This window comes from Megalops cyprinoides, chromosome 14 (genome assembly GCF_013368585.1).
Source record: "Megalops cyprinoides isolate fMegCyp1 chromosome 14, fMegCyp1.pri, whole genome shotgun sequence".
Taxonomy (NCBI): domain Eukaryota; kingdom Metazoa; phylum Chordata; class Actinopteri; order Elopiformes; family Megalopidae; genus Megalops; species Megalops cyprinoides.
The window spans coordinates 24,901,510-24,972,096 of NC_050596.1; the positions used below are offsets into that span (position 1 = coordinate 24,901,510).

The window sequence follows — 70,587 nt, forward strand, 5'->3', positions numbered from 1 at the left end:
ATTCACAACCAAGGTCTCACAGAAAAAGAAAATAAACAGAGTTTCCAGGTGCTGTTCATCACTGACTGGTTTGAACCAATTAAAACTCTGAATTCCACAGCAAGCACTGTAATTGGTTTACATCAGTGGGCCTTTGAAAGCACATGCTGGTTCCACCAATTAAGTGGTTCACAAAGTCTCACTTGCACTTCACTGAGATTCACATCTACAACCCACTGGACTGGGCTGAGGCACCTCATGTACTACCCTAGTCAAAGGGAGCCACATCATAGTGTAGCTACATAATCCAGAGTGCTGACCCTGGATCAGTTTCATCTTAATTCACATGTAATTGGTGTAGGAATAGGATTTGATATTCTGATACTGGATTGGGTTTTTTTGGTGCAAAATATGCTTGGAGCTCACTCCCACCATCTGCCTGTCTAATCAGAGACACAGGCCCACCACAGGGTGTCCCGACCAATATGAGGCTCCATCAGGAAAGGTGCCTCATTCTGGAAGCCCCCTCCAACGGACTCGACCGGTTTCATGGTTCCAGGAGTCTGCCGGCTTCCAGCATGCATGAGCCCCCCGATATGAGGATCCCATGCATGAATGCGGCGCTATCAGCAGAATGGAGCGCTCGGCAGCCAAACCAAACCCGCCAATATCCTCCTGTGGGTGGCCTGGCCATGTGTCGGTTTGGAGTGTGAAGTGAAGCTAATCCCAGAGCAAATGGATTCTGCTGGAGTCCTGCAGGGCCAACAGTTTTATTCTCCTAACCCCCCCCCCCCCAACACACACACACACACACACTTTACTGTTGTTCTCTGAAATTGTCCTCTTTAATCACAAACAGCCGTGGACCTGGGGGAAAGGGTTAAAGTGAACCAATTGAGCAAATAATGAGTTCAATTAGGAGATTGGGAGAGAGGCGGGGGCTTCGGAATTAAAACCAGAAGATACTGCAAGCTGCTCAGTGTGTGAAGGACCGGAGCAGAGGTTCATGGCTGGTGGCCAGTGGTGGCTTAGAACTACCATGGTTAGACCGCGTGACATGGTCAGACCACGTGGCAGAGGGCTGTCGGGGGGGGGGGGGGGGGGGGGGGTTGACGACACCATGCCGAACCCGTCTTATCTGTCGGCCCAGTAGTTCCCTCTCCGCAATAGCTGACTCCACGCAAAGAGAGAGAGAGAGAGTAGTATGGAGAAAGAGCCATGGAACCTCACTCTCCAGACTAACACGGTTATGAAAAGTGGTCTTTTTCACGCTTGCAGAATAATAAATAACTTCAAATTATTGTCAGGTGCCCTGGCGAGCCAACGGGACATGAAATTGCAGAAAGTTAGCTGGCCTCATAAATAAATCTCACCGAAATGAGTCTGCTTTGCATCCCCCAACTGTACTCCACCCAGAGGAGCAGGCGGCAATATCAGCCGTGCGAAAAAGCCTTTTAAGCAAACAAATGAAATATGGGTGGGAGGAGACTGCATGGGAGGCCTCTATCCTGCGCGCTGTCGATAATGGGGCTGAATTTTTCCTCTTGGCAGCGGACGCTGACTGTCGTTAATGGAAGTTCATCTGCGCAAGAGCACTTTGCAAACTCCCGTTCACCTCTTTGCATGATGCTATCCTCTCTCTTGAATTTACATAACGTGTGGTTTGTTAACACGTCTGTTGATATACGGGTATGCTGGGAGTTGACCTTGAGGGAGAAGCGCACTATCAGTTGTGCTCTCAGCATTTTTGGTTCTTTTTTTTTTTTTTTTTTTTTGAAAATTATTGAGTAGAAATGGATTAATTCTCTGATTGTGTTCAGCAAAGTCAGCCAAAGAATGCTTCGTGCTGTCACTCTGTTTTTTGTCAGATTGGACAGTTTTTTTGAACCTGTGTGCAGTCTCTTACCCGCTCTGAAACAGGGTGCTCAGACGGAGATTAAGGAATAAAATGATTACTCGTCAGACTTGATTATACCTTCCTCCACACATTCCGATAGAGAAAAATGAATACAAACACAACATGCAGACCAAATACATCGTTCTGTTTTCATTGGATGCATCTTTATTTAAACAACAACAACAATTTGAAAAAAAAAAAAAACTAAACAAAACCTAACAGCCTAACAAATGCACATAAGTTAAAAATTAATTATCACTTAGTGATAACGAAGAGGAGTGTGATTTACATGGATAAAGATAAGGACTGCTCCAGAGACAGTTATCCTCATTCACATTGTTGACGATGATAATGATAACAAAGATAATGATGATGGTGACGTAATTGGTCCACCAGAATGATAGCAATGATGTCATATTGTCATCTCACAAAAGGCGAAGTATTGTGCTTTATCAAGAGGCACTACAAGAAAATGAAAAGAATACGTCAACCCTGTCCCTTCCCCGAAAAACGAAAAACATCACAACAAAACAACTGAAATGAATGAGCGGCCATCTTGAGTTGGGTCTGTCAGGTCCTCTGACCCCAGGGTCACTAGAGAAATCATATTTTTGTGAAAACAGGGTGTACAGACTTCAGCATCACAAGCCTTTGACCATGGAATCCAACTGGCTTCCACTTAGAGAAACCTAGGAAAGACAGAAATGGGGACCATACACATCTCTGTCCCTGACACCACCAGACTGGGCGTGTCTGTTTTGTCAACAGTTGGTGTTCATGCCTGAGTAGCTCTCTATTGAGTCACCCCCTGAAGGTGACTGTTCTGAGTTGACCTGTCCAGTATTATCCGTGCATTTGTGGCCTGTCATGACGTCGTCATTTTCAAAAAAGGACAAAACTACAACTGTCATCTAAACGATGGGTCTCTTTTGTGAAAGCACTGTGAGGAGGCACTGTGATGTAGGACACGGACGGCTAAAAGCAGTCGAAGACGGGCCTGCGGACTTTGAAAGCCACTTTTCAGTCAGGTGCTGCTTTACACCTGGAACACCAGGTGAGCTAACTGCCTGTCCAAGCGATGACTGCAACCAAATGATTAAGACATGAGTCAGAATGAAAACCAACAACTCCCACAGCCCTCTTAGGCTTGACTCACTCTCCCTCACTGTAGAAAATACTGAGGCCTTTGGGATGTCTCATATTCTGAGGTTTGCAAGTTTTGGGTCAGCTCCCCCTAACATTTTTGATATATTACTGAAGGAGCTCTCCGCTATTAGTGCTGTTTGAACAGTCGGACATGACTTAGGTTCTCGAGAACGAGTTTCAGTCTGCGCCTGGTCGCTGCATCTTTATTCTCACTGTGTCTTTAAACACACGCCGAGCCACGGAAGGACGACGCTCAGGCTCCAATTACCTCCCGTCACAGCGTGAGGAAAGCGATTTTCTTAAGTGGGGAACGGGAGACAATGAAGAGGGGGGGGGAGAAAACGTAATGGGACATGACCCAACGGCCCCCGCGCTCATCAGGAAGGCGTCGGCTCCTTTTGTCGCTTCCTCTCCGCCATAACTCTCCTGAGAGGGCGGGGAGAGACCCGGGGTACGCGCTCATGCTGAGCGACAGCTATCCCTACAGCAGAAATATATATAAAAAAAAAAAACGCCAGCCGGACTCCGGCAGCCTTCTACCTTTTCGTCACTGCACTCGCCCACCACCCGCCCCGTCCCCCTCTTCCCCGTACTTGACTGTCATTTTCCGGGAGCAGGGGTGCAGCGCCGCTCATCAACGCTGTTTGTCTGCGCCGCTCCGGACCCGGTGGGGGGTGCGAGAGGGTGCTGGGACGGTAATAACCAGGCTGGGCCGGCGCAGCACTAAGTGGCTGTTGACTGACAGGTATAACTGCAGTGTAGATCAGGCCTGCTTCTCAGGTAGTTCTGACCGCGCGAGAGACTGCGGTGGGTGGCCGACGGAAAACAGATTCAGACAAGCTCTCACTGTGCACAAAAGGTTTTCATTAGTTTCTCTTAAAAAAAAAAAAAAAACAAGACTGCATGTAGATTTTTTTAAACATACGTGGGTTTTTTAAGCCCAGGACATTTTCCCCCTGAACTTAAAGAGGGGATTTCTGTGCGCGAGATAAGGAAACTCCAGCCAGTATGTGTGGGAAAGGAACATGGACAGAGAATCACAGGAGCATGACCCCGGCTGGTTTGACTTGGATGGAGAGAGAGCCGCTTTTCTGATACCACAACTGAACAGAATCTACTAGCGCAGTCTTATGTCAGTCCTCATTCTATTTTAAAAACACAACTGGCTCCCATGGGACAAAAGAGCTGCAATATCAACACCAGCATTTCGGTATGAATTATTGTCATTTTCCAAAAACGTCTTATTAGAAGCCCTGCTCGTGTGGCTTTTGTGAAGCTTCTAATTGAAAGGGATTGGGAAATGCTCGGGAGCCACAATGACGTTGCATTGCCAATAGTGGGAGTTGGAATAGATGAGCCAGCATCACAAACACTCAGAGCAAAACTGTCGGTCACACTAAAACCGATTCTGTATCCTTCACGCTGACACCGGCTGTAGTCACTAATTTTGTAATCTACTAATTTAAAGATATTTTTTTCAGAAGTTCAGCGCCTCATTGTTTTTTATGAAAAGAGACAGAAGGAGAGGAGACTGAAGTCTAGATGTGACTATTAACACAAAATTAAGACAAATTAACATAAAATTCCAAAACAGGCTAAGTGCTAGACCACGATAATCATCACCATTGCATTTTACTGTTTCAACTATTTCATCTGTTTTCTGTATTACCACCCATTGGAAATCAGCTATATGTGGTCAACAACAGTAAAGTACTCACTTCCCTTTTTATATACGCTTTGTACGTAATGCAGTCTACTAGCTCATAGTAGTAGCCCAGAAGTAGAGTGATTCGCACAGACCATGACCCAAAAATGATGACTGCACTGTTTCAACTTAATTTTAATAACTGAAATTAATTCATTCAACTCACTGATTTGAAAATAATTTGGGTTTTTATCCCAAATTTTGGATTGAAAGATTTCACATAAAATGCACCTCATAGCTTAAGGAACCTCACTGAATTAGGTGATACAATGCCGTTACATGATCAGGTGGCGTATTACCATTGTAAACTGGTGTGTACGGTACTGCACTTGAGTAGTCATTAAGTAGTGCTTCTTCACTCAGGATTTGATTGCGTAAAACACAAGGCATGCTGCTTCCTGTTACCCTCTGTACTTAGCAGCATGTAACAAACTGAGTTGATAATCAGACCAGTTGTACCTTTACAATTTGATCAGACACTAACACAAACAATTTTTGCCCAGAAATTAAAAAAAAAACAAGAGAACAAAAAGCAACAATGAATTACAGATATATATGAGTCTATTGTCCTTGAATGGCATGAGTAGCAGGTAGCAGCTGACTCCAAAGAGCCAATCGGAGCGATGACATGATGGGTTGCCACGGTTTTGTCCACTGTTGCATCACAGAGGGGACCTGCTGTCTCCAGCCCAGCACAAACATACACAGCCTGATAATGATTCATACACACACTTATATCTGTAATATAGACAGCAAGCCAATCCTTCCTGGCTCATAAAAGAGGATTGTCAATATCTGCAGCAAAAAAGCAAGATTTATTTCTCATCTTTAAAATTTTTGGGTTTGACTCAAATGTTTTTGTCCAGTTCTGTTCTCTTTGGAAAAGTACATAGATAGAATTGGCAATATACAACGTTAAGAGGGTTTATTTAATAACTTCAGTAACTATTTCTTTTTGTCCTTTTTTTGGCAGTGTTTTTTCCCCTTAAAATATCTCTCATTTCCAAAACATCGACCAAAAAACCACACACTGAAAGCCAATATTAGACCAAAAAAACATCAACATCAACAGCAACCATAATAACAATAATAATAACAATAATAACAATAATCATGGATAAAGATAGCAATAAATAGGATTGTGGAGTTAAGTGCGGGTAGGTGTGGTGAAATGGGAAAGTGTGGGCCCCAGTCAAAGAGAAAAAACGACAGGGAAACGGAGACAAAGAGGGAGGGCAACTGAGATACCACACATAATCTCCCCTTGATTGCTCGGTCCCTGGATCCCATGTGCCTTGATTTCGCTTTTCACCGCTGTGGGGTCTATTGTGAGTGACTGACAGCCAGAGAGGGAGCTCTCCGCCGCCGGGGAAAGGCTGCCAAGACAACCCCGGCAAACGGAACTCGGTCACGGGTGCGAGGGCTGTCTAAAAAACAAGAGCAGGGAACCGCAGGCTTGCCCACAGATCTCGCAGAGATGTTCCGCCCCACACGTCGCAACGCCCACCCCCGTCCCCGCCCTGCACGCCTCCTTGTCCTTCCTCTTCCACTCTCCCTGTGTCTCCGGCCTCCCACCTGACACGTCTTCCGTTGCTCCCCCTTCCACTTCCTAACCGCCGCTCTCCGTTTAAGTGCAAAGAGAGGGTGGAGGCTTGTGTGAAAATGACTGAAAAGGGAGGAACTGCTTAGCAGGAGGGTAACGCTGAAATGCCAGCAGAGTTACGATAGGTGGGGATTTCCTTCGCGTACGAGAGGGGTGGAGATGGAGAGTCACGAGAGGCAGTGAGCTGCACAGGGCAGACAGAGCAGATGGAGGGTGGAGCTTGTGTGCCGTCACTCTGGGTCCCAGTAAAGTGCGGACTGTAACGGGTCCCCTGGTCAATAGAGGATGGTTCGTCCCCCCCATCACCCCCCCCCCCCCCCCCCCCACCGGCAGGACAGGGTAGGGCAGAGTGACAGCAAAAAGTGAGGGGCGGGAAGGGTGAGCTGAAGTGGAGACACCAAGGATGTCCCCTCAGGGCCAACAGGAAAAGGGAACCTCCAGCCACACATCCAGGAGGGCTACCGCTGGGAAGGTGAAGCCTGGAGTTCCTGGGCCCTCGTGCTGTCTTTGTGGTCTCTGAAAGTCTGGATGGATGGTACCTTAAGACAGTGTCGTCTTCCATAGGTTGTGCCCTGCTGTGAGGCCGAAGCAACAGCTGGTGCCCGCAGACTGGCCATGGAGGGATAACGAAAGACTACAGTTTTAATGGGCACCCTGTCTATGGCTTCACCTTTGGCAACGTTTTCACAGGCACGGTTTGGATGTTTTGGTCGAGGCAGCCTATCGAGAGGGATTTTTTTTTTTAACTGGGTGGACGAGGCAAGGTTTAGTGAGAGAAGAAGCCATTGGTCAGAAAGGTGCGTGGGCTGGCCTCCTCTGTGGTTTACTGGAGTTCAGATCGGCTCGTTTCCACAGTCCTCTGATGATGGTCCGTGTCCACTGCCACTGTTTGTTTATTGTCCTCCCTCTCCTTTTTGTAAAACTGCAGTTTTTTTTTAGACAGTCCTGCCTCTTACAGGCACTCCCTGTGTCCCTCACTCATAGCGCATCCCTGTAACATGGTCCTGAGATATGGCATTGTGTTTTCACCGCCTTGGCCCTCCACTCAGTCAGTGAACAGTCTCCATTGTGCCCCTTGTCAATCTGCCTCTGCCTGTCTCCCACCGGCCATATTTCCCCTAGAGTCCCTCCTCACTTGGTCCTGTACCCCCTCTTGGAATCTTTAGTATTAAATCTCTGACCCCCTCCCGCCCCTCCCATCTCCCACTCCTAACCCCACCCTTCTGCCCCCCCCCTGCTGAGCGGTGACCGCATTATCTCTGGTGCTCGCTGCCATCCCGGGGGCCGGGGGAGGTGTTGGAGGGGGGCAAGGAGCTGGGGCGGGCAGCCGGGGTCAGCAGGTGGCCCTTGTCCTTTCCCTCCTCTTGGGGCCCGGTGGCGGCGGCGGCGGCGGCAGCACTGCCCGCGCCCGACTCCGCCCCGTAGATCTCCTCGTGGCCATCCTCGCCGGACTCGGCGTCCTCGGAGCCCGAGAGCAGCTCCTCGTCACGGTACTCGGCCACGTCCACGCCTCCGCCCTCTCCCTCGCCCGGCTCCCGCAGCCGGCCGTGGTGCTTGACGTGGTAGCGCTGGTTCTGGAAGAACTTGACGATGGTGTGCTTGGGCAGGTCCAGCTGGGCCGACAGCGTGTGGATGGCCTCCTGGTCTGGGTACAGGCCCACGTCCTGGATAAAGCTCTGCAGAATGCCCAGCGCCTCCAGGGAGATCTTGGTGCGCGAGCGGGGCCTCTTGGCTGAGCTGCCCCCTGCCTGCTGGCTCTCTTCACTGCCCGGGCCAGGCATGGAGACGGGCAAGGGGTCCTCACGCATAGGAGAGTGGTCCTTCAGGGGCTGGGGGGGCTGTCTGTGCAGTGCCTGCTGAAAATAAGTATCGAACTGATTATTGAGGAAAGACTGACCCAGAATTACTGGTTACCTATACTTCATCCAACAAAGTCCTGTCGGGTCGCAATTCATTGAACTGCAGAACAAAGGTTACCATTTAAAATGAATTTAAATTTATTTGAATTGAACGGTAGGGTAGTGCTCACAAGCACACACTGCGAAGGATTGCAAATCTACAGCATAAAGGATGAATGGTGAAACCTACATATTTGCTGTTGCTCAACAGCAATCTAATTTATTTAACCATATGTCAGGTCTGATTGTTAATATTTTGACCTTACATTTGTCTTCCTCACAACGAGTGAAAACCGCATGAGGCAACAGGACATGGTGCTGCATCCTCTACTAAATGATTAGATGATCATGAGCAAAACATTCACGATGATAACAATGACACGCCATTGCTGAAGCTTTGTGCAGTACACGGTACATGAGAACGATTCAAAACTGGCATCACGAACAGATGGCAGATGTGTGACTTTGTCTGAGACCGCCATTTTCCCTTTGTCTCTAATGAATGTGGTGGGGTGGGGGTGGGGGTGGGGATGTGGGGGGGGGGGGGGGGGGCAGGGAGAAAAAGAAGCTGGAAGGTGCAACATCTCAAAGCTCACTATGACCGACTGTCGCGCTACCCTGCTGGGTTTATTACGAGGGTGGAGTGCAGACTGCCTTAGTCCTGGTATGCTAAGCTATAAATCTGTGGTACATTAAAATTAAAGGACCCACATAAAGATAATAGTAATTCTTTTTTTTTCTCTTCAATAATAACAGGGTATTTTTCAAATAATATTGAGGTCAGGCCAGACCAGAAAATATTTGAGAATTCTGTTATGGGGGCTGGTAGGACTAGGCGCTTTCAGGAAGTGTGTAGGCCTCACATATATTTATATATATTTTTTCTGTGTCTCTCTCTCTCTCACTCTGTCCCTCCTGTTTATTATCTTTTTTTATGTTGTTTTGAAACAAACAGCTGCTTTGTAGATTGGCTCTTTGCATGAGAGAGCGACAGAGAAAAAGACACTCTAAGGAAACAAAGGACACACAGGTTCTAACCCTTCTGTCTGTGTCCCTTCACAACTCTGTCATTCCTGATCTTGGGGACAATACACACACACACACACACACACACACACACACACACAATCGCCCACACACATAACAAAGAGGTCCCTAGGAGCACAAATGCTGACACCCTGGATTATGTCCCAGAACAAATTTCTCTGGAGTCACTGCTGCAGTCTTGTTTCTGGGTTCCTTCAAAAAAGCATGTGGAGATTTTTTTGGAATTTGTTGCCCAGCTTTTCAGTGCCCAGAGATAGAAGATAGGCCTGCTCTCTTTCACAATCGAGCGATCTTGCCAGAGGCTGAGAAGAGACTGAGCCACCATGGTTGTTCAGGTTTTACACCCCGGGACCAAGTATGCTGAAGTGCATCAAAAAGCCACAAAACCTCTCCTGATCCTTCACCAGCATGGAAGGATATTAATGAAAAGGGTTATGAGTGACTCAATCACTCTCCCAATCAGCTCTGTCCCCTGCAAAAGCCATAAACTCTGCCCCTCCGTCTGTCTACTTTTACCCTTGGGTATGCGTCAGTAATTCACGCCACACAATACATGCCTAACCACAAAGTGCATTTTGGACAAAGTTCTCATGATATCATTAAGTTTAGTGCTCCTCAAGACTGTTCCCTCTTTTTAAATTCTCACTGTGGACATGTTGAGTGCATCGCATTAGAATGTTTTTTTCATGCAAAACTCAAGGCAAACTACAGTGGGGAAAAAAATGTGAAGAATTATAAAATATAAAAGATTCTAACGATCCTTAATGAGGGCTGGTCCCCCCCGAGGGTGGAGCCGGACCCCATGAGGGAGGGAAGAGGGACAGTGCATCGCTATCAGAGGCGCCATTAACACGCAGATAAATATGTAATGATCTCAAAGACGCATTTTGGCTTTTCTGCGTGGCTTCATCTCTCGTGTAAATCGGAGTGTGCTGTTATTTTGCGTCCCTGTGCCTGGGGAGTGAGTCAGGGTGTGTGTGTGTTCTTGTGTGTGTGTGTGTGTGTGTGTGTGTTTGTGTGTGTGTCAGGGTGGAGGGAGGTCCTAAAGGACCTGAAGGATAGAGTGAGTGATGACAGAAAAAGAGAGAGAGATAAAGACTGAAGCAAAGAGAGAACTGGAACTAGGTGGAGAGTGGAGAGAAAGAAAGAGAAAATGAGTGAGAGAGAGAGACAGGAGAGAGTGAGGGAGAGAGGGAGCAGCGCCTCAACTCCCCTTCTACCCCAGCGCTCCGAGGGTCTCAATGCACAGGGCAGGGTCCGGCGCACACACATCCGCACCGCGCGGCATCCAATTTAGCAAAAACAATGCAGAAATTATTCATCAGGGCTGGGCCTGACAAATGAGCAGAGGGCCCGCACTTACTGCTAAATACGTATAAATATGAGGAGGAAATAATGATGAATAAGTAAAACTTGTGCTAGGTCACTCATGAAGAAACGCGACGCTGTCCCTGCCCCGCGCCTCCTTCAGGCCCAGGACTAATTAAGAGGGTCCCCGGCGCTCGGAGGAGGAGAAGAGGCGCTGACCCGGAGAACTAATGGCATGCACGCGCGTGCACTCAGGGCCGACCGCTGGGCTTTGGGTTCAGGCTGAGACAGGGTGTCATAGCAGCAGTGCTGTCCACTGCCTGGGCAAAGCCTACAAGCACTCCGCTCTGAAGTCCAGAGGCTTGACCACTCCCCCCCACACCGCGGCTCTAAAATAAGTACTGTATTGAAACATGGTCTTTATACAGGCCAGTTCCTGGATGTGGCAACTAGGCCTAAGTACTAGGACTGGGGTGAGACTGAAGCAGACTGCCTGTCTGCAGTGGGGAAGTGTGGCTATGCGCTGTAAGGTCAAGTGTGTGGGACTCGCTGCTGTATTAATAGGAATTTTGTCAGTGCGTAGAACTGCATGACAGTGTAGCTGTGTGTGTGTGTGTGTGTGTGTATAAGGGACTTTGCTCTAGAGCTACAGCTGGGAGACATGTGTGGTCTGTGGTGGCAGGCTGGCTGGAGCCGAGGGGGTGTGGGATGTGGGTGGGGGGAATCGTTGGGGGGTTGATCTGGGGAGGGGCCCTTCCTTACTGGAGCTAAAAAAAAAAAAAAAAAGACAACGGCAAGCCATCCACACTCTGAGGGGCCCTCCCACAAGGCCAAATGTGGGGGGTGGGGGTGACACGCGACACGTACCCCACCACCACCACCACCACCACCACCCAAAACTTCCATCCTCAAAGCTTCTCCAGGGCTCCCCACCCCTTCCTCCCTCCCCTGTAGTGTGTCTTTCTCCTCTCTTTCTCCTCTCCCTCCCTCCGGGTCAGTCCCTCCCTCCCCGCTGCATGTCCTGGGCTGAGCCGCGCTGGGTGCCTTGGTCGGGGGGGACGTTATTTTTAGCTGCTTTATGTCCTCTGCAGCCTCTCTCCGCTCGGCTTTGTGTCAGAGGAACAGAGGAATGTGTTAATGGTGCGACCACAGCTTCCTTCCTAAGATGCTTATTTATTAAAACACAAAAAAAAAAACGAAGGGAAGGGAGGGAGAGTCTCGGCTTGGCGGGAGTCCCAGGAGAGCTGACTGGGCTGGGGCCCTGCAGGCTCTGTCCTTGTGCCATTTGGATGGCGGCGACTGGCCCCACAGCTAGCTGGGGGTCTGTCTCATGCGTCCAAATCAGAGGGACCTCAGGGTGACAGGGTACGGTCTTACCAAATGAGGACCACAAATGTTATTCCTCATAATACTGTTACTTGTTGTCCTTTACACAATGTGTTTAGAAGCCTTGGTTGTGGGGTTGATTCCGGATTGAGGCATGTTTAGGCATGTCCCCCCCCCCCCCCCCCGCATTACGTCCTCTGCTTTGGAGACTATGTGCTCCTGATAAATGATCAAGGATGTGCATACCTAATCCAGATCTTGGCTCTGACTGACTCTGATTTGAGAAAAAAAAAAATCTCAATCTGATGCAGCGTCAGTGCTTTGGTGCAGAAGCCATAAGCACACAGCTCTGTGAATGTTAGCTTAGCATCGCTCCAACACGCCTGTCGAGTTCCACAGGTAGCCTTGGCTCCCTCTCCGCCGTCTGCTTACACGAAGCAGGAGCAGGGGGAAGCGGGAATTCCGCTGCAGCGGATCCGAGGAGCCCCGTGTTGCCATACGTGCTCCGCTTTACTCAGCCACATTAATCTGTCACTGATTACTCCCACAGGATTGGCTGCTGTCCCTGCGCAGACACGCACTGCACCATCTGCGGCCCTGCGCAGCTCAGAGAGAGAGCAGGGCCCTTGCGGCAGCTCTTGTCTTCAGGCGTGTCGTGGCACGCGCACAAAGAGTGAGAGTATCGCTGTGAAGTTCCCATGAATGTCAGCTCGACAGCAGTAGCCGAGATTTATTAATCAGTGGCGAGATCCCGCACTCAAGCGTTCTTTCCTGTTTCTGCTAAATGGTTCCGGTAACGCTGCTTAAAAGTTCCTCCGACGGCCTCCCTGTGTAAACATTCACAGGACGGCTGGTCTATAAAGTGTTTCAGCTTTGAAGGCGTGTCTGTTACAATGTTTCCATGTATAGTCCATAGCAAAGGTAGTAATGATCTAACACATAAATGTCTCACTGCTCATGAACCTTTACAAACACCTGCATTCAAAGCTATTCTTTAGGTTCAACAGGGCAGCGACAGAACTTTCATTCTGAAGCCCAAAGAGTGCAGTACCTTGTTACTGTTTATGAATGGGCTGTCTGGTTAGGACACTGGTCTTAAGATCAGGGTTTCAAATCGAGGGTTACAGCCTGACAGTAACCTGAGCTAACATGCCCTACCTAGAATCTCACCTCTTTATAGGAGGTACTCCCTTGCTGATAACTGATCCAAGATCATTAGAAAACGAGTGAGCTCAGTCCAATATACAGCACTCCGCACATCAGAATATATACAAGCTCTGCGTGAATCTGGACAAGGCTACCCTCCAAACAAATCACTAATTCCATGACACGCGTATCATGTGAGGGTAAGGCCTACGGTTACAGGGTCTGTGTTGTACATGTGACCATCTGGTAAACCGTGTCAGAGTGCATGACTGGATTCTCTCGTGTACAGTACGTGTTCAAAGCGGTTCTTGATTTGCAGAGGAGAATCAATTACAGAACCGCCAAGCGCCCTACCCCTCTTCAAGCAGCTCATTGTTATGAAACTGTGCATTAGCCCGACACAGGGTTCCCTGGCTTGATGTCTTTGAGGTTTCTGCATTTGGTACAGGCCCCAGAATGGAGAGGGATATTATTAATGACTATGCCTGCTCTGTGCTCCACTCCAACATGTGGACAAGGCCTCAAATAGATGTGTTTCCCTTTCTGAGCACACCGCCCATATTAGAGGGTTAGTGCAGTTCGCGAAAGCTCTGCTGAATGTCCTCTTCTCCCTGGCACACTGCGACACACGTTGAAGCAGACCCCTCACGCTCATTAGCAGCAGCCGCTGACGGTGCGCTTCAGCTCAGGTGATCAAGGCCTGTGCTCTGCTGAAAAACCAAACGCCCTCCGAAACCGCAGTGTGTGTTCTCTTCCTGTGATTATTAATATCGGGACCGCGGTGGCTAAGCGGTCGGGCAGTGTCAGGGTGGGGACCCCGGGGTATAATGGGGCATTTCCTCCCCAGGGCACTGAGACCTCATCAGCCACGCTGCCAAAAAGACTGTTTACACCACCGAGAGAGAGGGAAGGGAGATGGGGAGAAGACAACCGAGAGCGGGAGAGACAGAGGGAAGGAGGGCAAAAGAGAGACCAAGGGAAAGAGGGAAAGAAAAGGGTGAGAGGACTGAGTGTCTGAGGGAGGGAAGGGGACATAGGGAAAGGGAAGGGTGGGAAAGAGTCCCGCTGCATCAGTCTGAAAATCAGGAGTGTGGACAGGGTGAAATAAATGAGTGAGAAACAGTAGCGGTGTGTTTGTATATGTGTGCACGCATGTGGGTCCTCGCTCTGCAACAGTAATGACTCTGGCTGCCAGTGTGGAAAGTCAATTTAATCAGAGGTGCTGGAAGTGAGGGGTGGGGGGCTGTGTGGGCCAGCGCGGGGCTTATTACACTGAGTGGGATGGTAGCACGCAGGGCAGGCCCTGGCAGTCTAACTCCACAGGGGCCTCAGTGCAGCACCACACGCATAACACTGAAATGAGCTGCAGCAGAGGGTGGAGAGACCAGGGTGTTACAGTAAGTCTGTAAGCCTGTGTGTGTGTGTGTGTGTGTGTATGTGTGGTATATATGCCTAAGAAATTGATTACTTATGTTACTGTACAATCAACCAGTTTGTTGATTAATCAGTAAGTTAACCGGATCTCTTTTTTTAAGTTAGTTACACTGGCATGCATTCCTGTGTTTTTGGACATTGTAAACATTATGCGATTGGAGATTTTAAATGGGCGCACTCTGCGTGACCATTTGTAACACGCCGTCTTTGACAGCAATAATAGGCCTGCTGTTTGCTGCCACAATGTACACTGCGTCCCTCCAGCGGCTCGGTACCGGGGCCCGGCCTCACCTGCGGGTCAGTGGGCAGGTGCAGCACGGTGTGCAGCCTCTCGCTGTGGTGGTGCCGGGACTCCTCCTCGTACACCAGGTCGCGGTCGGCCTGCGGCAGGGTGAGGAAGCGGCGGATGGTGCACAGGTTCTCCCACAGCGTGCGGTTCTCGGGGCTCGGGCTCTCCTTCCAGCGCAGCAGCTCACACAGCCAGCCCTGCGAAGGAGGAGGACGAAGAGGAGGAGGAGGAGGAAGAGAGAGACGTGTCTTTTAACAGAGCTTTTCACACAGGCGGCAGTGGGGCCCGGCCCCACTTTACATTACATTATTGGTATTTAGCAGACACTTTTACCCAGAGCGACTTACGTATGTTACAGTTTTTACATGTTAGCCATTTATACAGCTGGATATTTGCTGAGGCAATGCTGGGTCAAGTACCCAGCCCAAAGGTACAGCAGCAGTTCCCCAGCAGGCAATTGAACCAGCAACTATTTGGTTACAAGCCCTGCACCTTACCACTATGCTACACTGCCACCCCCGCATAGTGGCGTAATGGTAAGGAGCAGGCGTTGTAACTGAAAGGTTGTTGTTTCAAGCCCCCACTGTGGTACTGCTGCTGTACCCTTGGGCAAGGTACTTAATCCACAATTGCCGAAATATTGAGCTGTGTAAATGGATAACATGTAACAAGTGTTCCTTATGTAAGTCACTCTGGTTAAAAGCGTCTGCTAAGTGACAATAATGTAATGTGATCCTACACTTCTTCTACAGCAAAACACATTTGTGTGTTTGGGCTCCTATGGTACTGTGACTGTTGGCATCTCAAAGTTTAACCCATAGACCTTGTGAAGAAGTCCCTCTGCACTCCACTGCTGACTGTGCACCGAGCGCTTCGAGCACACAGCTGTGCTCGGCACGCGTTGGAGCAGGAGACGTAGTTGGCACAGACTGCGTCCGCATACTGCGTAGACCGATTCCGCTCACTGCTGCCGCTGGAAACACCAACTGCTCTCTGCACAGCACATCGGCAAGCCATCAGACTGATTGTTTCTCCTGCTATTCGTCAGGACCAGTGGCCCTCAAGGCCAAAAAAACCCCCTTCTGCCTGGCCAGTAGGATGCAGCAGCGATGTCAGTGAATGTTTCGGTTTTTAGATTTTATGCCCGGAAACCCTGTGCTCTCATTATTTCGGATAAATATTACACATGTTAATGTGTATATGATACTACACACTGTGCGCACGAGGGTTTTTATATAAATCTGTATCAATACTGTGGCACAGCACTACAGCAAGTGACACAAGTGACCTTCTGGCAATGGCTAACACGATAAAGTGTGGAGCGAGGCGTTTGGGCTGAGCTGAAAGTGCACACAACAGAGAGTAAGGGGAAGGGCGGACATCACTGTGAGTCAGAGAGGCAAAGAGAGAGCAGAAAGTGGAAGTGAGGGGGAAAAAAAAAAGACCAGTAGATGGAGAGAGAGTAAGCGAGGGAAGGGAAAGAGAGAGGGGAAAGATTTGATTATCTCTGCTAGACTGGTCCAGACTCTGACACCAGCTGTTGTGTGCTCACAGCTTCCTCTGGCGTGCAGTGTTAATAACCTGATCAGTGCTCTCGCTCCCTCTCTCCCCCCCCCTCCCACCCCTCCTTCTCAAGGGAGGGGGCCGGCCAGCTGCGGCAGATGGGGGCACTGAGCTGTAACCCCCCTTCAGACCCTATCTTATGAGACCATACCCCAATCTGGCACTCACAGACACACACACACACACACACGTGCACGCGCACACACACACACTCTCCCACAGAGTCACACTCTCACAGAGACACAAGTGGCAGAAGGAAGGGGAGGGGGGTTGGAATACACCTGTGGACCCTCATACATGTTCCCCTGTTGTGCTAAACTACTTAAAGTGTTTGGGAGTTACCAGAAAAAAAACACACAAGTCGAAGGTTTTGGCATTTAACTGGAGGGGATGTGAAAGTAGGAGCAACTGATTGCCACCATGCCACTTTTTTTTAATTGGCTAACTCCAGTTGGAGGAACTGGTTACACACTTGTGCAATTTATGTATACTATACAATAATTTCATATGTAGCCGTGTCTCTGCCAACAGCTCTCCTGGTCTCCCAGCACCATCCTTCGTTAAGAAAACTTTATGGTAATCAAACCAAGAACATAAATACAGAGTTCTGACTCAGGCTCTTCCCTCCCCAGCAATGAAATCTTTAACCGCTATTCCACACAGCCTTCTTTCTGTCCGCCTCATCCCTTCACTGCATGAAAAATCTGTTCACAATAACCCCAGATTACAATCCCACACGTGTCCATAGAACTCTTTCCCCTATTTTTCAAATTACCAGCAACTTCAGCAAGAGGGGGGAGATAAAGAGGAAAACATATGGGGCAATTGTCACTTTGCTGCACCCTTCTAAAAATCAAGCTCTGTGAAGAGGACTGAGATGTGTACATATTAATCATAACAATGGCTGTGGTGCGGGTAATAAAATAGAAGGTTCCCCTCCTCGATAAAGATCTCCACCATGACTCACGCGGCACAAAGCGATCCCTAAACTCGATGTAAACAGAGCCGGGGTCGGGGGTATGGAACGCATTTGCAGGGCCTTTGATGATGATCTGCAGTGTAAACCGGCTCTCCCCCCTCTGCCATGCAGGCATGCCTTTTTATCTCTTGTTGTGCCCGGGACTGCCTGTATTGTTTATCTGCTTGCGGAGACATGATGGCACGCCGCGTTTCGCTCCGCAGAGCGGACTGACAATCAGATACCGCAGTTTCGGAGGAGAAGGGAGAAGCAACCACCCCCCTCCCTCCCCCCCAAACTCCGTTAAAAGAATCGCACTACTTGAGGACCAAGAGAAATGTGAGCCCCAAATACCCTCCTCTCCCCTTCTCCAGTGCTTACTGTTCTTAACCTATTTCCCATGTGTTTTAATATGTGGATGAGCGCTGCCAGGTACTTATCATAATGAATGGTACTTCAACACTAAGTCATCCCATTGTCTCAGCTTTCACACCGAATGGGAATACATCCAAAAGGTCACGCACACTGCACTGTGCAGGTCACAAGGAGGTGCAAGCTTGCTGCCAAGACCATGTTATAATGTCTTTAAAATGGTAAGCAAATAGCCTGTAGCTGTAAAAACTGATATCAAGCTCACTGAGTGGCCTGTCTGATTACTTGACTTGTAAATGGATGTGTCAGTAGCTCCTAACAGACTTACCTGACTCTTGTTGGCAGCCACCTTCGCGAAGAGAGCCTGGGAAACCTTGGCCCTCTTCATCTCCTGCTGGATCTCGTCATAGATGGCTGAGGTGATGTTGACCAGGGACTCCAATTTAAGGGGCAGCTCAGGGGCAGGGCCAGGGGGCTTCGGCTTATGGAGGAGACCAAGGGGATCAGAGAGAGGAGGTAAGAGAGGGGAGGCAGAAAGTGTCAAGGACATTGGTGGGCAGTCATTAAGAGACAGAGAGACGGTGAGAAAGAAGGGGTGTGCATCATGGAGTATATATCACAAGGACTGTCAAAATATATTTCTGCTGGATGGTACTTATTTCTTGCATCTAATTTTCAGTTTTTCTTTAAGTTGTAGCACATTAATTTTTGCTGAATTTGATACGGTGTCTGAGGTTACACAACAGGCACATACAAGTACAAGCACATTCGTATAGATAAATGATCATGAGATGAATACATACAGACATAATAATACACAAATACCTCCTTCATGCAAGAAAAAATTACGAACATGGTCCTGGTGACAGACTATGCTCATCACGAACCACATGTCCTAAAGACAGTCCTATGTAGGAATGTATGTATACTTTTAATACATCACCCAAATATTCTCTCTATGTGCATTTGTTATGGTCCCTTTGTAATATACTGACATAACTAGATATGGTGGATATTTCTCAACTGGTTTTTCAAGTTACTGGAGGCTTTGCACTTGAACAATCTACTTCGATATCTGTTTTACATTCCTTCAAAAATGCACACCTTAGGACATGGGGTAGGCATCCCTGTTCCTGGGGTGCCAGAAACGTTTCTGGTTTCTGTTCCACCCAAGCCCTTAATCACAAAATTGGATTAATTATTCTGCTGAATTTACGCAGGTGACCATGTGTTCGAGGTACTCAGCATTTCACCGTTCAGACCGAATCACCCGTATTAGTTTAGTGTAATAACTGATCCAATTATGTAATTAAGACTGGATGGAGGGAACAAAAACCAGAAATCATCTCCAGTACTGTAGGACCACAGTCATCTACCCCTGCTTTTCAGTTTACCACCATAATGTAAAAACGTTTACTTATTTTCTGATTTTAAGATTGTCTTCATATGAAATTGTATTAGAGTAATTTTCACAAGCATTATCATAAGAACAGCTTTCTTCTATAGCAGCCATTTTTCCAGCACATGATTTCAATTTGTCTTTCAATAGGTAAAACTGTACAAAGAAAAAAGATATTCAGACAAAGACAACATGAAAATATTGCTTATAATAAGAAAAACACATAAGAAAGGGAATATTATGGAATCCTTTACGAAGTTAATTGATTTTGTGATGAAGAGTTTTCCTCTACAGAACACCACACTTCCTTGATAGTGGATAATGCATCAGCATTAGCTGATATCTTTGGGTTTGGACAGTCCTGGTTATGTGAATAGATTCCCCAATTGACTGTTGTAACTATGCCAACGGAACTGATTTTACTTGGTTTGTTTGATGTTCTCAGTGTTGGGTATATTCAGTGGACAGGTGTATAGTATATTAATTTAATTCTCACCGAGTTTGAGATTTTGGGCTTATTTTTCCGAATAGACGCCCATGCTTCAGGGGTTAACTTTTCATCGAGGTTTCTCTCCCACACCATCTGGATTGGGTGGCATGGTGTTATGTTAGTATTATTCAAATTCTGTACATTTATCAGCTATATGGAACTGCTTTGTAATGCAGTTGTAACTAATCCATTCTATACAGCAGTCATTTTGGAGACTGTGATTCTCTCTCCCACAAATTTTCTAAGAAAAAAAAAAGATATCTGACTATGTATACAGGTGGATATGGAAAATCTTGAAAATCTATGGAAAATATTTCAGTTGTTTAACTACAATTCCAGTTACCCTCAGAAGGGGTGGACTGATTTAGTGATATCTCTAGGTTCCCTTGAACCTAGCTGATAGCAATGATGGTATGTTCATGCACAGACCATACATATAAAGAGTACCCTGCACACACCGAGTACGCCATGACACTCACTGCAGACATGTTCCATGCCTGTCTCAGTCTCAGACATGCCTCAGAAATATTCCATTCCAATTTCCATGTCTATAGATGGTAGTAGATGACAAAACAAATAAGACAACACCGAGACAGGTATACAGAGATAACAAGCTTAGACAGCCCAAAGCAAATACACTGAAATATGGCAGCAGAGAAAGAAAAATGCAGACAGAGGGGCTAAAATGGGATACACTCGCAAACAAGCAAAAATGCCAAAAGCCAGGCAGTCAAGCACACAGGCCTTGCTCTGTGAGGCGGGAAGGAAAGGAGGCTCCTGCTCGTGGGGGTTACCTGTGTGAGGCGGGGGCCCCCGGGGTTAGAGGTGGTGGTGGGGGGCAGGCCCACAGGGGGGTTCATGCTCCGCTCGCGCTCCTCCTGGTAAATTCGGTCACGCTCGGCCTCAGGGAGGTTGAGGAAGTTCTGCATGGCCTTGAGGTTGACCAGCAGGGACTGGGAGGCTGAGCGGGGGTCCTCCTCCTTCCGCAAGATCTCAGAGAGCAAGCCCTAAGAGACACACACACACATGCGCGCGCGCGCACACACACACACACACGGATTGAGTGCAGCCCACACACAAAGAAAGGAAGTACAAGAGGATCCATCACACACACACACACACTCAAGCACACACACTTCACCTGCAAAAACTCATCCCCCTGCCTCTGAGAACATCTTCCACCCACTACAAGGAACGCTCCATTCGGGATCTAATGGGGCGGAATTCAGATTTGCAAAGACTCAATAGGCCAGGTGTGCCTGCTGCTGTGGGGTGGGGGATGGGGGGGGCGTGTGAACGGGAGAGGGGAAACTGTAAGTGGGAAGGGAGTGTGATCTCTCGGAGCTGAGCTGAAGGATGAAGAAGACCATAGTAGGACATGGTAGTGCAGAGCGGCTGGGGCTACAGAGGAGTGATTCCCACCACTGACACTCGTTCAGTGACCACAGGGCGCTCTAACCTTTGTTGTAGGTAGCTGTGTAAAAAGGTCAGCAGCTGCGGTCATGTGGAGCGACCGAATGTAGATCAGTGGGGCAGCGTGAAAGCTCGATTCTGGGCCAGCTGTCTCCATCCTTAAAAACACGCTGCATATTTCATCAATATCTACTTAATTCCACATTAATGTCTGCAGTCCCTTCACTGAAGCACTGGAGCGCAAAGGACTGACATGAATTTCTGAGGGTTATCAAGAGGGTGTAAGTGTGTGTGTGAGACAGAGAGAGAGAAATAGAGAAAGAAAGACAGGAAGATGTATACAGAACGGCTTTTGGTGCAGTTTGGTATATCTTATTTAGAATGACACGTACTCAGTACTTTTAGCAGCTGATCTACCCCTTCTCTCACACACACACACACACACAGGCGTGCGCACACACAGGCGCGCGCACACACACACACACACAAGCCACACCATGCCACCTCACATCAAAGCGAACACAGCAGACATCGAGGTGGGCGATACCTGTGTGCGATTGAAGGCCACCCGGGCGAAGACGGCCTGCGACACGCTGGCCCTCTTGAGCTCGTCGCGGACCTGCTGATAGATGTCGGGCGAGACCTCCACGGCGGAGGGGTTGGCCCCGGGGTCGCTGGCCTTGGCCGGGCGGGGGATGGGCGGGTGGTTGAGGAACTGCTGGTTGAGGGCCTGCGGGTGCTGGTGGGCCAGCAGGCGGCTGACGGCCAGCTGCTGGTTGATGAGGTGGGCCATGGCCAGCTGCTGCCGCACCAGCTGTGGGCTGAGCTGCGGGGACAGCAGGCCGCCGGGGGCGAGCAGCGGCTGCAGGGCGGCCGGCGGGGGCACCTGGGCGCGCAGCGGGGGGCTGTGGTGGAGCTGGCCGTGGGGCGACGGCTGCTGGGGCTGCTGCTGCTGCTGCTGGGACTGCTGCTGCTGCTGTGACGGGTTCTGGGGCTCCCCCGACGCCCCCTTCACCAGGGCGCCGCCGCTCCCCAGGGAGCCCAGCTGGGCCAGGCTCGCCAGGTGAGGGGGAGGCCGCTGTCCCAGGACGCAGTAATCGGCCAGGCTGTCCCTTTCCACTGCGGGCGACACGAGGAACAGGGGAGTGAGCCGTGAGGTGGATGAGCGCTCTCTCCCACAGTTCCACTCACTTGTGCCAGAACTCCACCCTAGTGAGCGCAATCTGGAGCAGCCGACCAATGCGCCTCTCCACCACACTGATGTTACTCATTAAGGGTTTACCCTATGTCTTGGTTTTATGAATCATTGCTTTCCCAACAAATGACAGATGGACTGCTCCATTTCACCTGCACGGGGGGGCATCTACACTTGCGATATCAAGAAATAGTGAGTCACCTTTGATTTCAGAGTTCTCCCGTCCAGGCCACATCTTCTCCAGGTAATCCCCTGCATGAAAGACAGGGGGAAAGGTGAGACAGAGGGCAAGGGACACACACACAAAGCCATAGACCACACCAACCACATACAAACACACACACATACACACACTTAAGCGCACAGGGCACACAAATCTGTGGATCATCCAAGCAGATAATGGGGACTGGCACGGGGGTGCTGGTTGGTGGGTTCACTCAGGATACTTTCAGTCAAGTAGTTCTTCACAGGGCAAGAAACTGGGACATGCCCTGAAATTTTAACCCAATCACAACTCGGAAAGTGCTAAGACTGACATGCGCTTTCGCCAATCATATTCAACGGTCACGCAAATTGGGCCAGTGGTAGCTCTCCCTCTGTCTCTCTTACTCCTCCTTCCAGGTTCACATCTGGAGGCTCACAGAGGCTGTTTTTCTCTGGAAGGCACAGACCAGAACTAATACTGCAGGCGCTATGTAACCCAACGCTCCTTTTTCTGTCAGCGGGCCGGGTATTTTGCGAATCTCCTTTTTTTCACTGTTTGGGGTTTGGTGTCGACTTTGATCTGCTGTGCGGCGTAATTATGCCGCTTTTGGGGGGGGATAGAGGGGAAAAAATAGTCCATTTTGAAGTTAAAAGGGTAAAACAGCGGAGCAGGGGGCAGTCTATATATGGCGATGTGTAAGAGGACCCCGGAGTTTGGAGAGGAGGAAGCGCTGGTTTTGATTAGGACCGAGGAGCGTTTAGTTCCCACTGCTATATTAAGGGAGACATTAGGAGATAATGTAAACCATGCAGTGTAGAGCCCTGCCTGTCAACTCTGATACTCCAACCCCCCACTCTCAACGCCACTGTCGGGTCAACTCAGGAGAGGACCCCTCCCACCTCGCACAGCCTAACCTGCCGATTGGCTGCGCGGGCTGTCAATTAAACGGTTTTGGCAGGCACACTGGTGCGGTGCGTGTCGATCAACCAGACGTCGCAAGTCGACCGCGAATCATTAAGTCAGTCAGAGTCAGTCAGTGTATTCCTTAGCAGGTGTGTGCTGGTGTCTCGGAGGCTTTGCCAGTGAAAGAGCGGGTTGCTGTCGCAGTCCCAGAGGCTGACCTTTTATCTTCTTGTACTTCTTGTACCAACGGCCGAACTCCTGGCACTTGGAAGTGGAGACGTTGGCGTAGTAGGAGCTGTTGACAATGGAGGAGATCATACTCTGGAAACAGGAAAGAGAGAGAGAGCGTGAGGGACAGAAGGAAGCAAACAGATGAGGGAGAGAGAGGGATGACAAGAGAATCAGGGAGAGGGAGAAGGAAAGATGAACTGGAATAAAGAGCAAAGAGAGACCCAGAGAGGAGGCAGTGGAGAAAGAGGTGGGAGGGTAGAGCATTGGAGGAGGAGAGACTAGCGTTTGAGTGAACATGGCACTGTCCAGCCTCACCTATTCCACCTCCTGCTCTCCATGCCCACAACACAAGCCAGGTGTCTCAATCCCACTAACTCGTCATAACGGCAACTCTCGTCCCAGGTAAAAGATTCAAGCCGAACAAGTAGCAGTAGCACACAAGCACTAGCATGCAGCCTCACACTGACGCAGGCGCGCACACAGATTCATGGATAAAGCCTTAAGGATATAACAGGAAAGAGAAAGTCTTGTGATTGCACACACACACACACACACACACACACACAGATTCATTCCGGTGATGAAGACAGAATGAGACAAACAAAGCCACACACATGCTTGCGATTGGTATGGGGACTGACACCCACACACATATTTCTACTTAAATACATCACACATCATGCTGAGATCTATAAATCTTGCCCACAATTTCGCAGCCACATGGAGATTCACACACATTTGTGAGGCATAACGAAGTACGCACACACACACACACACACACACACACACACACACACACACACACACACACGCACACACGGACATGCACACAAAGACAGACAGCTGTGGCCCATTGAGAATCTGGGGATGATAACTGTATGGCCACAGCCCTTAGAAAGCAGGCAATTAATGCAGAGGAAGAAGAGACTCTGTGTCTGACACACTGCGCAACCCACACTCATCTGAGGCAAAATGTATGAGCAAAAATAGAAACGTTAATATGTGTGTATTTATGGCTAATGGTAATTACGTGTAGCATTTGTTTTTAAATACGTGTGTGTGAATGTGCTTGGAATTGTGTTTGCATTTGTGGACGTGTGTGTGTGTGTGTGTGTGTGTGAGTGAGTGAAGGTGTATGAACTTGTATCTGTATGCATGTGGTGGGGGGACTGTGGATGCATGTGTGTGTGTGTGTGTGTGTGTGTGTGTGAGTGTGTGTGTGTGTGTGTGTGTGTGTGTGTGTGTGTGTATACGTGTGTCTGTGTGTGTGTGCGTGGCAATGCAGTGGGAAGTCCTAAGAGACGCCCTGCCCTGCTCCACATTACTCTGATAATATATTAACCACAGGGGTGTCATAACGAGAGCTCCACATATGGTGTGGTGTAAGTCACTCACTCACAGGGCCGAAAGCAGGCCCTGTGAGTGAGGGTTCGCTGCAGGCCAGGGGAAACGCATTAGCCAGGGCATTTTTACACTCCTCTCTCATTTCTTAATTCATTTGGGTTGTTGGTTTTCCAGCATGCGGACCCGTGGCAATCAATAGCCCTACACAATTTTCATTCACTTTCCTCTCCTCATTCACGCACGGTAAGCCTCCGTGTGGTGTATGACTAACATTGTTGACTAAGCATTGTTTGAAATACTGGTGTTGAAGCCATTTGGAATAAACATGCATGGGGTATTTGTCTGTGTGCATGACCTCTTGTGTGTGTCTGTTCTGACAAGGACCATGTTCAGGGTTGGACAGAGAAAAGAAAGGAGGATGAGAGAGAGACACAGAGAGAGAGAAAGCAAAAAAAAAAAATGTGCAAGGGGTGGGGAAGGGAAAGTAGGAGATCATTCTGGACAATCAGTCTGTAAGACCATGCGGTGCAGGGTTAGGAAGCAGTACCTTGGAGTAAGGGTCAGAGTGGCAGTACCTGATTTACTGAAATTACAGGCTGGTACAATATGTTGAAGAGGGGGGTATATGACCAGGGAGAGGAAGTCAATGCTACCTGGAAGAAGAGGTGAATGGTACCAGGGAGAGGGGGCATACGGTACCAGGGAAAGGGGGGTATGGTACCTGGGAGAGGGGGCACTCCTTGGCCAGTGTGCTCTGGTTCATCTCCTTCAGCAGCTCCTTCAGGGCGTTGCGCACCGTCGCGTGGTTCCACTGCTCCGACGGCAGGTCCTCCAGCTTGGCAAAGCTGCAACCACAGAGACTCTTACTTCCCATCCCACAGTTCCCCTCACCCTCATCCACCACACCCCAGCGATCTTACTGGGCCTCACTGGGCAACTTCAGAGGAAGCAATAAGACGCACAGCATGCCCAGAATGCAAACAGGAGGCATGTTTTACAGTGATGACATCCTGGCAACAATCACAACGAGATAATCAGGAGACTTAGAGCTGGCACATTCCATTTATCATGCTTGCATCAAACGCGTCTTTGTGATACTTCACACTGGCAATAATTGTTTTAATGGCACAGCATTACCGGCTTAATTATACCCCCACTGTATCCTGACAAACTAGTGAGAATGTCGTGTACGTTTTTGTTCATGTGGTGTTGATGGAAATGCTTGTGCAGCACTTAAAAATAGCAATGCAAAGATCATTTGTGACGTTGGCATTAGCGGTGGGATTCCTCAAATGCCAACTTCAATGACAGGTGTAAGGTATAATGGGGAGGGCCTAAGTGTCCAGTCTTCTGTTAACTCACACACTGCCCAATTCCAAGCTCCCACATTTTGAAGGTCCTTAGCCAAGTCTGCTTCACACTCAGCATCGCACCCCCCCCCCCAACCCCCTGACTGCCCACCGCCTTCACCTCTGCAGCTGTATGCGGAGAGTGACCATGTGGTAGACGTCCAGCAGCATGTCAGCCACAGTGGCCTCTGGGGCATCTGTCAGGTACTGGATAGGCAGGGGGTTCCAACGGCCCACTTTGATGATTCCTGACAGCGAAAAGCAGAGAGAGAGAGAGAGAAAGAGAGAGAGAGAGAGAGAGAAAGACAGAGTGAGAACAAGACAGAGATGGGACAAACTGTCATTAACCCCGGCTGACCTCCTCGGCTCTCAGCGCAGGGACCTCATAGCATCGCGCCGTTACATCATCACCATGGCGACAGCGCCGGGACACATTCGCACGAGTCACGCTCGTCCCCGGACTGCGCCCGTAATACAATCTGCCAGAGCTGCACCGAGCGCGTTGGCAGTCCCTCGGTATCCTTTCCCCAACCACAGAGGAGGAAGATTACATCACTTTCAGCGGCAGTTCATTCAGTAAAAAAAAAAACAAGAGCATCAGAATCTGGGCCTTGCATGTACACGGACACGAGTGTGCGTCTGTGTCAGAGTGCGAGAATGCGAGTGTATGTATGTGCGGGTGATTCACATTGTATACGTTGGTGGGTGCGAATGTGTGTAGATGAGTCACTGTACAGATAAATGGAAGCAGATGAAGATCCTCTCTCCCCCTCTCTCTCTCTCCCCCTCTCTCCCTCTCTTTCTCGATGACAGGCACTTCATCCAGGGCCATCAGCAGTAAACCAGGCAGAGGGACAACGGTGGGCTGATAAGACCATATCTATTAATCCCTTATCAGCCGGCGAGAGATGAGACACCTGAAACATTGACTGGCGGCTGCACCATTAGCCATAAATACACGGGCGCCGCGGCTGTTTATAGCAGGGAAGAGAACATCACCACACCCAGACATGACAGTTCAAGGCTGGCCATTACGTCAACCCCAATTAATACTCGCAGTTCAACAGATTAATAATTGTTTAGTCAACCCCAATTGGTGGCCATAAAGTCTTCCCAAGAAAGAGAAATGCGTGCCCCTGTCTGTCTGAGACTGACAAAAGTGCAAAACAGCTGGACGGCACAGAAATCCAACACAAAGGGGGATTGGCAGGACTCAAACAGACATGCTCTCCGGTCCCAGTCTGTCCTGAGGCATGCTGGGTAATGGGGTATACCCCACAGGAAACGGAACCCACAGTCATGCATCCTGACCGCCACTCTCATGGTGCTGACAGACCCATTGTCGATCTTGATGTTGGTCCCAGCCAGAGCAGGAAGTGCAGGAGGGTATGTTGGCATAGCTGAGGGCAGCATCCCCTGTGTGTGAGGTGGGGGCGGGGCAGTGGGGGGCACTGAAGAATTTATGGAGATCAATGAAGTGTATTCAAAGGGAAGAGGGCAGTGGAGAATAAGTAATCAAACATTTACTGGAACATGTAAGAACCTAATCCCTGACCCCTACTCCCTGACTACTCAAAAACTCAATACACACAACTGTATCCACACAAAAATACTGTTCTTCAGGAATCCTAATAGGAATGAAATGGGCTGAACACCTCTGTGGGCATTTTTCCTGGCAGTCACAGAATGCGCAGTAGACCCTTATCCCTTCCTTTCACATACATTGTGAGTATATTATTTCCCATATAGATGAAATCACAATGTCACACAGACAGGAAGCTGGAAGTTTTATCATAGTATAATTGTACATTGTGACGTTTCTTCTGCCTTTGCAGACAGCAGAGGCAGAAGTGTGCATTTCCTCTACGGACACTCTTCCTGTATTTCCTGCAGCCTGACAGGAGTTACCCCTCTTCCTCCTCCTCCTCCTCTTCCTCCCGTCGCAGTGCAAACTGGCCCTTTAAAAGCGGCTGGGTCTGTGTGCCGCGCGGTGCGTCTGAAAAGCATCCCTCGGATGTGTACACAGACGCATTCCCCGGCCCTCCCCCAGACTGCGGCTGGAACTGCGAAGCTAAACAACGCTAATCGCATTACCATCCGCTAAATCAAACACAGACGGGACAGGGATGCGTGTGCTCTCCCTCCCTCTCCCTTTCTTTCTCTCTCTCCCTCTCCCTCTCTTTCTCTCTCCCTCTCCCTCTTTCTCGCTCTCCCTCTCTCCCTCCCTCCCTCTCCCTCTCTTTCTCTCTCCCTCCCTCTCCCTCTCTTTCTTTCTCTCTCCCTCCCTCTCTTTCTCTCTCTCTCCCTCTCTCTCTCCCTCTCCCTCTCTTTCTCTCTCCCTCTCCCTCTCTCTCGCTCTCCCTCTCTCCCTCCCTCCCTCTCCCTCTCTTTCTCTGTCCCTCCCTCTCTTTCTTTCTCTCTCTCTCCCTCTCTTTCTCTCTGTCTCTGACTCTTTTTTTCAGGTTTGAGTGTTTTTGTGTTGTCCCAAGAAACACAGGGTGCACAGAGGTCCCAGGTGATCCCACAGGTGTGAAGAAATGGGGGTGTGAGTGACCAGTACCGTGCAATAATAACACCGCATTCCCCTGACATATCCGTGACATTGCTGTTACTGAAACATGGTGAGAACATTATGCGCCTGATTGGATTAGCAACTACTGAGCCACTGACCACTCCAGTCGGTGGTCAGTCTTCCCCCTACGATCTGCAATGACCGTTTCATCTCTGGATCGGGGCCAGTGATTATAGTTATGCTCAGCAGGATTATTACGTCTATTATTTCCACAGGGTGCAGGGTCCAGTGCAGGTCTGTCAGTTGTTCACCCTGACCTGGAGTTGCAGGGGAGCCTCCACTTCACCGCAGTAGGCCTTGCTCCAGTGGCCCAGCTGTGGGCTCTTACACTCTGTATACAAGGCCTCAGTAAGCTGGGGAATGTTTCGTGTTTGCCCTATTATTCTAAATGCATTTACAGAGATATATTCCCCAGATACTGAATTAGAGAAGAGAAGCTATGTAGACAGATGAAGACAATTTGTGTGTGACTGCTCCCACCCCCCCCCCGAACCCCCCCTCAACCCCCCCACCCCACCCCACCCCACCCCGCCCTTCCATCATTCTCGTTTCCCTCTGTGTTTACAATGCCTGGTTAGCTTTGATTCCCGGCACTGTAGCTGTTTTCCTCATTGTCTCCTTGCGCAATTCTGAGCGCTCACTGCCGCAGGCTAGCCTCGCTGGCTGCAGGGATTTTGGGGTACCCCCCGGGGGGGGGGCAGGGCGACTGCTCCGCACCCTCACTCTGACCGTCTCTTCCACTCCTACGGCCCGGCTAATCACGCAGCAATGTACAGGTATGTACAGCGCTGCTGCCATGTCTGCTGTGTTAAAGGGTATTTCCCTGAAGGCTTTTTGCTTTTGACACTCATGCTGTCCATCACATTGTCACGCCCAGTGACTACAGACACAGCTACACACCTTCTTGTGAGCTGTGGCAGCACGGATGGCACAGTGGGAATGAATGAATCCTTTATATCTGGCCAGCCTGTTTCTGTGTCAGATCACCCCGAAACGGGACGCCATTTCCACATTAAAATTCTTGCCCCCATTTCTTCTTTTTCGTGTGGTCAGATGGTGGCTTGGCTTGCCGCGTGAACTCCCACCCTCACACACTATCCCACAGAGCCAGGGCTGGATTTATGTGCCAGGCTGCACGCACATGGCCCATTCCTCATTCACTCTGGGGGCACAGAGGGGAGACCATTCCCCATTCTCTATGGGGCATAGAGGGGCCCATTCCCCACTCACTCTGGGGCATAGCGACCCATTCCCCATTCTCTATGGGGCATAGAGGGGTTTGTTCCCCATTCATTATGGGGAATAGAGGACCCCTTCCCCATTCACAGTGGGGTGTAGAGGGGTGAGTTCCCCCATTCAGTCTGGGGAACAGAGGGGATTCCCCATTCACTCTGGAACCTGTTCCCACTTCGTCTTTAGCATAGTGGGAGTGGGAGCCGAGTATATGGCTCCTACAGGAAGTCTTAGTCACTTGCTGTCTGTTTGTCTGACTGTCCCACTTTCTCACCATAGCTAACACTGGCTGGAATGGAATCAAACCGTTTGACCCAGTGGCCCCGCTTGTGTGATTAATCATCCTAACGACATGAGAGTAGTAATTATGCGCATTATCCCAGGGGTGCTGGGTGGACCTCAAACCCAACAGCACTGGAGGCATGACTGTGATCAGGTGGGCGGGTCAGGGTTCTGATTGGACCAGGGCCCTTAGGTCGAGCAACATCAGTCGAGACTTCACAATTTGTGACATGCATTTCAAAACCAGAAAAAATGTGGCTTAGGCTTATTTATGAAAAACAGATTCAACGCAGGTTTATCCAGATGTGGTTTTTCCTGTTGTATATTAGTATGGATTGTTTCATGCCTTGTTAAAATCATAACTTGTTGCACTACTTAATTGGTTCATGTAAGTTGCATTTACACTATGTGTGTGTGTGTGTGTATATATATATATATCAACACATGAAAAAATGTATTTTTGACAAAAATGACATGCTGACCCACAGCGGCTTAAAGTCAAACGTGGCAAACAACGCTGTTCACTTACTGAAAATTATTACTGCCGTTAATTGTCTGAAGCCTAAAAATATAGATCTGTCCATATGCTTCTATAAAAGCTTTTAAACCCTTATAATTGAAATAAACAATATCTCCCAGTTAATTACTGGCTGGGCTAATTAAAGAAAGGCCGTGGCGCTCTGGGAAGAGTTTAAAAATACTGCTGGGAAGGAGTTATGCAGGACACAATTCAAACGAGAAGAAAATAGCAGGGACTCTGTATAATTTTGGTCGTAAACCACAGAGGAAAAAATGTATAATTTAAGCCAGAAATTATTCATTTAACATAAACGCTTATTTTAAAAAACAAAAAGTATTCATTTCGGAGGAGCGGAGGGGGCCGAGGGTGTAGTCGGGGCAGTTTTATGTGTGTGTTTACAGGACAGGGTGCAGGAATTCGGGGCAGGCTCGCTGCGAGCCTCTTTGTGCCTCTTTGTTGTTGGCGGCTCGCGCGTTCTCTTTTTTTCCTCGGGAGCGAACTTTACAAAGCGGCCGGGCCTTTCTGTTGTAGCGCTGTGTTTATTTTGCTGCGCTGTGATGTTTTGCTTAGTCTCTGATTTTTCTCTTCGCTGTTTTGAATCGCTGCTTGATTTCTTTTTGTGGCGGGGGGGGGGGTGGGGGGCTTTGTTTCTGCTGATGTTTTCTGGGGAGCCACAGAGACCTCCCATGATCCTTTTTGGCTATCGTGGGTCAGGTCAGATAGTGAGAGGGGTCCTCTCCTGGCATGCCCGGGGGCCTGCTACCCTCAGTATGGTACATTGTCTTGTATTACAACTTCTGTACAGACAACCTCTGCTCTGCATTACTCAACTAAGGTAATAATGGGCTCATTATCACATTACACAACTGTATAATAAATGAAACATTTTTTCCAAAAAGGTCATTTCGAGATTAAAGTATCTGTGTTTTTTAGTAAAAAAACAAGTTTTGACCTCCAGGGAAAGTTGAAATGCACACAGATGATTATAGTATTAGACTAATATTAGACTAAGCTGAAAGAGAAGTGGTTGTAATGGAAAATGGCACATATGCAGCCTTCCAGGAACTGGGAGGTGGTGTCTGAGGTCTGAGCCCTGTGTTGGTTTTAATATACGACTCCCTCCTCTCTCTCTGTTGCTGAATGGATGTCCAACTACACAAAGGTTTAATACAATAGTAGTAAGTCACCTACTTTAATAGCTACTTTGACAACTGTCCGTACATATTTTGCTGTGCTAAGAAGTGCTTTTATGGTGTTACTCCAGTTATGAGCACCTTGGGTTGCAGTGTGTGCGACACTGACTGTGATTCAGACAGGCGAATTTATAAACAGATTGATTTCAATGCGTGGGCCGCACAGGAATGACATGATGCTATTACAACTTCCTGAACACTTAATAAAAATCAGCCTCTACTGTCTTCAATAACCATGTACGCAATGATGAATTGCAGATACGTTATGGTCCTTTTGGTGCTCTCTTTCCAGCTCCTTAAACACACTTCTCCTTCTTGGAAGCGCCTCCCTCTTCCTCTCTCACTTGTCCCTCCTTTACGTCTCCTCCACTCCTCCCTTTATGTCTTTATTTCTGATGACTTTTACAGACTCCGTCTCTCCCACTGCTTCGTTTGTGTTCCAGTCCGCCCCTTCTTTCACAAGCGCTGGTTTTAAGCTCAGTCTCTCAAGACGACTGTGGCTGAACTGCAGCCTGGATTAGCTGGTTCCGGATCAACGCTTGGTAGAACTGTCCACCCAGTGTGCCCTGTGACAGAGTAGCAATGTTGTTCCTCGCCCGCCCCCCTGCCCCCGGCCTCATGACTCACCCTGTGCCTGAGCGGCAGAACTGTGGGAATACCCCAGGGCCAGCAGCGCCGTCTCCACCAGCTGGGTGAAGAGGATGTCCTTGCGCACCAAAACAAACTCCGCGTGCTCCTCCCGCCCCTCCCCGTCCGTCACTGGGCCCCCGACTCCACCCCCTTCCACCTGCTCCACCACACAGAACACGGGGATCATCAGGCCTGGCGAGGAAGAGAGAGGGAGGGGGAGAGATGGGGGGGGGGGGGGGGGGGGGCAAAATTATTGTAGGAAACAGTAGCATTGTTGTAAGTCATGATGTGGACTGCTGTGGGTGGATGACTCCTCTCCTGCTAATCCCCCATGAAAGCTTACATGGTACATGTGGGTTAACTCTCAAAATGTATTTCCGCAAAGTACTTTAAGCATGTCTGACGCTGGAATAATTTGATCAAACAGAATAATTAAGGGCAGGACTTGGGTTCAATGTAAATCAGATGATCCTGAAAATTACAGTGCAATATCCTTGTCCGAAAAAATGAGTGATTGATTAGTAATTCACGATGATGAAGCCAGCACAGCTCTGTTCATAACATAAAGATCAGACTGAAGCGAAAACACCACCAGTCACAGTCACAACCAAATTACAACAGCAGCTACAACGGTACTCACACTAACACACACCACTTAAAAATCAATAGCGCCACAGCACTGAACATGTACAAACCTCCCTGGTAAAACTATATTGCTGTTCTCCAGGTGCAAATATAATGCCTTTATCATAGGAAGAAAATGTCATATAGAGTCACAGGTCATACCCTCCATCACTGCAAGAATCAGCAATACTGTACCTTTACTTCAAACAAAGTAATTCTTAAATTACCAAATGAATATTGATAGCCCATGCAAATTATTTAACAGCACGATTGTTTTACCGTTGGACTTGTTATTTGTGTAGTGTGTTTGCTCTGCTAAGCTGATAGCAACATTCCCTTTCCTGCTATTCTACTGATCAGATACCAGAAATACCTGCTGGCTGACATTTTCAGCTTCAAGTTTTATGAATGGGATTTTGTACCGGTAATGAACTCAATACATCAAAAAATCATGGCACCTACTGCTGTTCCCGAAGAAATTACCTGTAGTTTATTATTTTAAACAGACTATGTCACAGGACATTTAAATATTTCTGGAAAAAAATCAATATAAATTTTAAAATGAACACTTTGTGAATATGGAGGGGTTTAGAGTTAGGTGGACTTGATAAGCAGACCAGATTTAAATGCTGGTCTATAAATGTTAGGTACATCCCACCAAATACACTCCTCATTGAACACTCATGCGCACCTTTCAGGCAATGAGGTGTTACTCTCAAGCGTCACTTTATTACCAATGGGTATTTTTCCTAAGGAGTTCAGATCACTAAGCCACCATACCACCCTGTATCAGTGTAATTCTAAGAGATGAAGTGACCTGTCAGGCTGTTCCCAAGTGAAAGCACATTTCTGAGGAATTTCTCAGTGACAAAAATACTGTCATTAGGAACACTTCATGCTTAACAATGTATGTTTAACACAAGCATTGTTACCTCTGGGAGTCTGTTACCCTACATTTCTTCACCTTAACAGAAATGGGCAGGTTATTTTTGTCTTTAAACTGGAGAGATGTACAAGTAGCCCTGTGTAAGGCTTGGCAGAAAACTTGCCTAACTCTTTAATGACTGTGTCCCTTCCATTTTGTAAGAGATTGTACAGGTACAAGCACACTGGAAGTAAACTTTAAAACAGCGTCAGGTGTGCTCTGACACTTTAAAACCACTGTGTGGTGCGATAGTGAATCTGAATTGCCTTTGAATTTCATATTCAGCTGGGGCTAGCTATGGTATGGGAACCAGGTAGTCCGTTCTATGTGCTTGGTTGGGTAATAAAACCACCTCTTACTAGTCTCCCCCTTATGCCCCAGGTTCCGCTGTTCAGCCACGCCCCTCTCTACTCTGTGCCCCCCCCCCCCCCCCCCATGGCTTATCTACTATCTACAGCAGTGTAAAGCAGCAGTTATCATACTTGAACGGACAGCAAAATGTGTGGTCAAATGACTGGGAGACAGTACAGTTGCATTATTGTTGCAAAAATAGGAAATGCAAGCAATGCCAGCCAGTCTGGATAAGGGATAGTGGTGATCTGCAATATAACCGTCTCCATTCATTCTTGCCCATCGTCTGCTGCTTCCTTCCTCTCTTGTGCAGCCAGTGTGTGGTCCTTCCCTCTTGGCCCTGCTCTTTTTGTTATTCAATGTTTAATTGGTGAGTTAGAGGCAGCAAGGATAGCCCTTCATCCTTCCCACCACCAGCAACATCGCTCTTTCCACCTCTTTCCCCCCAAAAAGCTCTTATTTTGAAAGGGTGCTTTGTTCTTGGGGCCTTCTGTCGATGGGCAATTAATTAGAGCCCTCCAAAGAAAAGGGGAAAAACATTACCCCAAAACCCCAGCGCTAATAATAAGAGTCGCCTAAAAATAAAGGAGCAGAACCAGCCCCCCCCATCCATCTATCCATCCCTCTCTCCCACCTCCCTTGCCTTCCCTTGTTTTAATCAGTCAATTCCTATATTTCTATTTCCTACCCATTAATCATCCCAGCTCCCAGTTCATAGCGCTCTTATGGAGTGAATTACAGACTGGAGGCCGGTGCCAATTCAAGTAAGTGAATTTCCCCCAACAGGGAAATATAACTGTCAACACAGAACAGCTCTCGGTAGTGCTCTCTCTCTCTCTCCCTCTCTCTCCTCTTGCACACCCTCGTCTCCCCTTAACACCGTCAGTTTTTTCGTCTCTCTCCCTCCCCTTCCTCTCGTGTTGTCTTTCCTAGGACCACACTCACTTTTGAGAGGTCTTACGCTCTCCTCTCTCTTTCTCTCTCTCTGTTTCTTGATTTGAGGGCTTTCTTTAATAGCCTCCCTCCTCTTAGATTACTTTATGTATACGCCCACCAGAGGCCCTTTTCAAGGGCAACTAACATAGCTTACATTTTTACATATTCTCAGTTTTTTGGGATAAATACCATGCTCAAGGGTGCAACTGCAGCGTATCCAACCCAGGACTTGAACCTGCAGGCCTCTGACTACTCCCAGTTCCCTAACCTCTACCCCACTGCCTCCCTAACCTTCCTCCTGGTGTCCTTCATGTCTGGCACCAATGCATCTTGGCGGCAGCAGCCTCGGAGGTGCAGCGTTGTTTGTGTAGAGCTGTGACACACTAAATAATTATGCTCCAACACATGAGCCTGAGCGCTCACATGCTTTGGAGATCACTCACTTAAACGTGCTCTGTGCAGATATCCACATACTTGCTATTCTGAGCTTGAGACAAATGCTGGCAGTGCTCGTTGTGTGAATCACGCCAACTGTCCACAGAGCACAGACACTTTCTGGCCAAACAAGATTTCCTCTAGAGTCCAAAAGGAATCAGTGAAGATGTTTATGTTTATATTGTCGTCTTTTTTACAAACAGCTTTTGAAAGCGACCCGTTGGGTTTTTTTCAGTGTTTCCATCCCATAGAAACTAACAGAGCGTCTTGATTTGCTCAAGCACTTGACCCTGATACACTCCAGTTCCAAGACTGAAACCACACTCAAAACTCCCCTCTGGTATTCCACAATGAGTAGTAACTCTGGGGAAATCAATTAAATGTGTGACAGCCTCAGTGACAAAATAAATCCATGAGCTTGACTCACACCCAGGTCCTACACACGACAAGCCCTATCAGCTCAGCCAGACCAGCTGTGTGGGAGTGTGTGTGTGTGTGTGTGTGTGTTTGTGAATATGTATGTGAGTATGTGCACATGTATGTGTTTGTCTGTGCATGTTTGTGTGTAAGAGAGAGACAAAGGGAGAGAGAGAGTATGAGTGTATGTTTGTGTGTGTGTATGTGTGTGTGTGCGCGTGTGCGCATGTGTGCTAGTGCGTGTGTTTGCGTGTGTGTGTTAGTGTGTGTGTGTGTGGCCCACCTCCCACTGCTAAGCTGTGGTTTTGAAGAGACACATTCACTCCCTTTATTTCAAAGACAACCACTCATTAACACATGCCATCGCCTCTAACTGCCTCTCTTTCCCTCTCCTCTTGTCTCATGATTTCACCTTCTATTTTCCACTCTCTGTCACTTTCTCCCACATTTTCCCAGCCTTCCTTAACCTTGTGTCCTATTGTTAGTGCTTGATAATTACCCTTTCCAATATTAAAACAACAGATGCTGTTCTCTCCCTAACTGGCCTCCATCTCTTTCTCAGTCACTCACTCTCTCACTCACTCACTCTCTCACTCACTCACTCACTCACTCACTCACCTCAGACTGGTGCACAGTGAGACCTGTTGGGAGTAGATACCCTCACAGATCTGCCCTCTTGTCCTGAAGGTACGGTTCCACCTGCTGTGATCTGGTATTGCACTGTTCCTCTACTGCATTGCACAATACTGCAATACAATTCACTAAATGACACAGTATATTATGCACCGCTGTTTTAAAGGGAAATGTAGTTTAATTGCCCTGTGCTACAGCGAGTGGCTTTTTATGGTCTTATCTGACCTGTCGGGTGCTGTCGGAGTGATTACGGATGACCTCAACGGGGGCCGTACCTCCCAGGGGCCTGAGTGGGGCACCGTTGTGGCGAATGCGTGGCCCCGTGGGGCTTCCATTGAGCTCCAGTCGGCCCATCTTGCCCGGCGGGGGCCCGCTGAGGTCTGGGCTGCCACCCCTCCTCTCAGGACTGTCCCGGCGCCGGGGGCTCTCGCTGCCTCGCTCCATCCCCCGCCAACCACCAGGGGGCGCTCCCACCAGAGGGTATGGGCCTGCGAGGAGGGATGGGGGAAAGACAAGAGGTCAGGGCGCACTCAGAGGAGAGAGGTAGAGGGAAGTAATGCGGGGGGGGCAGATCAGACAGGTGATGAGGAATTAGAACAAGGGGTTTGGTAATGGAGAGTGAGTGGGAAGTGAGCACTGGGGTGCTGGTAGGCCTGACAGAAGTGTGAAAGGTCTAATGGAATGAAAGAATAAAAGGGACAGGGGGTGTACACTACAGCATGAGGAAGAACACTGGGCCACTGTTTTTCCAAATGACATGCACACAGGCATGGAGCATACAGGACAAACACACCCACCCACCCCCACACACACACACACACACACACACATATGCACATACACTCCCAAAATCAAAGGCGATTGTTTTCCGTAGACTGGCGGCTCTGATCAAGCATCCCTACTTATCTGTCTTATCAACAAACAGCGCCGGGACACGTCCCTCTGCACCAGCATGGACAGGAATGTAAACAGGTCTGAAAGGGGGGTAAAGGGGAGGGAGACTGGGCAGGAGGAGGAGGGGTGGGGGTGGAGGGGGGGGCAGCCTCCTAACTGCTGTCCACTGCAATCACTCCCTATGATAATTACAATGAATTGTATTTATATAGCACCTTTCATCTTTTTTATTTATATAAAAGTACCGTACAGTGAGAGGTACAGTGTGACACATGGGAGCCATCTTGAACACCAGTTGGATTTATTCAGCCAATTAAACTGGGGGACGCCAGATTGAAAGAACCAGAGCAACAATGGCGTGTTCTAGATCGCAGTGCCTGGGCGGACATGGCTGTTCCTTCTTGATCCAGAGGGAATAGTGTCAAAAACATCAGCTCCTACCACCCATTCATGTCATGATTCGGGTCTCTGCAGTGGCCTCCCATGTAGGAACTACCTACACCCAACTGAGCTTTAGTCATTTGGTAAGAGCTGGGAGGGGACGGTCTGGCCATAATACACTGCAAGGGTGTAAAGTAAACCACCAAGTATTAAAGGCCACCAAGGGTCCAATTGTAGTGATCTGAACATTACGCAAAAGACAGTGACATCACTCATCCCGTAATTCACTGACTGGTGAAAAAGAGAGACGAGGGGAACGAGAGAAAAAAAAAGGAGGGAGCGGAAAAGACACTGGAAGACAGAGAGGAATAAACACGTTTTGTGTGTACGTGTGCGAGATCGAGAGCACACAGAAGTGAGTTTCCTGGACAGTGTGAGGCCTTTGCCAAGCCCGTTCTGTTTGTTTCTACGGCCCAGGCACTGACAGCCTACTCATCGCGCCATGACAGTGTTTTCAAACTGTGGTTGCCCCTCTCTCTCTCTCTCTCTCTCTCTCTCTCTCTCTCTCACTGGCTTACATTTAGGACATCACTCTCCACTTTCAACTACAGAAAACAGGAAAAGGGAAAAAAAAAAGACAACACTGAGAAAAGTCCCCTTTCCTTCAGAAATTACGAGTTGTTTTTTGTCTTTAATTTTGAAATAAATTCATACATTAAAGGCTTTAGCCTCTGCCTGACAAAATACTCATGTCAGCCAAAAGCGTGTGGCTGGCATATTTAACACCAAAAAAGGAGAAAAACTCAAAAAAGTGTTTCACTTCTGGAAATAAGTCTTAAAACGTACGGTTTGCCCCAACACGGCGGGAAGAGCAAGAGAGGCTGCAGCGTTTCCTTTGATTCTGTTTAATTGAAATCGGTTGTACTGGAGGGATAATAAACGGACAGCCGGTTCTTGAAAAACAGCACCACATGATTAAAATAACATGCATATACAAAATTAATAGCTGGCTTTAAGCACTGCTTTCCAACGTAAACTGTGTATTCTATATGGAACGAATCAGTGCAACAGTGCTTCATTCACTTTGCTGGAGAATGGATGGAAACAGAGCACAGATGAAGACTGTTGGAGAAGGCCTAGTTGGTAAGAACGTCTTTAAGTTGAGGAGCACTGTAAATATCTCATGGCCATATGTAGACGTGTGGAGGCTACCTAGAGAGGCCCCCCAAGGTTGAATGTAAAGGTAGAGAGGTAAACAGCAATGTTTTGCCCTCATGCTACTCTGTGTGTGTGTGTGTGTATGTGCGTGTTGGGAGGGGAATCAATGCATCTGAATATGACACGATGAGTCTGAGTGAGTGAAAGAAAGCAGCCACTGACTGACAAAGAGGTTCCAAAGTGAACCGTTTCCTCATCTGATGCGACTGACCTGTGCAGCAGCGCTGGTGCAGTGAGCTCTTTGTGACTTGTTGACACAGATTTGTGGCTTTCTCTCTTCTTCCAGGGCGAGATGACAGCCCTGCCTTCCTCTACAATGTATCATTGGCAGAGTCGCAACCCTGTAGGCCCTGCTCATCATTTCCATTGAACCCATCCCAGATCATAATTTGGGAGAGAGCTGCATAGCGTGCATGTGTAATTAATGCTTATAAATCTTAACAACTCTGACTAGACGTGCGAGTTTTTTTTTTTTTTTTTCCCCCCACTTGCTCGCGAGAGACAAAGACGCGGGTCTGCTTCTAATAAACGTTTTTGCACGGCATTTGGGAAAAGCAAGCCGTGGATCAGCCGGCTGGAAGCCCCAGCCCTCTCATCACCCCCCCCTCGCCCCCCTTTCCAGTGCAATAATAAAGCCATTAATAGTGAGAAATGAGTCCCAGGCGCTGGGGGGATTGTGGGGGACAGTGGTGAATTCTGGGTACGCTGCCGACTTGTCCACCCCCCCCCCCCAGTGCTGCGGCTGCACCGCATTCGCCGCGTCCCGGAACATCTGTCCCCTCGGCAACGCAGTCACGCCAAGCTAGGTGAGCTCTTCTGCGTTCCCTCCTTGCGTCACTCTCATTCTCCTTCCCACTGCTGCCTACCTCTCTCTTTCTCTCCCTCCGTCCTTCTCTCTCGCAGTTGCTGTCTTTCTCTTCTACTGCTTCTCCCTCCTTCTCCCTCTGGTTCAGTCACCTCTCTACAGACCCGTTTCTTAGATTCAAGCTCATCAGCAGGACTTGACCAGTCCCTGCCATCCTCATGTTCCTCTACACCTCCATCATTGCCTTTCTTTCTTTCATACTCCTCCACTTTCCTCCACTCCTCATGCTCCCTCACCAATATTTTATCATCCCTTCTCTCTGTCCATCTCTCTCTCTTTCCATCCTTCTCTCCACCCCAGCACTACCCTAAATTCTCTCTCTCACTCTGTCTCCATGTCCTCCCTCACTCCCGTTCCCTCCTGTTTTTTTCCGTCTCTCTCCTCTATGATTCTAATTGAATGACACAGCTATTCACTGTGGTTTTAGACCCCCTGTTAGATAGCCTTATTTCCCCCCTCTGCTGCCGCTGCTGCTGACTGGTGACTGCTGGTCTGGGATCAGCTCATCTCTGTCTCAGTGCAGCAGTGTTCCACCATACCTTTCACAAGTCTAGGCCTGAACTCAGGGAGCCTTTCAATGCAACTGATCCTTATCAAGGTCTTGCCTCCATCTCGGTGTTGATCTGCCTACCACTCAAAACTATTTGACGCAGGAGATAAATGATCTTGTTTCTTCCCTCCACAAGATCGTTTACGTTCTTCTAGGCGGTGATCGAGAGTGTAGGGAGGCAGTGTGTATATAGAAAGTACTGTGTTGGGTTGTCAACCCAAATATCCTGACCGCTCTGAGGGCACTGTCCAAGCAGTGCAAACGCACTTTGCAGAGGTCAAAGTGGAATCCCGTAGATCCCTCTCTAATGGGTAGTTGCAACATACACCAGGGGCGCTGTGCTGGTTCAAGAGGCGGAAATTCTCCCCAGAGCTTATAAAGATGATCTCAAAATTGTGTTGACTTGCAAATGATCTAACAAGAATAACTCGTAAACTAAGCTTTCAGCCATGGGATTAAATCTGACATTGCACTCTGAATCTTATGTAAGTTTAGGGTTGTCCTGAGGAAAGAATTGGAGGGGAAAAGAGCATACGCTGCTCACTAACCTAAATATGATGTGCAATGTCAGACACAAGAGACCACCTTGAACAAGGGGCATTCCCAACCGGGTCACAGTCAAACATAGCCTACAAACCCTGTATAGAAATCACGTCATTCAGATACGGTTGCAACCACTGTTCGTCTCTCCCTTTACTTTTCACCCAACTAGACACTGCACGAGTCAAGTTCTCCACTTTAGCTCCTCTGAATAATACATAGCGACAGAGAGAGATGTGGCCATTAAATATTAACATTGTGCGAGACTCTTACAGTGTCCGATTGTGAATCTCCACACACGTCGAGGTTCAGACTATCGCTGAGAGATTGCTTTTACAGCCCTCGAGCGCATGTATTCTTTAATCCACAGAACACAATTGAGATTTCGCAAATATTGAAACTACTCATGGCATGAATGAAAAGTCTTGCCAAGTCAACGCAATGGCCATAAGCACAAACCACACCGATCTGCTCCCCGTGGGTTTGCATGATACACTAATCCTGGGTGACAAAGTAGTTTTAGAAACCCTGTCATTGCAAAATGGCAGATTGATTTGAAATCAATTACGACACCTCCGATTCATAAGGGTTTAATTATTCTGAGACAGGTGTTGATAGCAGTGGCCTCTTTGCTGAATAAAGGAAATGCATGTCGTGGATTATTACTGACCTGAAATGCCAATTACATTTTAAATGTCAATTAGCTCTTTATTATTTACTACTTAAACACTGACATGGGAGAGAAGTATAATTATAATGTATGATTATTAATGACACTGTCATAGCCTGAACATAACTATTATAGTTGGGGATGTGTGTCGGGATCGGTGTTCAAAAGTAAACACTAGCCACACAAAAACACACACACACACACACATACAGAGCACAAACTCCACTTCAGTACTTTGTGTACACAAAGCTCAAACTTCAATTCCCCATTCCACCACTGCTCCTACCTGCATTGATATAGCTTTTATAATAACTGCTATCATCATAATTATCACAGAGGTATCAGTGTCAGAGACGCGCTGAACGGGAGAGTGAGGGTGAGCTCAGAGGCAGTTCGTCTCAGCCACTACGCTGCCATCTTTCTCTCTCTCTCTCTCTCTCTCTCTCTCTCCCACTCTCTCTCTCCCTTTTTCCTCCTCCTGGCAGCCAGGCTGAGCTCGGAGCCAGCCGTGCCACACACAGGAAACTGAGGGCAGTAAGTGGTCTACTACTGATCTGAGTGTACTCACAGACCTAAACACACAGAGCGGGAGGGAGGGAGGGAGGGAGGAGAGGAGGAGAGAAGGAGGGACAGAAAGAGAGAAGGAGGGAGAAAAAGAGGGAAGGAGGGAGGGGGAGAGGGCAAGAGGAGAGGAGAGGGAGCGAGAGGGACAGAAAGTGGGATGGAGGGAGGGAAGGATGGGGAGAGAGTAGGGGAAGATGGAGAAGGGGAGAAGGGGATAGGGAAGTGGAAGGGTAAGGGTAAGAGACAGAAAGAAGAGGGAAGAGAATGAGAGGAACAAGTGAGAAGGAGGAGGGGGTGCGAGACGGAGGGAGGGAAAGAGGAGGGACAGAGGGGACAGAGGGAGGAAAGAGGGGAAAGGGAGGGACTGAGAGGGGAGAAAGGGGGACACAAAAAGAAAGAGGCTGTTAAAAGGAGACCGAAAGAAAAGATGGGAAGATGAAGGGAAAAGGCGGAGAGACGAGTGACCAGTGGGAACAATGGCGTTAAGGAGAACTGCATGGAGAGATGGGGAGGGAGATTGGAAAAGCCGATCGACAGCTCAACAGCTCATAAGAACTGGCATTGCAAAGATATACAAAAATGTAATTTAAGACAGCACTCTAAAACTGAAGATGACATTGAAAAAGGAGGGCTGAATGAGTGAGGCAGATGAAAGGGCTGGTCACAAACTGACATCATCTGTAATATTCCATATCCAATAGTAATAATCCCAGTGTGCATGAGTTTGTAATGATATAAATGCACCCCTTTGAATATTTATGAGAATAATACCACACAATAAACATCATAAAAAAGAAAGCACTATACTTTATAAATCCAAATGGTTATAAAAATTAATAGCAAACATATAACTGCAGGAGGATCCTCTACATTGCACCAACAACAGACAGTTTAGTGTTTGGCATTGGCACTTTTCATTTTTTATTTCAACTACCATTTTAAAGCAGACACGTCTGAGGCCATTACCTCTCGATAAAGGACAGGTATACAGGGCTTAGCGCCATTTCCTGCTCACAGGTGTGGTGAAGAGGTGCGTCGGTGAGGTGAGAGGGCTGATAGCCTCTTATCAAACAGTAGTAATGACTGACAGATCTTCCTCCCCACGTCAGCCCCTGCTGACGACAGCACACTGCTGACGTGTTCCGGCCTGGGCCACTGCCCCTTCGCAAACACACCGTTCGCCGACGATGTCCTCACGTCTGTGCTGCTTGCTAGCACTGTGCAGACAGCTCAGTACTGGATTCAGTGTGTGCAGATGCATGTATGTGTAAGGTAGTGTGTGGAGGAGTGTGTGTGTGTGTGTGTGTGTGTGTGTTTGTGTTTATGTGGCTGTCCGTGTCTGTGTTTGCCTTTGATGTATCGGTGCATATGTATGTGTGTGTATATGTGTGTATTTGTCTACGTTTGTGTGTGTGAGCGCGATCGGAGTTGTAATATGTGCGATTGGAGTTGCAATGTATGTGAACGCGACTGGAATTGTATGTGAGTGGAACTGCGATATTTGTGAGTACAAAGACGAACAGCTGGGGGCTGAGAAAAAGACTGGCCCTCTGGCGAACATGTTTAGCTCTCTCATAAACATTACAGTTGATCATAAAAGATAAATAGTTCACAGCAGGTCTTTATTACTCTCTCTCTCTTTCTCTCTCTCTCTCTCTCCATATATGTATAATATATATGCATGTATGTGCATGGTGTTTGTGTATGTGTGTGTGCGTGTGTGTATGTGCATGTATACATAAATGTATGTAAAATGCATTAAAACACACACACACACACGCACGGTCACGCAAACCACAGGCAGTACATAGTAAAGGATCACTGCACCGGCAGTCAAGAGACCACACACTGACTCACAGGAACACCAAACCCTAACACATGGGAGCCAAACATAGAGACCCAACACACAGAGAACACACAGAGAACTCATCACTGCACACAGAGAAGCAGTTAGCAGACACAGAAATGTGTGCTGGAGAAGCAACTGCTAAAATACTTTGACTCTCAACCCTGATATACGTAACTGAAACAGTGTTGTGTACTGACACAAAAAAAGACACCGATTTCTGCATTTCTGTGATGTAAAGTCTCTTTAATTTTAATATTTCCTATCTGCTCTGCAAATTCCGGGAAAAATTGTAAAGACTTGAACTCGAATCGAAACGGTCTTGCCTGAGGGAACAGAGAAGGATATCTGTAAGAGATGTATAGTTGCCGTTTGATTGTGCTCTGGCAAAGGTGCAATAACTTAAAAAAAAGAAAATCATAAATGTTATTATACTGATGATGTTACATTTAAAAATGACAGACCATTACATTGTAATGGTCTTCTGAGTAAATAAAAAGTTACAATGTCTGAAATGTAGCCTGAGTAGGTACAAAAATGCAGACAACCTGACAATTTCCAAAAACAATTCAGAAACTTTTACATAATGAAATTTGAAACAGCACCATGGGAAGAGGGATGCATATAGATCATGACACGACCCAGAGCTTGTGTGAGAGAAAATAAATTTCAAAATTCATTTTCTTTGTTTATATGAAAGAGGTTTTTCTGGGGCCGCACCGACATCCAACTCTGAAAAAATGTTGGTATTGTTTAAATACTAAAAAAAAAGAATTAGTATAAGTTCACATTCTCACAGTGCTTTATAATTGTCCATGTCTCTATCCTCAACAAAGAACAAGAGCCTTTTCACATATAGTACACCGTCACCATTAAAATGCACATCCACTGATACTCAGAGTGTGGACACTGGGACTAGTGTCAAACCTGAGTGTAACAACCCTGAGTGTAACCTGAGGCACACCTTTTCTACGCCTCTCCCAGAGAGGTGGATTAGCAAACCAGCAATACAGCCTCCTGGGCAGGAAGTGAGCCACAGCACAGTAGGCGATGACTTATATCTGTGTAACTAATCTATGAAATAGGAGGCTGGAGCTGCAAGAGGAATCCATTCCAAGATTTTCACTTTCTCCACCAATTTCCCCCATAGGATGTGCGATGGTTAAAATATTAAGGTTTGTCAGAAAAAATAGAAATTGCTAAAAACCTTTTGCTAATATATGACAGGCTCTTTTCAACCTCTTAAACTATTAATAAGAGGTAATAAAAGGACATTTGTAATTGCATGCAGTTCCCATTGTTTTTCCGTGGCTACACAGGGGTGGGGCATGCTGAGGAGTACCGGTTTTACCCAGGAATTTCGGGCTCTGGTGTTCACATTTTTCAACAAAATTATTTATCTCACAGGAATTTGCAGTGCGTAATATAATGTGTGGCCTATTAGCAAGTTTGAAACATTAGTGCAATATGGAAACTGCATAACTACCTCGAGGTCAGGAAACAGACAGTATTTAGCCAATATCAAATGAAACAGAATTCTCACAGCAATTTTCACAATTAAGGCGTACGTCAGGATGCAATAGCCTGGAATTTGACTGTATGCGAAAGGGCTCTAAGCATACCACTTACACAAGCAAATACGATACAGGATGGGAATACAAAATATATCCAATCACTGAACCGCTGAGAGATTCCATCCATCTATACTTCCTCTATTTTCGAGGAACATCGAGACTTTCTGCCACAGAAAGGCAACCCATGAACAAACACAGGTTCAGCCTGGCCGCAATGCCTGTTGCTTTTTTTCTATGATTATGTTGGTACTGAAATCAATGCAAACTGGTGTGTAAGAACTGATACAAGGATAAAAATTGCCCTAAATTTGTAACTCGGAGATAAGGACAATGTGCAAAAATGCACAGTCAAACTAGGGCTGGCATCTGTTGAGTAAAAATTTGGGGGACGCAACAGGGAAAGTGCCGCTGAGAGCACCTCGCATGAGTCTCCCTGCCTCTCGGAGACCGTGCTGAAAGAGGGAGGGGTCGCTGAGAGAATTTTAACATCAATCCTGACTGTAAACACAGTCGGTCATAAAATTTTTAGCTAACTTCGTTTGGTTTGGATTGTGCTTTTTTCTAAAACCCAAAACCCGACCGCATTTTTCACACAACATGCAGATATATCAATACTCGTTGTCCATCTCAAACGCTCTATGTCTTATTTAGTCTCGGTCCGAGCCGGTGGGGAAAGACTGCATGTGATTGGAGGATTGCTCATTGGTTGGGAGTTAAAGGTCCCACAGGTTGCCTTTGCTGTGAATAACTCTATTTCACTTTCATATGGTCTCAGTTTGAGTCTATGAGAAAATAAAACCCTAGCAAAGTGTTTACTTCGATGTGCCATTTAATTTTAAAATAATGTGCCCTCTGGGGAGCTTTGACATGGTGGTCGCATACTGGTGTCCAGCTGAATACTTTCCCCAGGGTTCATTTTCTAAAGGGATATTTACTTTTCCCAGAAAACCTCAAATTAATCTGAAGCTTCAATTAAACACATGTGTTTGCAGAAAACTAAGATGTAAGATAAGCTACAAATATTTTTTTTTTCATAGAGGACACCTAGGTGACTTTTGTAACATGTACATAAAAGCTGTAACCTTTCAAAGCTTTTAAATTGAGCCTGTTCCTATGGCAGATGGCTACAGTGAACTAGAACAACGCTGCAAGGTAAAAACAAGAGCACCTCTCTCCCTTTCTTCATATATTTCCAATGAGACTGAGATAGTAATACTCAAACGCAGACCACTTAACTATTGTGAATCGTGGTTGCACCTCATCAGTTAAAATGTCACCATAAAAACGCAAGCCACTGTATACATTATATATAGCAACGCTGTTGCTGCTATTATTCTAAAAGCCTGTTGTTCACCTGCATTTGAGGCACATCACACTTAAAGATTATACCATGGCAGTCTTTCTGCACTCCAGTGCTATTTCAAAGAAATGGATCCTTTCACACAAAACGTCAGTCCAATGTTTGAATTAGGATCCATTTAGCTTTTTAGCAGTTAAGAAGTCCTATTCATTCAAGTGCATATTAGTGATTGATAGATATTGTTTTTTTTTTATAAAATGTTTTTTAAATGACAGCTTCATTCTTATGCCTTAACAGGACATCCTTCTGTTCTTTTTCAGTAGAGAAAAAGACATCCTTATCGAAATGTATGTTGAGCAAAATTTGAAATTTGCATCTTTCATTCCAGCAAATAATAAGCCATCTTGATCAAATTTGTTGAACAGTTTTGATTCATAGTGTGCCGTAATGTGCTTTTACCCACCATAACACTGTATAATTAAGTGTGGTAAAACACAAAGGAGTTCATTTTTTAACTTTAAAAATAAAGTTTCATGCTTGATTTTTGTTGCTGGAAAAGCATTGTTTATATGACAATGCACCATAAAGGATACAAACCCAAATATAAAAAAAGATATAATGTACATCTGTAGCTTGTATATACTGACTCTAGCACACTTTGAATAAGAAACAAAGTAAAATTTAATTTCAGTGATTTACAGCAGTTACCTTCACTTAACATACTCACTGATTCACGAAGACAATTCATTTTTTGACTGAAGGTCTATTAAATAGATAATATACTGAGAAACTACCAAATACTACGGAGTTCAATTAACTATGAAATACTAAAATATAAAGTTCACATGTTCATATTCTTACACTATTGGATACTTTGCCATTTATAAACATCACAGTAAAAATTTGGGTTAAATTATATCTACATTAAATTATTTGTCACAACACTTTTCTTAGGCCACTCCTATATTGTGCAGTAGTTGGGGTTTAAATTATCATATATGAAATAAACATTTCCTAAAATGTTGTGCTTTTTCATTGGACTTTCACTGGTGGTAAAGGTCATGCCGATTGCCCTCATAGCATTAAAATGCCCTGGAGACTAATTGCAAATTCAGTGTTAAATAGGTTGACTTAGAAAGGATAGTGTATGATGGAAACTGTTTTTAAGATGAGCGGGTCTTTTTAAAGTGTTAGCGTGTGATGGAGGATAGAAGGTTTTACTTCACAATTACAACACAGTTTAGAGTTCTGAGAAAAATAAGAAAATTCAGCAAAAATCAAAAACAATAGCATCATAATTGTTCTCCAAATAGCCATCATCCTTATAATTATAAGAGCCTAATTTTAGTTACAATAACAACTGTATAAAAATTTAAAGGGCTCCTTCATAGTCAAAAAAGCTTCGGGTCAAAATACGCTGTTTACTGCTTCAGACAGACACCCTGTAATATCCTATCTGTGTGCGGCGATCTGAGTGTGTTTACAGGATACCAGTAGGACCTCAGACTCATCTTCCACGGCGCTAAATACAGTAACCCAGGCAACACCGCAAAGGATGCAAAAATCACTTTGTCACTGGATGTCTTATATAATGTCAAAGTCCCCAGTTGGAGGCGTCTGTGGCACCAGGTGTGCAACGGCAGCAGAGCTGAGCAGAGATTTATATTTGCATTGCAGCCACTTGGCAGACGCTCCAATTCGGCACGACTTGCGAGGCAAAGCTGCAAATGCACGTATGATGCGGTCATGGCGTTGTCTTCGGCCCCATGCGTACCGCACTTCAGGTGTCCTACGTCTGATGGAAGACCTGCTTTTCTGATCTGCTTTTTTTTCTCTCTCGGGGACATATTGAGGCCTGCGTTTCCCCACATCTATCTTCCGTGCAGAGCAAGGCCCAGACCAATAGACCCAGGGAGAGAGGGCTAGGACTGGGTCTGCATTGCAAATCAGGTATACGGGAGTACGAACCATAATCGAATCGTTTATCACCTGCAAATTGGTGTGGCTGTCACCTGCGTCCATATACTTGCCGTATCTGCAGCTGAAGTCATACAATGCAACAGACCCGGTGCATTAAGTACCACCTAAAAATCATACCCGTTGAACGCAATGTCAGTTTTCATAAATTGATTGGCGCAAAATTAAAATATGCACAATCAATATTTGTGAATATGAGAGCAGGGGAACTATAAATTCAGTACCGTTCTGATCTATAATTCTTAGTATAATCACGAACGTACGTCATATCATGGAATTTTATCTAGATCGCTCCGATTAGGCTAGTTGAACAATTTCTGTGACCACTCGATTAAAAAACCTGTCAAAGCACCTGAAGAATGAATGATAATTACTTCCCTGTTAAGGTAAAGCAAAATGTTCAGCGCAGTCAGGTCTTCTCCATTATCAAAGTGTATAGGGTAACTGGCAGCATCATGACACTACACAAGAACTACTCATGAATTCATTCAGAATCATTCATGGCACTACTCAGGAATGACTATGTGTTGTACTGGTAGTTGATGTAGAGGAAGACAAGATGCCTCTCTTCATTCAAGTCACTAACTGACAAAAAGCAAAAATTGGGCCCAACTAGCCGACAGTTCTCTCACTGGTATACACAGCGCCTTAAACTTAGCATCGATGAAATACGACCAGACTTTCAACTGCACCTTTCAACAGCATGATATGGGGAAAACAGCGGCTGTCAGACCAACCAGGTACCAACCTCAGGCTGCCAAATGTAAAGCTGAATTATGGAAACCACGCTGTGGTCTTGAGGGATACTCACCTGGGTTATATCAATGCAGTCCTTCCCAGTTAAGGCAGAGCACTCTCACAATGCTACTGTAACATGGTGTTGACATCAGTACATAGTTGTACAACAGCGTTATGTTTTAGCGTCCTAAACTGCCTGTGCGTCCCAGCTGCTAGAAGCTGGAGGTTTTCTCAGTCAGCAGGGGGGACGAGTGAAAATTTGCGCCAGAACTGAAAATCCACATATTTGCAAAATGTAGCCATAAGTGCATCTGCATAATGCCATACATTTGTGAAAATACGTCCTGACAAAAATAAAGGAGCAGGTCAAACTAGTTTGAAAGGTTCACAAAGCGAACTACACGAAGGAGCTGAAATAAAAAGTTCAGTATTAAAGTGTCATTTCCCCACAGCCCTGCCCAGCTGTGTATCTAATCTGGTGTTTAATAGTCCCACCACACCCTTGATATCTGTGGGGAGAGATAGCTCTGATCACACAGCAGGAATGAAAAAGTGGAGAAAGAGAGAGAGAGAGACAGGGAGGGAAGAGGAAAGAGGAGAGGAGAGTCGAGCATGGGGAAAGATGGCGACACAGTGAAATTCAAAAGGCATGTTGCTCTTTGTCCCCCGCCGGTTTATGCTTCGCGAAAAGAACATCATGGCACAAAGGAGCAAACGAAAGCATGAAAACGATTTCCAAAGGATAAAAAAACAGCAGCTCAACAAGAGGCACAAATAAATAGCAAAGGGTGGGGGAGGGTGCAAAGAATAAAACTAATGAAACAAAAAAATAAAATACACTCATTTTTTTTCCTCAGGTAGATCAGTGCATTGTAATGGCACTGAAATCCAGCATGACGGACACACACTACAGTAGGTGGTTTTGTGAGTTTGCACAGGCTGCTTCCATTCCACGGCACAGCCAAGCAGCTAGAGATTATCTGCGCTCTCACATAATTGGAGACAGTGATTTAGAAACTTTTGTGGACTTTCTGGTTAACTCTGGGTCAATTGCCTTCAACGTTCACTTCCTACACTGAGAGCTAACTTATGAAACTATGGAGTGAATTTGTGAGTCGTAGAAAGGGGTTTTTTGAAAAGCAAACAAACAAAAACAAACTGAAAAACATAATCACGGTTTTATATTATTCTCTCATGGATCTATAAGCACAAGCTTGATTCCACAAAGTTTTCAAAAAAGTAGGGTTGTCCCAACCTATCATGCAGCAAAATATTTAACACAAAAAAAAGCTGCCATCGATCTGAAATCCATTTTTTCAGACAAAAATGAATTTGTCTTTCATTTGACTTGGCAGCACATTCTTGGATGACAGTAAAATATGTTTATTCAAAAAAATGTTTATTCGAATTTTTAAAAAATGCTTTGATGATGCCTCTAAACAAATGTTGCTGACATTGTCTGAGGCAAACTGTTCATTCTCACATGCCAGCCTAGCATATACTTTTCCATTTCATTAAATTAAAATAATAGCTTTGAGCCATTCTAATGGTATTTACTTTCCTGAACTTACCGTATACATTCAATCAGACTGTGACTATCACAGACCATCGGACAGTGAATTTGATCTTTCCAGTATCATATACTCAGGCGATGGATATGGTTTTTGTCTGTTTGGTTGGCTATTTAGATGAGATTTTTAGACTACTATGAGTAAAATTAATATAACAATGCCACTACAACTACTGCATATTATGTGTGTGTGTATATATGTAAAATATATTCATGCACCTAAAATATATATATAATCCATACGTCTGTGTGTGTTTATGCTGCATTACTGTAACAACACATTATTGTGTTAATGTTATATCACATCTCGTCAAAATAGGGTTCTCTGGGAATATGGTCAACGTTAACACTGCTGATGACTTACAAAAATGAAAACAATAATCATATCCGTGACTACAAAAGATATGCATACAGTGTAAAGTCTCTTTATAAATACACAATTGTAGTGAGATGAAGAAATCGATCTACAAATCTCCTTTTGCATTAAGAAGAGAGTTCCATACACTAAATGCTGTATTTAGGTGAGTGACGGCACGCACTGAACGCTCCAAACAGCATGTAACTACAGCTGCTTTCACTGATTTATTTTTTGTTAGAGATGTGTCTGACTCCACCTTTTCTGCTTATGGAGATGATGGACGGTTTTAAAATATCAAGCAAAATAAAGGTATATTATCCACCGAATGGTGTTTCAGAATAGTTTATTTCAATAGTACTTTCGAATCGTTTTAAACTCAAATAGGCGCCATCGAAGAAACATAAATATGAATTGAAGACGTGAAAAGCATATGGTGAATTACAAAAGCGCATATGGAAAATGCGGCAAACTGTCTCAACTGATAAATGAAAAATAGCTGTAGAAATAAAATACATTTCTATTGAAGTGCAATGCAGACCCCCTGGTGCGGGGGAGAGGGCGGGGGGGATTTCTGTTCGCAGTCCTGTATTGGACGGCTGAAAGGTCCCGCTGTGAATTGGAAACGTGAACTGTAAATTACAGTAAATTCCTAACCGAACGGAAAACTTCATAACAATAATGGGTCAGGTATTACTTAAATAAAATCACGAGGAAGTACGGCGCCGAGCCTGCGTCACTCCTGTCATAATGTTACCAACGCAGAGCCTGCTTAAGGTATTTAATGCACGTCTTCCAATGTTTTACACAATATAACATGGTGTGTTTATGTAAGTGAACCAACAATGTAAAAGATACGTGATGCAATTATAATCCCATACAGGTTTACTTATTAAAATGACTAATGTCCCTCACACACACGTACCCAGCTCCTGCAAGTAAGATGGAAGGCGCTATGAATTACTAGATTTGTTGGCTTTGGTGGCATTCAAAGCTGTCAAAGTTTAAAATACGGCATATCTCTAACAAGAAGTTCAACTCAAACACGAACCCTGGCAAACACTTACTGGAGCGCGCGGCAGCGGTCACAATCGTCATACGGGCCTCTTCAGGCACAGCCCCTGCAGCGCTACACTGCCGTCCGCCTCTGGACAACAGATTTTCTGCTCAACAATTGAACTCTAATTTTCATAGTACTATTTTAACAACAGAATACAAATCTACAGTTTTATTTTTAACAACTGAAAAGTAAAATGTGTATACACTATACACAATAGGAAGGCATTTTTTTTTACAATCCCAGACTATTCATCCCAAGGAAAGTGCTAAGTGAGAACCTATCTGTTGTTGGTTGGACAACAAACGTACCACTACAAAATAAAGCACGGCGTTTTGTTTTGCGTGCCAAATTAAACACTACTATCTAAAATCGGAAAAGTTTGAAGTTTTCTGGTATAATTTCGTGTCGGAAGCGGAGCGTATTAATGTTTCTTAGCGGTGTAGGTAGGCTAACGCTCAACTTCAGCAGAGCAAAATTGCTTTGAAAACTTTTTACTGCAGTTTTTTCTAAATTTTACAGATTACTCAGAAAGATTCTCTATTATATGCATTAGGCAAAAATGGGCTTGTAAACACGCAACCGACAATGCGCACGTCCCCTCAAAAAGGAACCATGTTAAAAAAGAGAAATGTAGTCCACATGAAATTTCTTTTTAAACTTTCCTCTACATTTCGTGCGGCAACCTACAGATGTAAAATAATTAGATTTGTCCATATTATAGTCTATAATATTAACAAAAAGAATCCAAGGAAACAATAACCCTTATTAATTACGTATAAAAGTGGTGAGTTACAACAATAATAGTGCTAATAATAATTGCCACTATTACCTGTATAATACAAGGGAAAAAAATCCACTCTTACAAGACATCCTGAAATTAATGTTTATCTTACGTCGGTTGTTAGTCTTCCATATGTTGTGACCGTTCAATGCACACGGATATCTAGCGTGGGGACACCGGCGAACTCCTTCTTGTGGACAAACAATCCTTCCACACGACTGAGATCACATACATGCCCGGTGCATAACTTAAGGAGGCAAATTAGGGTTCACAGACTGCAGGCCACAAAAAGACTTTTACGGTTGTTTTCAGCGTTGTTTAGCTCGTAGTCATAAAACACGTGTCAAAAATAAGATAAATAGCCTAAAATAAGATGAAAGGTACATATACATATGAGGGGTGATACATGGACTTTTACATCACTGTCAAAGCTAAACTATTTAACGGTGCTTCAATACATTGTAGACCCAACCAGAAAACAGACACCAGACATTGATAGATTGACAAAAGAATAAGTACATAATATTGTGGGTTTTTTTTAAAACAGAAAGAGTGATTTTGTCTGTATTGAGAGTCATAGATCAACTTGGGGTAAGCCATCTGCTGTGTCTAAGGCTCCGAGTAATCTTACGTTCGGTGGCTGGTATCACTCTACTCATTGATTTACCCAGTGTTTCTACCGTGGAACTCTCCAGTTGACCTCTCTATTCGATTAAAAATACATATCAGAAGCAGTTATGTCGCGACTAAAAACCTGTAATTATAATTATTATTATTTATTATTGCTAATAATAACAACACTTATATTAACTTCAATAATCGCCCTATTAGTAATAATCATGCATATTCACACACATGGACACATACATGCAAATATTGTAGCGTTAGGCTACTTGAGAAAATATTCTCCGAAAAAAACATATATATTATTAATATTATTAATATTTGTGACGGTGCTAAATCCAAAATCATAAAAAGTACACACCTTTTAGGCGCAAATTATTGTATGACCGTCTACTTTACAACAATAAAACATTTTTTGCCCCAAAGGAACTCTCTCATATTGAACTTAATCTTAAGAACAACTTGGTTATAAGTCCCTACGGGTACTTACACAGAGTTCTAGCTTCATAAACTTTAACGGGTTTGTTTTTTTAATCAAATTCAAAGCTCACCTCTAGCTCTGTGGAAGTAATTAAGCGAACTGTTGCGGTTTGACAAATTATCAGGAACTCTGCGACTTTGGTCAAAATCTACACGTTCCTGTTAGTATAATAATAATAATAATAATAATAATAATAATAATAATAATAATAATAGTCTGGTTCTGTACAAATGAATCTATGCTGACATTAATCATATTCATTCGATATATACAACCTTCATGAAATGAGATCCATGCATGATTTATCCTAATCGATACTATTGGTGCATTTCATTGCTACGTTAATTCTTGACTGAGAGCGCACTAAAATACAATGCATGCATAATGTATGAATGGACGTGTATCTGATCATGAAAACTGAAATAAGACCGACGACAAAAAAGGAGTTATAATTACGATACTAAATACATTTGATGAAGGTTAGAGAGGGGAAAACTTCTGAGGAAAGGAGGATTTCTTTTTTCACTTACCGCTTATGGTGTGTCTGTATCTCGGCTGGCTGGGGAGAAGGCTCTGTCCATTGATTAAAAGTATTGAATCCAGGGCTGAACTTGTGTTTGCTTCAGGGGGAATGAAATCGGCTCGGGCAGGAGCTGGATGCTACTCTCCGTGCACTCAGCTTGAGTGTGAGAGTGTGTGATTAAGAGAAAGCGAACGAAAGATGAGAGATAGGAGATGGACAGACAGTCTCTATCTGGCTGCGTATGTGCGTGTGTGTGTGTGTGTGTGTGTGTGTGTGTGTGTGTGTGTGTGTGTGTGTGTGTGGGAGACAGAAAGCGAGAGAGAGAGGGAGATAGAGAGAGAGAGCGAGAGAGAGAGGGACGAACGGAAAGAGTGAGGGAGAAGCCCTCACACAGCTCGTGCTCCGGGAGTCGCTCGCTGAAGTGTGCCGGGATCGTACAGGAATACAAGCTGCGGCGTCTCCGGTAAAGGACGGGGTACACAACTTGAGAAGAGTCCCGCAGTGGTTGCTTTGTCCTTCTGTTTGTCGTGGTTTCTTTTAGACGACAGAGGCACAACTGTCCTCCTCCGGACTCGTACCTTTATCGACGGGGAAAGGGAGAGTGCATTACAATCGGAGAAATGACCATCTGGAGATGCGGCGATCAGAAAAAAATCAGACAAACCAAAAATCGGCTGAAAATTAGACGCCCCCTAAAACGCTAAAACAAAACAAACTACAGCTATCTCCTTCTCCCTAATACCTCTGTCCGATTTCGCGCACAACAATCAGTGAGTGTCACTCTCAATCTCTCCCCTGCCAACGGGAGCGCTGACTGACAGAGATCATGAAAGAGGGAGCTGAGAAGGAAATGAAGGGGAGGGAGGAGTGTGTGTGTGGAGAGAGAGAGAAGGGGGGGAGAGAGAGATCAGATGCAATTATTCGTTATATTGAGCCTTTCGTTAATGTGTTTGGGGCGGTTTGAGTTAGCAAACCCCCCTTTGCCTTATCTTTCTGCATACGTACCGCTGTTCTAACGTGCTGAAGACGGCAAGATATTGAACGACCAGCGTGCCCTTGCAGGAAACTACACTAAGCATCATACATTTTTTCCAGTAGATTGGGTATTTTAACGCTAATTAATGCACAGTGATATTTTGGAATCAAGTGAACATCTGCACTGCCCCGAATTCACTCCGTCTCTCTAATGACGTTCTCACTGTTGCATATTCGCTGCTTATTCGTTCATTCACCGCACACAACAGGTATGAGAACGACACAAAATACTAAACTGCCTGATGCTCAAGTCCACATCAAACAATGATAACTCTGCCGTCTGTGTTAATGAGTAATAAACGTGGAATAAAAATCCAGCGGTCTCTCTCGCTCAACTGACTGTTTTATTAGATGGCTTGTGTAAATAAAACAAGTGCACTGTCAGGTGAAATCGGTTAATAATAAACCGCATTCTTGATAGACAGATGTCATTAGCTTTTAATAATTTATGAGGTTAACTTCAGCTGAACGGTTTTCACACCAGTTTGGCAGTACGGGGGTATAAAGACCGAAGCGCACACAAAACATGTTCTTCTCAATATTTAATGAAGTCCGTCCGTTTTTGTTTCTGTTTCCCTTTGGTATTACTAAAGGCTGAAATAGGTTGTGGCTACTGTAAGTCGTGGGTTAGCACACATTTATGTACCACAGGGAACGAGAATTCAGTCAGATCACATTCTTCAGATATTAATGTGCGGAATCGACTTTTTTTCGGCAAAAACTTACGTGGTTACTTTTCCAGCATTATACATCACAGTAGGGGGAAAAAAAACCTCCTTAAACGAACATCTCTAAACTTTGTTTAGTTGAATAACCACATAATTTTGTAATATGCCAGCACAGTTATATAAAATCCTACATACACTTTAACTTAAAAGAGAGTGAAATTGATACCGATCAGCAACCTACCAAAATATATGTGTAACTAAAACAGCAAATATAAACACAAACTTGATTGCGAAAATAAACGCACTATGACCTTGCACAACTTGAAATATGGCCCACTTGGACCACTCATCGGCTCACTCCCCTATAAAGGATTGCAGTATTGGTCCTTGCTATGTGCCGCTGGCTCTGTTCCGTGGTATTAATTCGGGTTCATTATTGCAAGGGCGCAGTATCAACACCGTTAAGAGTGCTTCTGTGTCACTAAATCGACATCTCATTTATTCGACTGCTGAGTGACATCATTTTGACAAATACCTTGAGTCTGACAAGTCTGAAGGTGTCTTCCGTCAGTTTACAGAAGGAGAAGAATTTACAGCAGAAATCTCTATTAAAGTTAAGGCATGATTTTAACTGATTTAAGATTTTTGAATACATGACGCGAGGACTGACACCAAACCAGATATAACATATAACCGGAAGTCTCGGACAAATGATCAATGTAATGCATCCAATACAACGCACTAGAATCGATCAATTACTGTACTGCGAAATCGATAACCCCCTGAAGATTGTCTGATAAAAATTAAGAATTACTGGTGTACAGTCGTGCCGAACTATCCTGTTTGAATAAAGCACATTTGCGATAGTTATATTATTGGAGTCAAGAACAACAGCGCACCAAGAGAGACGAACCATGAGACATCATTTCTTAGAAATGTGATGCTCTACTGTAAATTATCTTACTTTATATTAAGGTGTGGAAATTCTTGACACTTAAACAATCTTCCAGTAATCTTATATAATTAAATTTTACCTTGCGTAGCCATCGTAGCCAGCGAAGGCTACTGCGAGTAGGCACGTGTCTACAGAAGCATCAGAACCCCATCTGATTAAATAGCAGATCAGATCATGATCAAATGCTGAATGACAACGTGAATCCACGTCACGCTGAAGCATCTTCCTTTCCATCTTCACCGATAAGTTCATTTCAAAGGAAGTCATAAAGCGGGTCATGATCACCCCAGTTCTAAACACAAACAACCCTGAATATATCCCCAATCTCACTCTCGTGCATACATACTCTCTTAACTTTATACAACTGCAGATACCTCTGGATCTACTTTTATTTAGACGCTTGTAAATGTTATCTTTCCTCGACTTTTCCCGAGGGTTAGCTGCCTCACAACCCGGGAATTTGACAAGTAAGTTTGGGGACCACTCACAAAACTGGCGGAGGCATTCGCGTTTCGGAATCACATCACAGCCTACCAGATCTATACCAAATTGATAAAATAACAACGCTATAAACCTGTAGGTGATTACAAAAGTGATGGCAGTGTCCTTATCCATAACCGACTTTAAAACGTCAGTTTGTAGCCTTAATTATTTGGCGCCAGTGCCACAGGCAGGGACACAAAAAAACGTGGTGACGGCTCTGAGATACAGGTAAAACTCTGGCTCAGTCTATAAAATAAAGCCCGAAAGAGGAAGGCAACAGGTTGGACTGCCGGGGGGCTAAACGCTTCATACATTAACACAATTGGACACATTGGGACTTACACAGGTAAGGGGGCAGAGATGCACGTGGGAGGAATCCACATTTTGCTGAAGAAATCTTGTAGAATCACACCTTAAATAATACAACTAATACTAATACTAATATTACTACTACTATTGCTACAATACTACTACTACTAATAATAAGGTAAATAACCTACAATCGCAGGTTTATGAATGCATGCTAATAATGACACGATGTTGAATGATGTTTTTACATACAGTACCGAAACATTTGCTAACATGTTACCTTCTTCGCCAAAATAAACATATTTCATTAATGTGGACATATTTATTAAAGAAAAAAACTTGGGAAAAAAAGAAAAAAAATCGATGACTGGATGGAACCGATAACTCATCACTTAGGTGACCTTCCCCTGTGTAAGCAACCTAGAAGTGACCTCATGTACAACTTTGCCAGAAACGCACTCCAACAAACGTGCATACGCAAACGCACACGCATACACACTTAGACAGAGAGCGAGAGAGAGAGAGAGAGAGAGAGAGAGAGAACAAACACACCCCTCTCCCTCCCTCAACGGGGAAGGGTTCAATTACTTCTGCTTCAACAGTGAAAGTATCTGTATCTTGTGTTTTGACTAAAATTGCCACATATGTGTGCTAGAGAAGGAGAGGTAACTCGATAGAAACAGCGGTGAGAAGACAGACGAATGTGATGTATTAGGAGAACAATCAAAAACTTAGGAGTCTGCTGTTGTATTTCTGTTGTCTTTTTTTTAATTCTGCATGCATATCCCGGTAGACATTGTGAATACGATAAAATATTAACGTCATGCCTAGTCCATCATTTCATATTTTAAAAACTTCAGTTTGGTCAGGCAGCCTTACCTTCTCTCCGGAGTGATCTAGCGAAAGTTCATTAATTGCGCCGAAGCGATTGTAGTTAGCGGTGCTGCTTGTCAAGAGCGTTCTGGGAGGCGAAATTAGAGAGCGCTGCAATAGAGTGCGTGCGGGAGACAGCGGCGGAACGCTGGCCGATCCGCGCACCTCATTCGTCACTATTATTATATATGATAATGATGGCGATGATGTAGCACTATGTGGGTTTAGCGCGTGTGTCCGTGCAAGCTGAAGTGCGTTGCACGGGCCTTAAATGAGGTGCGATTAGCTAATCAGTCAAAACCACAGAACTGTTTTATGCAATAAATACCCATTTGTGTTAATTGGCGCTTATTTTCTGAATGTTTTTCCATTTCGTTTCATTTTTATGGCCCTCGCAGAGTCAAACTACATGCCGTGCGTGAGTGTACGTGTGCATGTGTGTGTGTGTGTGTGCGCGTGTGTGTGTGAAAGAGAGCGAGAAAGAGAGCGAGAGAGAGGTGGGGTATAAATTCAGGTGAGTACATACATTTAACACATTATTTAAAATTTTTTATTTCTTCAAATGCAATTAAACGTTACATTCGAGTATAATAAATGAAAAAGGTGAAGAAGGATTTATGAAGATGATGAAAAGTATTTATTTAGGTTGTCCAGACCGTTCAGACCGTGCCGGCCATGACCTAGTCTTATATATAATTTGTTACACCAACAACTATTTTAACTGCAAACTAAAATTACCCCCCTTTCAAATTGCAAGTTAGAAAGACACCACCTTCCTTTTATAAAGAGACAAAAAGGGAGACATTTAAAACGACGTGTTTGTGGTTGCTGGCAGATTGAAAACATCGTCACGAATTCATTCCTATCTCGCGTTGTGTCTCTGCTTCACGCGGTTAAACTAATGCAGCCATCTCGTTTTTACAGCATCGCAGCCTTTAACGTCTTTTGCCACAAATCAACATTTGCAGTAAAATATTTTTCTGAGAAAGTGTTTCAGGAGGACTGAACGTACCTATATTTTTCACGTGTTAGAGAATTTTAATTTATATCTGCTCAGTATTGTTACTCATTCTTAAATTGTGTCCAAATGCCTAACTTTATTAAAGTGAACAAAATCATGTACTGCTCTGAAACAGACGCTAATATATAAGATTATAATGACAAAAATGTATTACTACTAATACTGCTACTACTATTGCAACTGATGATAATATTTATAATTATTATTTTTTATCATAAATAAAGAAGTACTCCTTATCCAATAGTATACCTAATATTTATATGAAACGATTAGAAAACTCCCCTTAGATGACTTCATGCACTCCTGTAGTTCATTCTTTACATACATTAATTACATTGTATTGTTACCTCTTGCAGACCTTTCTGAAAGTACCTAACTGAATTTCTTGGTATTAACCACTCGGCGTTTCCTTTCCGTGAGAATGCGGCCGGCAACCTTCAGTCTCAACGGAGGCTGAATTAAAGCAGCGCACAGGTGAGCCACGCGGAGGTGTCTGCTTATCCACTCAGAAAAAAATAAATATGGCTTCACAGGCAGCGAGGGGGAAATGTTCTTATTTTTAAATGCAAAAGGATGCGTGGGACGTAAATATTTAATTATCTGTTGCCGACTACCTGCTGTTAAAGTCATGTCTTCGGCACAGGTCCGAAGCGGCCTTCTGTGCGCTTTTACTTTTCAAGAAAAATATATTTACAAGTCAATCACATGTGAGTCAATCACAACGAAAATGCAAACAACAATTTGCAAAACAACAAATATAAAATTATAAATATCCTAGTGTCCAGCCTATGTCCTCTAATGTTTTAATTTCGTCGCATTTCTGCGCCAAAGCGACAGAATACTTATGGAGGCTCTGCGTTCACTAAGCAACCTGACTGGTAATGTATGGGTGCAAATGAACGTTCTAAGACCCACAAAGCTGGGGAGCCCCAGAATACAATGCTGCCCACAAAGTGCACACGCAAATAAATTTCTTCACGTGCACCGAACACGACCCGTTCGTGGCAGAGGAGAAAACCAATGATGTAAGATAAATAGGAAATGCGAACAATGAAAGAAACAAGAACAAGTAAATGGCAGAGGATGGTCGCTCCTGTTTCAGTTGCAAGGAGGGGGTGCATAAGTATGGTATATTTGCTCAAGGGAACTTAACGGATGTGCACTTCATCTCCGTGTGCTGAGGCATTCGTTAGCAGCGAGGCACTGCTGAATTATTAACCGCTTGTCCGGGGCTCTCGCGCCCGCGCATCTCCCTCGCTCCCTCACCGCAGTCTCTTATTTTCCTCTTCTTTGGAAAACTATGGGAATCTAAAATTAGACGAATACTTTTAAGTAAAACAGCAGCAAAGTAATTAGTCCCCTCTCTTTTCGCTCTGTAGCACTTGGCCACAAACAAGCGCATAACTTCAGAAGACCGTGAGGCTATTAAATATTGATCGATACAATACCTCAAAACAAGTGAAAACAATCGAAGGACGCGTTTAAATTTTTCAAATGATGCAATATTCCGGAAGTGTTTGTAAAACATGATAATAATTACTTGGCGGTTTAGAACACACACACACACACTGGATAAAACACACACACTAGCAAAACTGAACTGCTCTGCACCATGTTATAATGCAGAAAGATCTCTTTCTGCCTAGGGACCTCCTTCACTACTGCTTACAAAGACAGGAGGTTGCTCAAATCGGTCGCCTGAGCTCCAGGTTAGCCAAGCACTCCGTGTCATCGTGCGGGGGCCCCCTGCGTCACTGGTCTCCGTAAGCCTACTGGGTCCAAATAAGAACAAGAGCTTTCCTATTTCACATATAAACCAATGCGATTTTATTGGAAATGAACCGGTGATTTTATGCAGACCTCCGGCGCGAAGCTCATTTAAATGCAAAAAGTCAATGGTATAATTTAAACGAAGAATGCATCTGGAGTTTATCAACCTGATGCCAAATTAATGGTTCAGATTTGACCTTTTGAAGCCCAGTGACTTAAACGTGCCTCCCCACAACAAAAAGTCATGCAGAACTGTGCATAAAGCACATGCATAAGTTCATGGACACTAGCATGTCCTTGCTGAAATTAAGTAGTAAACAAAGGTGCGCGCAGCGGCGCACACACGAACGCTGATCGCAGCCCTCTTTATAGACTGTTAGTTTATATAGAAACAGCACAATCTTGTGGCAAATAGTGGTATTACATGTTTCAACAACACAGTGGTGCATCAAGTTGTCCATTCCCATAATTAAAACAGTATTTAATGCACTAATGATGTTGGATTTAAAATCAGGCAACAAATATAACCATTTTTCTAAAAATCGTCTGAAAATGATACACATCATCTTGATTCCACCGTTTACATTTCTGAAAAAAAAAGTTCCGATCATTTGGAACCCGGGTACAGCGAATTTAAATTAAAATCCACAGAGAATCAGTCAGAGTCAGAAAATCACTTCCCGCGTGACACGCACATTTACGTCTAAATATTGAGGGATCAGCCATCAATGCAAAACCGTTGTCAAGGCAGAACCAATTCAGGTATGTCCGTGGTGTAGTCTTGGTCATTCAAAGTCCCGCTGTAAATAAGTCTCTCTATATATATTTAATTCCGCCTGTATATGTCAGTGTTCAGGTCTAATGGAACGTCATCAGTTCAGACTTCCCAGAGACTTCCTGTGCGTTTAATTCATTTAAGCCTCAATTTCAGAGTGGTGGTTGTCACTCGATTGCAGACATGCAAATATTTTCCGGTTTACATTTTTCGGGGAACGGCCGCGGCGATTCCGGATATCAGTACATTTTCCTGGATTATGCAGGTGAATATTTGACTGTCAACAACTACATTAAAGCAAGAAAGAACATTTTTTTTCTCGTTTTCTATACGTAATTCTTCAGGGTTCAATGTAAAAAGGCGACCGCCTTAATAATTGCATATTAACTTAATTTAAAACATTGCATCAAAAAACGAACACATATTTTGGCTGTTCACACACAAATATGTTTATAGTACAGTAAGCGACAGAGACACCTACCTCCATATGTTTACGTATTACCTCGATATGCGGTACCTCTTTATGTTTACACAGAATTCTTCAATTTATTTGTAATTACAATGACCAAAGTCTCTATTGGCCCCATGAATATAAATCTTAAAACCATTTCTATAAAATTCAAGTTATTGCTATAAACTACATTTCACACATGCAACATATAGCCTAAGGCATGCCTATTGTGTACCGAGAAACAAATTCAAAGCGTAGTAATTTAATATTTATATCACAGGAAAAAAAGAAAATTACCAACAGATGCAATGACTTATTTACAAGACGACTATCGATTATTAATCTGATCATGCCACGCTTGCCAAAACAGGTGTGAGACAAACAAAAGATCCAGTAAGAACTTCCGCCCGTTTAAAATATGTGACAAAAACTTTTAGGTTGTGTACTTTTTCAAAGAACTGAGGAAAATGCGTCTGCTACAATGGTAATCTGACCAAAATGTATGATATTTCCAAGAATGAAAAGCCACAAACGGATGGTAAACAGCTAATAAGAGCTGAACTTGCCAGTTGATATTGGCGGGTGGGCCCGGAGTTTGCAGTTAAACTTGTCTACAACGTTAATTCATGAAAGTTGCGCGCAGTAAGTGCGACCAGTCAGTTATAAAATGTTTAAATTCCGTTCAAAACCATGATGAGGAGCTGAAACTCACTGCCTTTTAAAATTAATATTTTCTGAAATTAACCGTACCAATTACTCGAAATAACATATATGTTGTAACATATATTGTAACATATTGATTCGTTTAATTCTTTACATCTTAATAATACTACTAATAATACAATAATATAATATAACAATATAATAAAACTTAGAAATGCTTGCTGTGGTAGTAGTACAGCTCCGTGCAATTTTTTTGGCACGCGAGCATTTTTAGAAACTTGCTTTACATGGCTCGTTTTTGATAGAATGTTGTATATTACTTATTTGATCATAAACTAACTTTATGCAAAATGACTCTACGCCAATGGCAAGTCAATCTTTTCTCAGGACAGCAACGAAATTGCATCTGCTCTAGGCTGTGGTTTAACTCATTTTTAATTGGAGATGAAGGAGCCTAACGCAAAACGAATGTGTTAGGATTCAGATAAAAACGCAAAAAATAAAATGACACTGATCTAAAATAAATACATGTTTTGAACAACGCCACATTGATTTAGGAAATTTTCATTATACACCAGTTTTTTTATTTGAATGATCATATGCGGAACAATATTAGGCTCAACATAAAGAATGCTCATTGATAAAATTTGAAGCGCTGAAGTGGACTTTCAATACTAAGTCATTATCGTTCGCACGATAAAAACGCTAATTTTCTTTTAATAACTTTTTTTTTACTGCTAAACCAGTGAAAATGAGATACACAAAATAACCACACAGTAAAATAGTTCCAAGGACATTTGCAGAAATGATAACTGCCCGGAGTTGCTACCGCTGACATATATAATTAAGATTTGATATTTTAATATGTGCATGTGCAAGCACGCATTAGAGCTATTTTTCACTGCCTCATTATATTTTATCCGAGTTGTACTCGAGGGTGTGAGGACGATCACGTACTTGACTTCAACGGGCTGCCAGTTTTATTTGGCCTCAGAATTCCCAGTTTTTGGCTAACAGTTGTAATTTTCACCTCAGTATGCACGGACTCAGACAGGTCAGTCTGGGATGTCGTGCAGTGGCTTTACAGTGCCCTTAGCAACGTAATTAAGAAAAGCAAGATGTCTACACGCCACTCTCAGTGCCGCTGTTGTGGGCCTACATTTCAACCACGGTGAAGTTGTTCAGGGGAGGACAGGGCCGACTAATCATGTCCACCACCATTAGTATTGTGAGTACAACAGTACAATTACAGTCACTGCTGTTTTTAGGACTGCTGAGGGGTACTATTAGGATATTTGCACGCATCAAAATCTGAAAAAAAAACCACGTATGATGTAGCTACATTAATTTTATTCTCGTTCATCTCCGTTTAAAATCTAAATTACTGGAATATAATATTGTAGTCTCCCACGATGCAGTCAGGGGGTTCTGGGGTGTGTAGTACAATGCGACTACACAGACGCTGTAATCTGCTCTTCTGACATCACCATAGCATCTCTGGCCGCGTTCCACAAGCTTCCATGTACACTCTACAACGTATGCCATTCAAGCACAATCACAGATTAACCCACTGGTTTGATTGGAGCTCGATTCCCCGGGAGTAATCATTAATTTATATTGCGCTTTAAACTCGGTATCCAACTTGGGGAACAGCATATTGTCTTTGTTATATTGTCGAAACTATGGAGAAAAGGGCGCTGCATTTAAGATATACAAATATCAACCTTTTATAAGGGCTGGCTGACACCACAGGTCTCTCAACGCTGGCTGTTCATTACGTAACCATTTAGATTTTTTTGAAGACGCAGGTGAAGTCATATTGCCAATGTCCAGCGGTGATGTTTGGTGCGACCTTGAAGTTTATGGTGTAACTAATTAAACGACGTTTAGCAACCACATGAAAAATCTGTTTCGAGAAACCGCCAGCCACTCAACGGCACTTATCTAGGTGAAGGCAATTAACTGGACGCTCTCATATTATTGGTCATTTCCCGGAAACCCATTTCATCTAAAGCGATTTGAGGCAAATGCGCTTGCTCCCTAAGTTAATGCTCCCATTAATTTGCGACTTTGGTCGTTAACAGACCAAGAGGCGCGTCTAATGGCTTGTTTTGAAAGGATGTATCTAGTTGCCGGTAAGGATTAATCTGTCTTTCAAACGAAACTCAAACACGTGAACGGCGGCGGCTCGAGCTCTCCTTCAGATCGCTCCAAATTACTTCCATGCAAGGGTCATGACTCGCCGTTCATTACCGCGTCCGTGCTCCATTTTTTACTAATCGTTCCCCTTCTTAAGTGCAGCTGTCAGCGCCGCTCCCGCTCTCCCAGCGCTCAGCGCACCTAGACACAGCTCTGGGCTGCTGGCCTCACATACCGCTGTCACGTACACCTATCTGCCGGTCTGTCCCCTAAAAGACCTATCTGCCCGCATGTCTGCCAACTTATGTTTGTGTCACCGTCGATAAAAAAATTTCTAGAGTGTCGTCAAATCATGCTTTTGCGAATAACAATATCATAATCTTCATGATCAGTCATGATCATCATCATCATCACCATGATCATCATCGTCATCAACAGTATCATCAGGAGCATTATAAACAGCAGCATGAACTCCAAAAGAAGGGGTTCATACAACAAGAACAGTTTCCTGTTGGTAGGTCGCTAGAAAGCAGGACGAGAGAGAGCAGGTCTGATGTGGTGAGGATCAAAAAAAAAAAAGGTCAGGTGATATTGGAGACGGAGAGCACAGCAGACATCAACACTCACGCGGTACAAATAAGTTCTTCTAGAGGGTTTGTATCATAAAACCAAACGTACAAAGAAAATCAGTTCGTAAGACATACCATACACTTTTCAGGTGTCTTGTGTGTGTTTTCATGTTCATCTCATATATATAATTTCTCATTGTGATTTACAGTTAAAGTAAAAACTGGCATCGGCATTTTTACAGGTTCATATAATTGTAAGAATTTTTGTCATATTTAAATATTTTAAATTTGCAGTAGCCTAACCACTCTGGTTAACCTAACCAAGTTATCATAGGGGATTGAAAAATGATTTATATCATATCATGATGCAAATAAAACTGCTATTGCTACCGCTCATCCTACCAGGATTCTACTAGCGGCTTTGGTCTACAGTACTTGCTACCTTTAGTTCCTCGTAACTTTTTTTTTTACTCACGGGGTAAAATACAATTTGTGTAGTTACACATAATTTTATTTTAGGAACAACTTTTCAAATTCAAATTAATTCGAATTTAATTCCAAATTATGTAATTTTACAACTCCGCAGAAAACAAATTTTAATTACAATAAGACGTGTTCTTAAAATTGAAATAAAGAATCAATGGAAAAAAGTTAAATTAAAAGTATTTTTCATTAGGGTAATACGAATGAGGTTACATCCAGCAGTGTGTAGGAAACAACACACACGTGCTGATAATTCAAAGCAAAATGCGGGTGCAAAAAAATCATACACATTTAAAACCACACAAACACACACCTGTAGTCATAAATTACTATAATAGTCATAGATTGCAGTACAGTTATTATTAGCATCATCATGCGGTCATATAAAAAGGAAAACGCGTGTACACACTCAATATGGCCGCATGGTAATGCTGGTAATAATGGTATAAGAATCTATGACGGTTAATAGTAATTATCACATGATGATAATTGTGAATAATGGAGAAATTTGTCAATGTGAAAACATTATTTTTTGCAGTGACGCAAAAGTAGACCAGAACATACTTTGAAATAGTTTAATTGTTTACTGTTATTATTCCAACTAACAACACTCATTTCATCATAATTAAAACATAAAACATAATTAAACGAAAAACAAATATTGGGACTGAATTCGTTAGTAGTTGTTTTTTCCAGTAACATACAAGAACAATTATACCCCAAATCATATCGCCAAAAATATAGAACCACATTCCCGACATGAAAATTTCTATGTTTTAGGTTTAAGTGTATCTATTTTATTTACAACTGTTATATGCTGCATATAGTTTTATATACGATATTAAAATCATCATCATTGTTCTGAGTCGTTTTTACATAGTAGTTTCTGCCTTTGCACATTATACCAAATGAAACATAACATTCCATTAATAGCAATTTTTATTAATAACTTATTACAAATACTGGAACAGATTTCCGACTGACATATCACAAATGAATCACCATTGTTAACTTGGCTGTTAAGAATATAAAATGAGCCAAATCTCGACCAGCTGTATTTGGAATGATTAGCATTGGTATCAAAGGTAAAAGAGGTAAAACCTTTTATAAGTAGGCCTACCAGAAATTTAAATTAAATTGTTATCCTGTAGGTAACGCTAGTCTAAAGTAGCCCCTACATTACGCCATATATATCTACATAAACCATCTTGTTTTTACAAATACAAAATAACGATTTTAGAGGATAGGTTCATAAATATACAAGATTTTTTTTATCAACTACCGTTAGATGTACTGAATTGGAACTCGTGGGAACCAGTAACAAAGCTGTCTTCATGTAGCAATCTGTTTTTATTTGGCGAAATGTGCATTTCGATGGTTGGTTAAACCAACGCACGCTCTGCGCCTCGAAACTCGATCCGATTTCCGGACTGTCCATCAAACGTAAGCAACATTTTAGTGCATAACTTTCCGATTTGTTTTATATGGCGCTCATTAAGAATAACAGTAATCTTCTTACGCCTTTTTCAGAATTAGTTCCTCCAGGGTTATGATATATGTAACAAAGACAATACTTTTCCCATTCTTTTGCAAATGCCAAAGGTCTGGTAGACCCCAACCATCCCCCCTCCAAGAAGAAAAACTTTTTACCTGAAATTAAATACTCCTGACCTGAAAGATGGAAAGAAAGAGTGGAAGAGAGAGAGGAGAGTTGTTAGCGCCAGCATTCTGCTCTATGTCATAGTGCTGAAGTATTTGACAGTTGGAATTATCTGTAAATACTTCATTAGCCTGTGTATGGGTTACCCCTGGTGCCTTAAGGTCCACTTCTGGTAAGATTTACAAATGATAACATAAACAGAATAAAAAGAAATTCAACTCGCTTTTGAAAGGAGAGGAGGGGTGCTTAAGAATTTGATCGGCCCACTTAGCAACAAGCGAAAGGCCGCGTAACGAGGTTTGAGGGGACTGTTCCATAGTATGCGATTACGTTTATTAAGCATGATAGAGAAAGTTTAGAAGGCATTTCCAAAAACGTCCAAGTAACCATGGAAAAATATTCACAAAAAAAGAAACAACTGGATAGCTATGAACGTTTCATTATTTTGTTCCGTAGTTTATAAGCAAAGCTCTTTAAATTGCAAATAATGTTAATTAAAAAAACGTGTAGCCTATAAACGGAATTTGTACATTACAATAATGTACAAAAATAAGATAATGTTACTTTACTGCGATTAAAATAATCCCAAAATAACAGTTTTTAACATCTTTCTATACGGCGGCGTGTGCAACATCCCAGCATGTAATTAATTACATCCCAGTTATACGCATGGTAAGATAAGGAACATCTGTTCAAAATCATGTATCATTTCTAGTTCCTTGGGATTCTAATTATCATTTCAGTACCTCATTAAGAGTATAATTTATTGGTGTAATTTATTGGTTTAATGCATTGGACCGTTTATGAGCTACGTTGATTATAGAAAAGTTGTGCAATTGATGAGCGCAATTAAATAATTAAAAAAAGTTTCGTGAAGTCCCCCTGATAAAAGGCAGTCTCCCCCTGGCGGCTAATAATCGACTCTGCAGTTGTTAGTACTGAGTACTCCTACCCCATATTTAGACCAGTTCTGCAGTTCCTCCAGACTCCCGTGTTTTTCGTATTACATTTCACGTCATCAGAAATAAAAACAATGACGACCATGCCACTTACACAGTTAGATCTTATAGTTATTATTGCCGCTATTATTCCACAACTAACTCGATCATTGCAGTTACTTGATCGGTATGAGGATGTGTGCTGTCCTGCAGGAATACTGTCAAGTCAAATGCCATCTATCACTATTAAGAGCATCACATATTAATATGCAACGGTCAGCACATCCCTCTGCACATCTGTGCCACATCCTTTCATATCCATTAGGATGGTCT

At 44.8% G+C, this 70,587-nt stretch overlaps 1 protein-coding gene across 4 annotated transcripts; it reads right to left on the reverse strand.

The window, feature by feature from the left end:
* Nucleotides 1-7,583: 7,583 nt before the first annotated feature.
* On the reverse strand, nucleotides 7,584-55,748 carry satb2 (SATB homeobox 2). Of its 4 annotated transcripts, none has more exons than XM_036545942.1 (13): nucleotides 55,470-55,748; nucleotides 37,227-37,439; nucleotides 32,628-32,822; nucleotides 26,322-26,448; nucleotides 25,573-25,696; nucleotides 23,495-23,597; nucleotides 22,370-22,420; nucleotides 21,521-22,092; nucleotides 20,355-20,567; nucleotides 19,567-19,653; nucleotides 18,000-18,152; nucleotides 14,781-14,975; nucleotides 7,584-8,183 (listed from the first exon to the last, which is right to left on the reverse strand). In XM_036545942.1, the coding sequence occupies exons 2-13, from the start codon at nucleotides 37,393-37,395 to the stop codon at nucleotides 7,584-7,586; spliced, it is 2,589 nt and encodes an 862-aa protein (XP_036401835.1). In that variant the 5' UTR covers nucleotides 37,396-37,439; nucleotides 55,470-55,748. The 4 variants fall into 4 exon arrangements, with proteins under 4 accessions (XP_036401835.1, XP_036401834.1, XP_036401838.1 ...); XM_036545941.1 differs by having other exon boundaries at nucleotides 7,584-8,186; XM_036545945.1 differs by lacking the exon at nucleotides 19,567-19,653.
* Nucleotides 55,749-70,587: the final 14,839 nt, after the last annotated feature.

What these genes read in the sequence shown, in the direction of transcription:
- satb2 (XM_036545941.1), bottom strand. Translation starts at nt 37,395, where the DNA reads ATGGAGCGAGGCAGCGAGAGCCCCCGGCGCCGGGACAGTCCTGAGAGG. An exon ending in GAAGTACAAGAAGATAAAAG is followed by an intron (nt 22,421 to 23,494) that starts GTCAGCCTCTGG and finishes TCTTTCATGCAG; the next exon opens with GGGATTACCTGGAGAAGATG. An exon ending in TGGCTGCCAACAAGAGTCAG is followed by an intron (nt 14,976 to 17,999) that starts GTAAGTCTGTTA and finishes CCTCCTTCGCAG; the next exon opens with GGCTGGCTGTGTGAGCTGCT.